Source organism: Pleurodeles waltl, chromosome 1_1 (genome assembly GCF_031143425.1).
Source record: "Pleurodeles waltl isolate 20211129_DDA chromosome 1_1, aPleWal1.hap1.20221129, whole genome shotgun sequence".
NCBI classification, from domain to species: domain Eukaryota; kingdom Metazoa; phylum Chordata; class Amphibia; order Caudata; family Salamandridae; genus Pleurodeles; species Pleurodeles waltl.
Genome location: NC_090436.1, coordinates 805,093,560 through 805,165,648, shown reverse-complemented (window position 1 = coordinate 805,165,648; position 72,089 = coordinate 805,093,560).

Here is a 72,089-nt window from a genome sequence, read left to right as displayed (position 1 = left end):
TGTGTCATAATAGCTGTGGCAGATTTACGCAGCCGCGGCTGTGTATTGGCGGTCTTCTGCACGGCAGTAAGCGACTTTTACCTCCAATGTTGTAATGACCCCCTAAGTGTCTCACACGTGCTCTGTGTCTTTTGGTCCCAGTATGCCTTTTTTTTTTATAACAATTAGACTAGGCCTTCTGATTTTTTCTGGATGAAGCCAGAAATCTTCCTGGCCTATAGCAGCCAGGATGGTTGAGAAGTGTTTGAACCAGGGCAATTTCTGATGACTTTGTAGCTTCATAATGTCCATCAGTGCATCTCTATATGGTTTAAGTTCCTCTTTTGCCCAAATAAGGATCCAGTATCTTATTGGAGCCAAGGCAATGTAATCCTCAATCTTCCTCATTTGTAGATCAATTTTTTTTGCTTTCATCGGTGTGGCATTGCCTAAGCAAAGTAATCGGCGTAAAAAAAAATTCTCGGTTACTTGTATTGATGGAGTCTTTCTAAATCCCCAGATCTCTGTGCCATATAGTGCTGCAGCCCTTGCTTTTGTTGTATATGCAAGCAGTGCAGAACTCACAGAGTGATTGCCTGTAGCTTTTGCGAATCTGAGTACAGCTCCATCTTGTTGGGCCAAGGAGATATTGCTTTTATAAATTTGAGGTTTCCGTGTCAGTTTTTTATCCAGCCTGCAGCCCAGGTAGTCATAAGTGGCCACTTGGGCCAAAGGCTTTTTATTTACCCTAAAAGTCGATCGCATCTTCTGTTTTTGGTTAAAAATCATGAACTTGGTGTTCCCCTCATTAATTACCGTACTCCTTGAGGTACAAAATGATTTTAAAAAAACAAGTAGTCGATGCATTGCTATCCCCGTTCTTGCCAATAATACAGCGTCATCTGCAAAAAGCAGGATAGGTATATTTTCATTGGCTAGTTTTGGCACATCCAAATTTTTTTTCCTTAGGTTTTGACTTACTTTGTTTATGTAGCAATTAAATAAGGTTGGAGCCAAAACACAGCCTTGCTTTACGCCTCGCTGGATTGGGATCTCTGCCGTGTAATTGTTTCTCGTACTGTATCTGACCCTGGCGGTATTACCTGTATGCAGTAGGATTAACAGCTTTAGGATTTTTCCCTGTATTCCCATTTCCGACAGTAACTGCCATAATGTCTGCCGATTCACGCTGTCAAAAGCTGTTTGAAGATCCACAAAGACCAAGTATAATGGACAATCTTTTAGGGCGATGTATTTAGCGCAAATCATGTTCAACTTAAAAAGTTGATCTGTTGTGCTTTGGCCACTCCTAAAGCCAGCTTGATGTGTTGATAATAAATCTCCATCCTCTAGCCATTGATCTAAACGCGATTGAATCAGTTTGGCGAAAATGTTTCCCACACTATCAAGCAATGAGATTGGCCTGTAATTACACACCATATCCAGTGGCCCTTTTTTGTGTAATGGAAAAATTATTGATTTCTTCCAAGAAGTGGGAATTACCTCGAGGTGCCATCCACTATTGAATAGACGAGCTAAAGCAGGTAGCCATAACGTTAGTTGGTTACGATAAACGTCTGAGAGAATGCCATCTGGGCCTGCAGCCTTGTACTGCTTTTGGAGGAGAATAACATGTTTCATCTCTTTCTCACTAAATTCCAGTGTTAACTCCGTTGCACATGGAACGGCATGGATTGCTTGCATGGAATTTGTGCTAGGGAGTTAATTAGGGACTGGTTCGTCCTGTGTTTCATTTTCCGACACAACGGGCCATTTTAATGAAGCAACATAAGTCTCTTGGAGTGGAAATGCCTTACTTGATCTTTGGTCATTGGCTTCCAAGCCTTGACTGAAACTATTTAAGTTATTGGTGCTCCCGGGTACCATCTTGACCTCTTCCTGGTACAGGGCGGTGAAGTGCTTTACCCAGAGTCGCGGATTGAAGTTCAGCTCTAGTTTTTTCGGGGGGCCTTTGCATCCCCGCCTGATTACCTCCCAAAACTTCTTACAGTTTCTTGCCGAAATTGCATGCAGGAGAATTTTCCAAAGTTTGCGTGGGAAAGTCTTCCTCTTGTACCTCAGTAGTTTCTTGTACTGTTGCCTGCACTCGTAAAAATGTTGTTCATTAAAGTCATTCAGATGCCGGTTCTTTAATGCTTGAGATAGCACCCTTTTTAATTTTAAACACTCACCATCAAACCAGCCCTCCATCATATTTGAATTAGTTTGGAGATGCTTGGTTCTTTCCTTTGTTGTTTGTAGTAGCAGATTGTTAAAACTATGCAGGAGGGGTAAGGCCTCGTTAACTGATAGATTAAGGAACGTGCTGAGTGATAACAACCAAGTTTGACTAGGTACACTCATGAAGGATTCGTCCACATTGGACCATAATATGTTTTTCCTATTTGGTCTCATAGTTATTGTTAGGCTATATCCGTTATATGGAGACTCAGTTTTCCCTGAACTCATGTCCAGATGGGTCATCTCCATTAGCAATGGGTCATGGTCACTCTCAATCCTGTCCCTTATTTCCATGTTGATGACATAGTGCCAGGCTTTGATGTTTGCTAATCGATTATACTTTGCCTTTTTCCAGTTCGAAAGGTGGGTTTGAAGACTCTATCTGAATTTGTTCTTCCATTTAATATACGATTCCTCCTTCTATTAGAGCTTCAAAAATTTATTCTCCTTTCTTGGAGTCTTGGCAATGTTGGATGAGGGGTGTCGGAATGTTCCTAGCGTGATCTTCTTCTACTACTTGTTCGTCCCCAAGAATAGAATGGGGATTAATGTTGAAATCGATGCATATTAAAACAAGCATTTACAATGCAACGGGTCTCGCGTTTGCTCATGTTAGAGCTCATCGAGTTGTAAACTCTTAACCCGACTTTTCACCTATAGGGCAAAAGTGCATTTATGTACATAACCCGAAAAAGTTAAATCAAGTATGTAAAGCGCTCGACTTCTGCCAAGCGAGATCGCACTAGTAAATTAGAGAAAAAAAAGTCCACGAGCCCGATGGAAAACAGCGAGCGTCGCATGTTTTCTGTACTTGGTCGCTGCGCTCGAGGAGGGCTAGCCACCGGAAAAGGCATGACATATGCGTGCCTTCCACTAATGAAAGCAAGCAGATTTTATTAGGGAAGCCCATGAACCAATAAAAAACACGGAAGTGAAGTTGGCAGGGCTCCGAGCCCTTTTCTAAATACAAAAGAGTCTCCTGCGATACGCATGCGCGAGCGCATGCAACGCAGACTCAAAGGTTTTACAAAGCTGAGAGGGGCGGTGGTTCATGTGACCAAATGCTGAATTCCTCCAACCTTTGGATCTTTTGTTTAAAATATATTCCTTGAGGAGCTGCACACCTGGCTTGACTTGGACCCAGCTTATAGGAGGGAAATACACATTTACTATTTCGAGTGACCACTCCTCGTATTTTACTGCAAGCGTGTGGATTCCCTTGCTTAATACAGCATGAGTTACTGCAGAGTTTCCCAGCAGTTTCACTACCATGCAACCCAAATTCATCAAACGTTTCCGGTAAGAGGAGCCATCCATCAGTACTCCACTAACGAGCAAGGCTAGTCGAGGGTGAAGTTTTAGGGGTATTCCTGCTGCCCCCTCAAGAGAGCCCCTTAACTCCTCCCAAAAGTGCCCTCTAGCCCACAGCCTCTAAGACAGTTTGCATCTGTTACCCTATCTATCCTGAATATCAGTGTGCAAATGTAGTAAACCTGGTGGACTATTTTGAGTTGGATCAGGCAGAGGCTTGCCGGTATGGCCAATTCCACTGGAAACCTCAAGGTCTCCCGCCATTCGTCCTCATCTAGGTCCCCCAGTTCTGGAGTCCATTTATCCAATAACCTTGTCAAAGGTTGTTAGGACAATCAATTTCTTCTCTGCACATATGTCTAGCACTCTCCCTTCCCATAGGGAATCCTACTGTGTCTCCACCTCTGAAGACATGCAGTCCTTAAGGGCATGGCTCAATTGACTGTATCTCAGCCACTGCGTCTCTGGCACCTGGTAATCTGTCTATAAGTGGGTGAAGGGAACCACTCCATTTGCATCCCACGCATCTTCAGGAGTTGAGATGCAAATATTGTCCCAACCTTGTAAACACTTCAGGATCACTATGGGGTGCAGTCTGAAACCCTCACATGACGGCGTCCTCGGAGTCAACCTGGATTTTCTCAACATCTCTCTGGTCAATACCCTACAGATGTCCTCCACCATCCCTGTGGCCGGGCACCCTCCGGGTGACAGTTTGCCCACATAGATTGCATGCCTTTAGCTCCTCTTGTCCATTCTTAACCTGTCTTATCAGAATGCTGGGTCTTCCCAATCCACCTGGGCCCAGAGGTTAACCACTCTCCCCTATGCTGCCTCGTCGTATTTCCAAATGTTGGGTAGGGCAATGTCTCCCTTATACTTACATTTCTGATGGATCCTTAAAGGAATGCGGGATTGTCCTCCTTCCCATAACAGCTTTTGCCCAAGCATATCCACCCTGGCAACAAATTAGCCTGCAATATTATACAGACTGTTCTGGAAGATATATAAGAACCAAGGGAGTGCCACCATTTTAATCTTTGTGGCCTTCCCGAGCAACCAGAGCGGTAGTGACTTCTAGTGTTTTACATCTTGTACCAGCCATTTCAAAAGGAGTCCTAAGTTTGCCTTGAAGTGCGAGGCAAGATCTTTAGGGATCCACATCCCCAGATATTTGAATCAACCCATTTCAACCTTCAGTGGCAAGGCAGGTGGCTCTCCCTGGTCCCAGTCTCCCATCGGAAACAATAAGGATTTGTCCCAGTTATTGGCAAACCTAGAGTGTTCCCCAAATATGCAGAAGATATCTCACAGGCATGTGAAGCATCGGAGTCACTTGTGTCAGATAAAACAGAATGTCATCAGCATATAGTGATATTCATTCCTCCCAACCTATACCTCTTGGCCGGCTCCAGACCTGTGCATCTATCTGCACCCATTTTGCCATACCCTCTATTGCCAGCACAGATCACATCAACGAGAGTGGGCATCCCTGCTGCGTGCCCCTTCGCACATTGAATTCTCTGGAGATGTGACCGTTAACCCATAATCTAGCCAAAGGCCTATCCTAAAGTAGTTTGACCCATCTTTTACAGCTGGTCTGAAATGTATCTTGCCCAGTACTCCGAAGAGGTACGTCCTTTCCACAAAATCTAAAGATTTATATTCATCTGGCAAGGCTATCACTCAGCCTGCAGGTAAGGCTGCCATCACTGCCAAGTTGGTATGAAGCCGCCAAAAATTCAATGCAGTTGAGCAACCCAGGATGAAACTGTTTTGGTCTGGGTGTGCCAATTCAGTCACCACCACCCTCAACGTATTGGTCGGCAGCTTAGCCAGGATTTTAACATCTGTATTAAGCAAGTCAATTGGCTGGTATGAATTGCACCTATCTCACGGCTTGTCAGCCTTTGGTATGAGAACCACAGTCACCGATCTCATATGTTCCGGCAGTTCTCCCATCCAAAAAGCCTCCACAAAGGCCTCATGGAGAGGTGCCGCCATCCACCCCCTCAATCTGTGAAACAAGTCTACCAGGAGTCCGTTTGGGCCCGGAGCCTTGCCTGACTGCATCTGTCCCTTGGCTGAGGAACCTCCTCCACCAAGATATCAGTCTCCAGATCTCTCATATGGTGCTTACCTTATCTCCTCATTGGGCAATCATTGATAAATGCCAGTACTTCCTGTTTTGAAACTTGCAGGCAGGTACTATAAAAATCTTCTAAGTGACTAGCAAGCTCCTCCACAACCTCCTGACTCCCTCTCACCATTTCTCTCGAGACTGCCCTTTCTCTTTGATCAACATATTTTGCATTTCCTTGCTTCCAATTCATGCCAATAGTTTCCCTGCTTAATTGCTCTCCTCATATTTCCTTTTTTGTTTTGCTAGATGCCGTTCTAACCCTGTGCTTGACAGGTCCCTGATATTTGACTTTTTCGTTCTTACTATTTTTTCCCAGAGGGCGTAGGAGATGCCACATATTCCTGCTCTAACTGAATCAAATCTTCTTCTAGAGTGGCCAATCTACAGCATCGCTCCCTCTGATCAACAGTCTCCACCGTGATAATGACACCTCTGATTGTGGCCTTGCACGCCTCCCATAATGTGATATGACTCTGTACTATATTTTTATTCTTCTCAAAATAAAGGTTAGATGCATTGCCTAGACGCTTTACCTAAATCTCATTCATTAAGCGCCATGTTTCCATACGCCACAATCCTTGAGGTGGCCGCACATTAGTGGACAGGTTTACTCATAGAGGGGAGTGGTCACTGCTTCCCTGGGCTAAATACTCAACTGTGCCGCATCAGTAAATGAGTCCCCTGTGGTAAAAAAGTAATTCAAACTAGAGTGCATATCTTGCACTCCAGAGTAGAAGGAGCACCCTCTTTCATTAGTGTGCAGGACGCTCCAGTCATCACACAATCCCATTGCCTGTATAAATCCCTCCCCTGCACTCTTGAACTCATTCTGTTAAATTGCATGCCTAGAATTAGATTAAAGTCACCACCTTTACACATGAGTGCTGTGGAAGCCCATACAAGCAAGTTGCCCACTGTCTGGAATGTCACCATCTGGAGCCCAGGAGGCATATAGACATTGACCAGTAGTAAAGATTCACCTTCATGTTCTCCCAGGATTGCCTGGCACACTGTCCGAAGTACCCCCAGTACTGTGATGTTTCAAAGACCTACAAACTGCTCTAGTAACTCTCCCCACCCTACCTTATTGTGTCTTCGTTTAAAACTAACCATACCCCAAATCACAGTACGTCTGGTCTCAGAATCATAACAACTGAGCACATTTTTGCTCTTCTGCGGATGGAGCGCAACCTGTGTCTGATGGAGCCAGCAGTACAAGTGTCCACACATTGTCCCAGACAATCTCTATACAAGAAACGGGCTCCCTTGCCCACTGGACCTCCGCCTTCCCAGAGTAAGTCTCTCTTACACCATAACTCATCCGATCAGGCCACTGCTATCCCAAGTGTTCCAACATCATGGGTGTAACTTTAGGCAGCAAGTCATCCTCTGTGTTGTTCTCCATTTTCATTGGTTTGGGACTACTACCCTCCTCGACAGAGACAAGGGATCTCCATCGATTGTCTCCAAGGACATCTCTGCTTTGCTTGATCTCCAAAACTCTTTCCTCCTATGCCGCTTTTATCTGTTCTTTTGTTTGGGAGGACTTATTGTTCCTCTTTTTGTTCCTGCGTTTCGATCTCGTCTGCCTCCAACCATCATCCCTCTGCATTGCGAGTGTCAGCCAGACCAAAGGCCTTGGGTCTCGAGCCATGAGCAGGCCTCTTTTGGTATCATTATGAATTGGGTCTGCCTTCCTCACACTACCCACAGTTACACCGGGTAAAGTCGCACATACTTAATGTCCAGCTTTCGCAACACCCTCTTTACTGGGACAAAACGCCCCTTTTTGTCTTTGAACTAAATTGGTACAGGACGGGTAAAGAATCACTGCTTAGCCCCTGGGGCGTAGTCTCCCTGCCTGTCATCAATTATTGCCCCCAGTGTTGCAGGCTGGTGTGACCCCTTCCCCTCTACGGGAGGGGAAGATGGGGGAAAAAGTGCCTTAAGCTTCTTAGGTGCATTGTACCCCACCTTCGTCCTTTGTGCTCACCATGCTAGTGAAGGTGCGGTGTAGTACCCCCTACCTGGGGTGTTGCCTCCTCCTGCTGACTCTCAGATTGGGTTCACCTATGTAGTGGTGGGCACATTGATCTGCTGGCTGCATTCAGAGTGAGCCTTTGTGTCACGTACTGGCCCTTATCTCCAACTTGTGCCACTTGCGTTTATGTCCCATGCCCCATCGGGTCCACCAACGGGACAACCCATTGAACCACTTTGCAGCAACCCTATACTTTATTCATCCAATAAGGCCAGGGCCGGCTCTTCCCCCATCCTCCATGCCCCCAGCTGCCACCAGTCTTCTGTTGGGCCTGATTCAGTTAGGAACAGTCCAGCACCAGGGACAATGAGCAGTGCTGCTCCAGGACAGGCCTTCTCCCACCGGCTTCCAATGGCAGGCACGATCCTGTGCATTTCCTGCAGCCGGGCCTGCTCTCACCTTTGTGCGACTGTATCTCTACCTGTACCTCTGTCAGGTCTCCCACTGACTCAGGGACTCTGGTCCACATCAGGCATCCACTCAACAATCTCAGCGTCAGGCCGGGGCTGCTTTTAGTTCTTTGCCGCACCTTCCCTTGACACAACACAGCCTGGCTTTGAGCGAGCATCATCTTGGCCACTCGCTAACCACTTTCTGCCAGGTACAATCTTCCTCAAAGCTGTTTCGGTGGGCCTCATCAGGCAGCAAGGTGGGGCCCCAGCATCTCCGGGATGGTGTCCCTCTTTTCAGGTGCTGCAGGATCAAACTAAAACAAGAAAAATGGCTCTGGAGGCACTAATGGGCACAGGAGCTCCAGCACATACATTCTACACCATGGCCGGCCTTACGCCACTCCCTAGTAATACAATCTAATATGAAATCTAAGATGATAAAAATAAGTTTGTGTGTAAGTTGAGTGGTGAAGAGAATGAGTTTATTAGAAAATACAATACAAGAGAGTGAAAGTGAACAGAAATTGGGTGGGTGAAGATTACATTGTAAGAAGAGTCTGAAAAAAGTCGAAATTGAAGTGATAAAGGAAGTAATGTTTATGGTGCGTGAAAATTTTCAAAATGTTTATCCAGCAGAAATGGTTGGGAGGAATAAGTGTTACAAGAGATGTATGTGGTTGACAATACGTTTTTGACTGGGGAAGAATCAATCTTAGAGGAATTTGTTATTATTATTATGTTTGTGGCAGATCTGCTTATTTCCCCCTCCCCCCTCACGTAATGGGGTCAAAAGCTGCTATCTTGCTTTAAAAATTTTCCTTTGAGTGAAAGGGATGATATTAGTCTTAAGAGAAAAAAAGCATAGCTTTGGCCATGTTATGATGGATTTGTTTGGTGTTATGGTTCCATCTATTGGTGCGGCTTTGAATGATGTAAAAACAAGAAAGCTGTCAACACTAGTGGTTTCGCTGAACTTCTAACACTGTTGTTGCATTAACTCACATAAATGAAAAATGGATGGCTATGCGTTCTATGGCGATGCAAAACCACCTTGCTTTGGACATTCTGCTTATAAAAGATGGCAGAGTCAACAGTGTTCAACAGTGATGGATGTACATACCAGAAAACAGAAAGCGTATTGTTCCATTTATCACTGATATTACTAATATTTTGCATGACCCAAATGCTCTTGAAGAGTTTGTATGTAGGAGTAATTTGGTATGAGGTTTTATGAGATTGGATAAGTGTTTGTAAAGGTTGATATTTGGTTTAACTATTCATTGTTCTTCTCTGTATAGGCTCTTTATTTTGCATACATTCTTAGAAGCAATTTGCTTTAGAAGTGGTTTAAATTGAGGGTATGAAAGAAGATGCCATTAACTTCTTCAAAGAAAAGGAGGAGAAATGAAATTGAGTTGGAGAACATTAAAGAACGTGCCAATAAGGATATCAAAACTTTGGAAGAATTGAGAGGCAAGAAGATGAAGATGATGGATACTGCAATGCCAATTAAAATAGTGAGAATTGTAATGATGATTCATCATTAGAGGGGGGATTTGTAAGAGACATTTTTGATTAATATATAATGATTTCTTAGTGTCATGAATGTTCTGTACTTTACAGATGTTTGTTTTCTCGAGATTGGTTGAACTAGGCACTAACTAGGCCGGACTCCATTATGAATTCCAAACATAACGGTGTTTACATTTCTTCCTCCTCTGCACGCAGCAAAATATGCACCTATGAAATGTTTTGTGAGGAGATTTTCTTGGTAAGCTGTGGAGTAACTATTCCTCCAAAATGTAACTGTTCAATGTTGTTCCTCCCTATAATTCACTGAGCGTATTTGTTTCATATGTCTGTCATTGTTTTGTGTTTAACTTCATTTGTTCTGTCATTTCTGGTCACATTACATCAAAGGGCACTAATTATTATTCATTAAGGCGATGGTGTTAGGTTGGAGTTAGGTAATGTTACATTGTATTCTGCATTGTGATTACCTTAGCCTATGCACATTTTGCTAATCGTTTGCTGACTATTGACTTTCACTGTGTATTTTCGTATTAAAGAGGGCTCATTTTGAAGGTGAGCCAGAGTTGCTTGTCTGACTCATAGACAACAGACCCATGCTAGTCTGTCTCATGCTAATAGCATTTTGTCAGACTTCATGCTGCATTTGTATGAGCTTTATACTAGTTCCCTATATTTAGTAACTACATTTTGCCTTCTGTAATGAAATTATTTCTTTAAAAAACCTTCGTGGTTTTTTACTTATACCTTTTTGCATGGAGGCTTATTTAATTGATTTTTCTATTATATGTTACTTGTAATCGAATCTCCTTAAGGACACATTTCCTTGTATTTAAGGACAACGCCGCCCAATCCAGCATAAGCACTTTATCTGTAGATTATGTGATAGATAGCGTCAACAAAAGCATTTGAAGATTCATTTAGCTTCCGGTATTTACTTAGTAGCTTGCCTTTGCCACTTAGCCTCGGTATATCAAGGAGCAGTAGAGGTTATTCTGTGCAGCTTGATGACTGTCATGGGAACGCTGGCATCAAGAACTTTACTGACCCACTGAGAGAAATTGGAGGAGAAACTCTCAATATCACTAATAAGAACTTGGTCAGTTGATATAAGCAGGTCATTAGCAAGAGCAGAATATTTAAATCAAACCCGGTCAATATGAGAGGACTGAGGGAGAAGAGAGGCAGTGAAGAGTGTAGGAAAGATCAAATGGAAAAAGACTGTCCTGGCATCTGACCAGGAATGATACAAACAAGAAAGATCACAAATAAGATCGAGTGTGGACAGGGCCAGGACGAGCATGTGCCCTTAGGTATGTATGGATTCAGAAACATATTCGTGAAGGTTAAGTACAGAGCATAAATCAAGAAAATGTGCCATACGTGGACAGTATTAGTCAGATTATCAGATAACTTTGCCTCGCATTAAGAGGTGGTTAAAGTTTAAACATAGTTGAGTATTTAAGGGCAGCAGGGCTGTAAAAAGTATGAGGAATGCAATGTGACCGATAGACCAAAATTATTCTATAATACAACTGAGCAAGATAATTAAATCCAAGAAAAGGAGCTCAGTTGTGGCAAAGTTAAAGTAAGCTGCATAACAGGCAGAGAGATGCTACTTATGATGACAAGGCCTCCAACAGCTTTACCATAGTGATCATGATTAAGAATTTTGACGTTGTTAGGTATCTCAGAAGCAATGTTTGGCCAAATGTTTCTTGAGCCATGTAACAGTGCGTTCAGTTCTGACATGACAATCAGGTCAAAAAGGTCAATGGCATGCTTTTTCATGAGCATACATTAATCAGAACATAAGTCAGGGAGAGGGTTTAGGTGATTGGCATACTGGAGTGGTCAGCAACAATGACAGGGGAAATCATGGCATTAAGGTAAGGCGTAGATGATATGGGGATCCCTGGTGAGAGAATGGAGTTATGGAGGTGGTTCTAGCAACTGATTCCTAGTCTAAGACAGGAGCTTACTTGAATGAGTGTGGGCAGCATCAGTGCTTAATTTGTGCTTGTTGTTCCCGGTGCTGAGCACCGGCACTTATTTTTGAGGGCCGGGGCTTATTTTTCTGCCTCAAGCATTTGCTGCGAGTAAAAGACACATATGGAAAAGACGGAGGAAGAAAAAAACGAAAAAGCGTCACAAAGGGAGAAAGCAGAAAGTTGCAGGCATGAGCTGAAGGAGCAGGGAATGGCTTTATATGGATTGAAGAGGCCCTAGTGTTTAAGAGGAGGGCTTTGGGCAGAGTACAGAGCATAAATCAAGAAAATGTGCCATACGTGGACAGTATTAGTCAGATTATCAGATAACTTTGCCTCGCATTAAGAGGTGGTTAAAGTTTAAACATAGTTGAGTATTTAAGGGCAGCAGGGCTGTAAAAAGTATGAGGAATGCAATGTGACCGATAGACCAAAATTATTCTATAATACAACTGAGCAAGATAATTAAATCCAAGAAAAGGAGCTCAGTTGTGGCAAAGTTAAAGTAAGCTGCATAACAGGCAGAGAGATGCTACTTATGATGACAAGGCCTCCAACAGCTTTACCATAGTGATCATGATTAAGAATTTTGACGTTGTTAGGTATCTCAGAAGCAATGTTTGGCCAAATGTTTCTTGAGCCATGTAACAGTGCGTTCAGTTCTGACATGACAATCAGGTTAAAAAGGTCAATGGCATGCTTTTTCATGAGCATACATTAATCAGAACACAAGTCAGGGAGAGGGTTTAGGTGATTGGCATACTCGAGTGGTCAGCAACAATGACAGGGGAAATCATGGCATTAAGGTAAGGTGTAGATGATATAGGGATCCCTGGTGAGAGAACGGAGTTATGGAGGTGGTTCTAGCAACTGATTCCTAGTCTGAGACAGGAGCTTACTTGAATGAGTGTGGGCAGCATCAGTGCTTAATTTGTGCTTGTTGTTCCCGGTGCTGAGCACCGGCACTTATTTTTGAGGGCCGGGGCTTATTTTTCTGCCTCAAGCATTTGCTGCGAGCAAAAGACACATATGGAAAAGACGGAGGAAGAAAAAAACGAAAAAGCGTCACAAAGGGAGAAAGCAGAAAGTTGCAGGCATGAGCTGAAGGAGCAGGGAATGGCTTTATATGGATTGAAGAGGCCCTAGTGTTTAAGAGGAGGGCTTTGGGCACCAGCACCTTTTTATTTACAAATTAAGCACTGGGCAGCATCCTTTCTTCAGTGCCCAGAATGTGTGCAGACCAGCTTGCCTTTGATTCTGCACTGGCATCCTACTGCACGCATTCATTGTGCTTTAGTCTGTCAGTATCTTTACACAGGCACCAGAAAATGAAGGAAGCTGTAGATCCAGCCAGTGCATGCTTATAGAATGAAAGCAGAAAAAGGACTGCTGAGGGTAAATAAAGAGGTGAACAAGTACTCGGCCAAAACGTCTACTGAGAAGACACTCCTTAGAGGATACTCGGAAAGATAAGAGGGGAAAATCAGGAAATGAAAATACAAGCTAAAATAAAAAAAATGCATTAAATGTTGAGAAATTATAATAGCAGGCTAAAACAAAGAAACATGGCCATGGGGCCGAGCATCCACCATGCAAAGCAAAATACGCTTTGACAAAGGCAATATGTCTGGCGTTGGTGTTTAGTGTTTGGGAATATCAATTGTCAGTCTAAAAAAATCGTTTTCGACATGCAAAACTAGCTTTTTGGCCTTAAATATATTCACACAATACCACAGAACTCCATGACCCTGAAGGGAACTACTTAAAAAGCCAATCATTCTGGCATTGGCTGCAAGGAGAGAGAGAGATAAATAGAGAGAGAGAGAGATTGATAGAAGGGAAAAGGAAAGTAAGAGGGGCAGAAAGAAGGAAAGAAAGTGAGAAGGAAAGGAAGAGAGAAGGAAATATAAGGGAGGAATAAGAGAAATAAAAAAGAACGAAAGAAAGACAGAAAGAAAGAAAGAGAGAAAGAAAGGAAGAAAGATGAAAAGAAAGAAGGAAGGAGGGAGGGAAAAGGAAAGAAGAAAAAAGAATGATTGAACAAAGGCAAATGAAGGAAAGAAAGATAGCAAAAAGGAAAGAAAGAAAGAACAAAAGAAAGAAAGAAAGAAGCAAAGAGAAATAATGAAGGAAGGCAAGAATGAAAGAAGTTGAAAGAAAGAAAGGGGAATAATGAAGAAAGAAAGAAAGAAAGAAAGAAAGAAAGAAAGAAAGAAAGGAAGAAAGAAGGAAAGAAAGAATCAAATAAACCAAAAAACAAAGAGAGAAGTAAAGAAGGAGACAGAAGGAGAGAAGGAACAATAGAATGAAAAAAAGAATGAAAGGCAAGAAGGAAAGAAAGAAAGAAATAGAAAAAAGGATGAAAAAAGGAAGCAAATAGAAAGAAAGTATGAAAGGAAGAAAGAGCGAAACAAACAAAAAAGAGGATACCTTAATTAAGAACAGTTTCAATTGGACACAATCTGGTATGCTGTGAAATAGCAATAATCAGAAAAGCAAAAAATCCAAAAGGAATTTGCAATAGCATTGGCAGGAGATAGGATCTGATAAAGATGGAACATGCAACAGAAACATGGCTATCACATCATTCTCTAAAGACAAAGGCAACGCTAAAGTAATCATAAAGTAATAACAAAAACACTGACACAGAAGGGAATTTGATTGTGAGCAGATGTGAGAGAGATGAAATGCAGTTACTCAGAGTGAAGTTAACTAGTGACTTAAGTAGGCTGACCCACTGCCCCATGCAATATGCGGCAGTGGGTGGAAGCAAAATGTGAATGACACCAAAGACCAATTGATGAAGCGAGGTGGCTGAAAGAACCCCATGTAAATATATTATACATATTTTAGTAAAATCAAAAGGGCTTTGCTAATGCCTCTCCTATAAAAATCCATTGTCTGTCCTCACTTTGGCAACTGCCTAAATGGAATAAATTATCTTTAGCAGGTAATGTGAACCTTTAATACAACGTGCTTTTAACCACTATAATGTAATTGAGCACTAACTAATAGAACACTGCTTATTCCAGTGGTAAATGCATTAAACTATGGTTTTCTTCAATTGCCATAGGGCTGTGGACTCCCTATCTATGTGTTTTTCTCATCTGTACCACTCTCCTCCAGAGGGGTGCTTCCCAAGAACCAACATTATCAACAGCAGGAGAGGTGCTTGGTGATTCTGGTGAGCACACTCTTTACCTGTGCCAACATATGCTTTGTTGCTTTTGTTCATCTTTGTCAGCTCCCCCTATTCCCTGACATTCTCTTTCTTTGCAGTCTTCCCACAGCTCAAGCTCATTACCAGCCCAAGGGCCATAAAAGTCAGCAGAAGAGGACTTGAGGCACACGTGGGGATTCTCTGACATTGTCCTGTACACTTCCAGCACCAGGTTGGTCATCACTTTTGCATTCACTTTTTCCAGATTACAACACTTAGCAGGTCTGAGAGGTCGTTTTGTTGGTCCTTGTGTCTGTTAGCTCACACACCGACTTCCCCCTTTGGTCAGATAGTTATATGTCCCCATAAGTACTAAAATCTGTCCTGTAAAATTGTGGAAACATTGATCTTGTATCTTTAGGATTACTCAGCCTTGAGATATTCACCTTTGAAGGCAAAAGCAAACTCAGTTCTTAAATCTAGAAATTATTATGTATTCTCAGTCTCATAGCTGTCTTATGCACAGCAGGAACAGCATAATGTTCACGATCAACTTGTGAACATGCTAAATAAATGTACCTTTGGGCCGAAGTGATGCAACTACATTGCTTGTATTATTCTGTTACTGAATTTCTATGTTCTTTTAGCATGAGCAGATGTGAATATTAGCAGCCCTGTGCATGACCTTTGGTGATGTGCGGCAGGATTTGGCCACATTGCTTGGATGGCCAGGTCCGGTGGCCAACCGTCCTGCATGAACTCAAACATAAATGTAGATCTTGGTCTAGAAAGAGACATTCTTGTGCTGCATGAGTTTGGATGCAGTGGGTGTTTTTTGTTTTCAATTTTTCTCTGGATTCGCGAATCCTCAAGTGAATTCATAAATCCGGGATCGTGGATCCGTGAGTAAGAAGAAAACAAAAATAATTGGGAATTTTTGCCCTTGAGGGGTCCCTAACAGAAGCTGAACTTAGCAAAGTATATATTTTTAAAATTTCGTGAAGATTTATCAAACAGCTTCAAAGTAATTAGAAAAACAAAAAACGCTTTTTCTATATAAACTAGGTCCTAAATATAACTACCTAGTGGCGACCGCCTCTAGGTTATATATACACATATATATATATATATATGTATATAAAAAAATATATATATTACCTAGTGGCAGTCGCCATTAGGTAGGTATAGTTAGGACCATGTTTCTGTAGGGAAAGCGTTTTTTGACTTACCTATATCTTTGGCATCGAATCTTCACAAAATGTTCCAAAAAAAGTGTGCCATGTTTGTTGTTGAGCATGGAAAGTTTCAGGGTGATTTGTCAAATGGGGGCTGAGAAAAGGGGGGGTCAAAAAAAGTGTGGTTTCCACGTTAATCCCATAGTTTTGAATATGGCTACAGCCTGATCCTCTGAACAGAATTACACCAAATTTGGCAGAAAGCTAGGTTTTGTTCAGCAGATTGTGCTTTTTGTTATTTGGTGTAAATTTGTTCAGTAGTTTTCAAGATAGTAAAGGTAAAATACATTTTTATACCTAGGGCCGTGGTACTTTCGTGCCGAATTTGTGATTATTGTGGTAAATTTGTGAATGTGTGTGGCAACAGAAATGCTGTGATTGGCTCGCCGCAACCTGAGCAGAATGTTGCAGCTGCCATTTTAGGTACTGGGGCATGGTTCCCGGGGGCTGAAAATTATAAACAAAAGTGCTATAATGGTTCAGAGTAGGTCCCCCTATATTCCAGCCATTGGGTCAGGGTACCTCAACTCTGGCCCCATGGCTGGAATATAGGGGTCTGTGAGGGACCCCTGATGTGTATAATAGGTCTAAAACCTGTTTTTTTTCGTCCACGCGCGTTATTCACGAATTCGTTGTGATTGTCAGCACGGCCTCCCAAGTAACTTTGTGATGAATTTGCGAGTATTTGTGAAAAATTTTAAAAAACATTTACAGACTCATTCATACTCTAATACATTAACTCATAGATGTACTCAGACTCATGCACCTATTCATATGCCCACTGAGACACCCATGCACCGACTCACACACCCAGTCAGACACTTGCGCACTCACTCATAGACCCACTCTGAGACTCATTCACCCATGCACACACCCACTCAGAGACTCATGCACCTATTGACAGACCTACTCAGAGACTCATGCACTCGCTAACACACTCACTTAGAGACACTCGCACCCACTCACAGACCCACTGAGAGACTCAAGCACCCAGTCACAAACACAATCAGAGACTCTTGAAGAGAGCAAATGATAGTTTATAACTTTTAGTGGCTCTGCTTGTTATAAGAAGCTGGCCGGAATCTTTAGTTCTTTTTTGAATCACTATGGATAGTCAGATAAGAGAGAAATAGACTGGAGAGGAGGGGTTCTGTGACTTAGCTAGTGCAGCTCAACGGTGAATTGTGATCTTGTAGTCTACATAATGCAAACAGTCCTATCAGTGCCAAAGGCTGTGCTGAGTGGTAGTGCCATTAGTAGACATGAACCGTTTTGAGTAGCTTGCTTCAGAATGTATGGATGGATGAGTTTAATTAATACATTTGATTTATTGATTTGAAGAGGTTTTTGTTGCTAATATCAACTTGAGGCAGATGTGTCACATTTTGGAATGGTACGTTCCACATTGTGTTGAAGTTGTCGATGGACGCGTTGAATGTAGATCTTTAGAGATAGCTGTGCCAGTGATTTGAATGAATTAATTGCTAGTTTAGGAGGTTTGTGACATCCAATGCAGGTTGAATTGCAAGTTCTATAATGTTTTCTATTGTTGTGATTCTTTGTATTTGGAGAATAAAGAGGTAGGGGAGAGGATAGTAAATACCCATATTATTATACTGTTCTTAGTATGTAGACATTATGTAGTAATATTAAGTTTGCAGATATAGGATCTGCAACACTCATAAATAAAGTAATTTGCACATGATTCTACAGTTTGGTTACGTGGGGATTTCAGGATTAGTTTAATACCCCTCAGTACCTACATGATCATTGTAAGGACCACATCACAACATTCCCCTGTCTATGATGAAGCCTGTAAAAAGAGGTACAGCAGCCTGTAACAGAGAACTGCTTCTCAGGATATGTGGGAAAAATGTATACTATATGAGGGTTTGAGTGGGTGGTGACTGAAGTGGGTGTTTCCAATTCTGAAGTGGTGGCTATGGCCTGTGGTACTCCCTTGGTTCTAACCAATCTATCTGCGCAACCTAACTGGATAAAAATTATTTCCCATATTTAAGGTAGTATTCTGGTTGCAAACGCATCTTACAAGTTCATAGTTAGCACTCAAATGATATTTTCAAAAAGTTTTAAAAAATCCTAACTGAATTCTGATCACTAGGGCGTGTAGTCGGCATAATGATTTGATAACATTCAACATCTCTCAATAGTTTATGAAACACAACTGAATTATAATGCGTCTGTGCTCCAGTCATGTGTCATTCTCTTCTATGGAAAACATGGGTTCTTCAGTATGAGGTAGTATTTACCTTATTCTTCTGTTTGCAATCATCGGAGTATGTTTACAAGATGTCTAACACCCAGATATTCAATACACTTGGTAAATACTCAAATATTCTCCCTGTATTGTCTTATTAGATATTGCTCGTAAATAATACATAATTCTACTGACCCTTAGCTTCAAGCAAGCTTTGTAAATGTTCTGAGGCAAACTTCACCATTTTCAACTAGTTTTTTTAATCTAATCACCCTGAAGAAGCTGAAAACAAGAAGCTGAAAGCAAGAAGGATGATGAATTAGGTGAAGCAGAACAAATGCAAAGCATGATAATGGGACATTATACAACAGTAGGACTTTTAAAAAAAATAAATTATATATGCCCCGGGACCTGGTCCACCTGGGGCTTAGTTAAAAACAAGCATTAAAGACGGCACTTGTTTTTTTTTAATTCACAGCAAGAATTGTGACTATTTGCAAATTTAGCTGTGATTTAAAAAAACTAATGATTCTTTGCCTTGATGGGCCCCCGGGGAACCCCAGGACCAAGGCTAGGAGGTTAGGGTATTCTTACCTAGTGCCCTTTTATTTTTTGTCGCATTTTGTTTTGGGACACGGTTGAAGCCGAGCCCCAAAATGTCTGCCAACACTTCCCGGTTGAAGCGTTGGCAGTCAATCAGATCTCTGAAACAGACAGGAGTATTCACAAAGTTGTTGCGACCCTAGATTTCCCAATTTACCCAGGGGGGCATTATTTTATGCATAATAGCAAAGCAAAGTGCCACATAAATGCCGCAAAAGTTCTAAAATTGTGCCGCAAAATTTGCTATTCTATGCCACAATATCCTGGGGGGGCTGATATATGCATAGCAATCTGATTCCCCACATTGCATGTCTCCTCAATGAGTCAGTAGACCCCTAGTGGAACCAAATAGACTATAGAAAAAATTAAACAAAATCCCATCACCAAAGTGCATGGCTCAGATGAAAAGTGTAGGGGGCACCACAGTTCTGCACAAGTAGTGGTGTAGATCTCCTTCCTTTCCTCCTGCAGATAAAAAGAAAAATAAATGAAGGTTACATGGTCAACAAATAAGATTGGAACACAGATGCATCTTGTGAACATACACCGGCCACTGAAAACAGGAGAGCAAGGTAAATACTACCTCATGCTGAAGGACACATGTTTTCTGGCACGTGACTGGAGCACAGACGCATTATAATTCAGTTGTGTTTCATAAACTATTGAGAGACGTTGAATACTTAAAAATATCATACCATAGAACATGCAAGAACTCCAAGACAGGTGCTATTTGGACTCAACTGTCTTCTAAATGCACTTTAAGTTCTTTCTCAGTGTTGAGACCCACAAGGATTTTTGTCTCAAGGTCAACAACACAGCAAGATTCTCTTTTTCTAAGGGTCTAAGGGTCATGGTCCTATTCCTACCTATGGATCTTCTGGGAATTTTTTCTACCAGGAAAAAGGAGAGAAAATGCCTGTGACAAATTGGGTTGTTGGTTGACTGGGGTGTGAGCCCTGGTCAAGCAACAGCCACAATCCCTGGCAGAGTGAACAACAAAAAGTCACCAATGAACGTCTGCCTAACCCTGTGTAACTTGGCACAAAAAGCAGTCAAGCTTAACTAAGAGTAATTGTGTACAGTATGTATGCAGTACACAAACAGAAATAAAGTGAAAACACAAAACAGAAAAAATCCAACACCAATTTAGAGAGTAGAGTACATTTTAATAAATTATTTGACACCTAAAATGACAAAAATCCAATCAGTAGAACCAAAGTTATGAATTTAGTGTCTAAAAGATCAAAGTACCAACCACGGACATCTAGTCATGCGAGACTGGGTCAAAGTAAAAAAGTAGGTAAAGTTCAGCAAGGCAAGGTTGCAGGCATCCGAGAAAGGAGGATCATTGGGAAGCCAGTAGACAAAAAGATGGTGAAGATTTCCATGTTAGGACTTAGTCTCTTTTTGGGAGTTAAAAATTTCCAGCACGGTGAGGCAGGAGGCTGAACAAGCTTTGCTGCTGTGGGGAAGAGCAACAACCAATCATCCAGGACTGGTGGGCCACCACTTGGGGGTTCTGGTTCCAGGTGTGGGTTCAAGATGGTGGGAGACTTTTATGTCCCAGTGTCTCTGAATGGGTGGCCAGCAATCTAGCCCTTGGAGTCATTTTGATAGTCATGGGTTCAGATGAAATTCTAGGGCTCAAACAGCAGGCTGCCTTCTGAGGGTTCAAGTAAGTCAATCCAGCAATGCAGCCTTGTGGAGTACACAGCAGGGCACAACAACAGACTGTTCTCTGAGAGTCCTTCTGCAGGTCCAGAAAGTGAATTGAAGAGTTGGTATGAGATCCCTATTTTTATACCTGGTGCCTTCTTTAAAGTATGGAAGAAGTTTCTAGGGCTTTTTCTTTGCAGTGCTTGGAATTACCTGATTTTCTTGCCCTGGATCCAAGCCGGCTGCAGAGACACTGTAGCAGTGACAAGCCCTTTATGTGAAGGCAGAGCACAGTCTATTTAGTTGCCAGTTTGGCTGTGCCCAGCTCCGCTCCCCACCCTGCAAGCAAAGGACCCATTCAGGCACATCTAATCCCGCTATTGTGGGACTGTCTCGGAGGAATTCATAAAATCTAACTGGCAAACATACCCAGTCATGTGACGCAGTGGAGCCTGCAGCCAATAAATCACTAAGGGCAGGAAAATGACAACTTTCAAAAAGTGGCATTTGCAAAATTGTAATTTAAAATCGTAATTTAAAATCCAAGTTTACTGTTAAAGAGGGTTTTTAATTTTAATTACAATTTCATACATACCAAACATGCTTATCTGTGCCCAATCAAAAGTTAGCACTTATTAAATGTAATAAGGCAATCCAGTGCTATGTATGGGAGAGGTAGGATTCATAGCAGTGAAACACAAATTTAAGAGGTTTTTACTACCAGGACATTTAAAACTTAAAAGTACATGTCAAACTTTTTAATTACAATGCACCCTGCCATACGGTCTTCCAAGGGTCTTCCTTATGGGTGACTTTTATGCAATAGCAGGGGGGTTTAAGGCATGACGAATTGGACTGCATGCAGGATGCAATGGTAGGCCTAGGATCAACATTGATTTGTTTAAACTGACTCAGAAATTGAAGCTGAAAAAATGGTCTTGTTTGAAACAAGGAACAGGACCTACTGAAAATTATATTCTGAAACAATGGGAGGGTAATAGCAATCCCACTGTAGGGGATTTTGACCTTTTGGTTGCCTTGCATGAATTGAGGCAAGGGCAGAAAGGTCACAGATATTGGAAGTTTCTTAGGTGAGTTGGGCATTACATATGATGGGTCTGCTCCCAGCAATTTCAACCCTCAATTCACATTTTTACCCCAATGGTTTTTGATGCCACCAACACATTTCATGATACTATACAAAAGATCTCAGGAGGTTTAGAAGATCTTTGGGAATAGGAAGTGGAACTTGACTTGGGAACAAAAGAATGCCCTAGACTCTCTAGCCCATGATGATACTATTGCAATCCACCCCAGTGACAAGGGCAGGAACATTGTTCTTATGGGTAGGAAGATATATATCAAAGAAGCAAGGAGGTAATTGTCCAATGTAGATTGTTATAAGATCAATACCAGTGAAGAGTACAGTAATATGGTAACATGTTCTTGGCATAAATTGGAAAATGGGAGCGATAAAGCTCTTTTGGAAGTGGAGGAATATTAAACCCTTAAATGCAACCATCTTATCATACCTATTCTGTATCTCCTCCCAAAAATACAAAGGGACAGCCAAAATCCCCCAGGAATTATCTCTTTCAAGTCAGCTCCTTCTTTGAAAGTGTAGGGGGCAGTCTGCCAAGCAGGGGCAATGAAAAAAGCGACAGGCGGTCCATGCTACAGCCAGAACTGCGGAATAGGATTACATGAAATTTGGCAGAAAGCTAGATCTTTACCCAGAAATGTTTTTTTGTGATTTGGTGAAACTGGCCATTTGAGAGCATTTAAGCTTCAAGATGTACAGCTATCTAGCAGTGCTGTACTGCCAAAGGAGGACTGAGGTACTACTGAGAGGAAAAAAAACAAATGAAGAATCTGATTGGCTGGTTCTGCCAGACTGCTGGTGAGACTGTAAGCAGTCACATAAGTCAATGCACTATGAATGGCTGGCTGCAAGATGAAGAAAAATGTTGCAGCTGCCATTATAGCACTCATTATTTCAATCCCTGTATCCTGAAAATTAAAATATACAACATATAAGTAGGCAGGGTAGGGGTACCCTGACTCCTGGGCTCTTGTGGGGGTCATGAAGGGACCACCCCACCTGGGTTCAAAGCCCAATGTTATTTTTGGATCACAGCAGACTTGCCATCAGTGGTGGCTGGTGACCTTTAAAAGTGGTGGGGCAAAATCCTTGGCTCGAATTCCAAAGAGCTTTTTCGAGGGTTCTCTCACACTTTCTTGCACTGATTTCAGTGAGTCACTTTGACTCACTCAGTCTCATTAATTCACGTACTCACTCATTCTAGTTTGGCCCAATCTGTCTCACTCGGTCCCACTCATTCTCACTCATTCTAAATTATTCAGTCTGACTGTGACTCAGGCTTCCATGCAGTAACACTCAGTTACACTTACTGTCATTCTCTGTCAATCATTCACAATCATTCTCACACATACTTGTCCTTACTGTCAACCATTCTCACTCACTCTGACTCATTCCTTCACTGACTCTCTCTCGCCTTAACTCACGCACATGGTCACGCAGACATTCTCACAGGGCTGGGATTTTACCAGCTCTGAAAAGTGTGTCTGATGGCTGGTGCAGGCACCTTTATGTGCCTGTGTCAGCAATCAAACAATGTCACTAGCTACCTCAGCTTGTTGTTGGACCTGAAGCGGGTTTACATTGTATTTTTATTGTATCAAGAGTGAATAATGACCTATCCATCAAATCAATCCATCCACTCAATCATGCATTCTTTCACTTATCCATCCCCCCTTTCATCAATCAATTCATCCATCCATTCAATCATCCATTCATCCTTTTGCTTATCCATCCGCCCTTTCTCCCGATCTATCCATCCTTTCGCTCCATCCATCCATCATCCTCCCTTTGGTTTATCCATCTATCCACCCTTTCACTCAGCCATCCATCCTTACACCCATCCATCCATGATTTGTCCCGTCTATCATCCATCCATTCATACATCCCTCCATTTACCCTTTCACTCAGTCATCATCCTTTCACTCACTCATCCATCTATTCATACATTCATCAGTTCACCCTTTCACTCAGCCATCCATCCTTCAATCTATACATCCACCTACCCTGCCTTTCACTCATCCAGCCATTGTTTTACTCATCCATCTTTACATCCATCCTTTCATGCATCCATCCTTTCACTCCCCAATACATACTTTCACTCCATCCATTCACTCATCCACCCATTTACTCTTCCACTCATCCATCCTTTCAATCATCCATCCATCCTTTCACTCATCCATTCATCCATCCACCCATCCACTCACACATTCCTTCATTGACCCTTTCACTCATCCACCCATCCTTCCATTCTCACCCATCCATCCATCCATCCAACCATCCATCCTGCCTTTCACTCACTCACTCTCCCAAGTTAATTATAAGTCATTGTCTGACAAGCTGCAGAGAGCAGAGGCCCATCAACAACCACACCCCACTGTAACAGCTAAAGGGAGGGGGTGACAATGCCCCTGGTGCAGGCAGAAGCTTAACTGCTCAGCACAATCACACTTTTTTCGAAGTGAAACCAAATGCAATACTACACATGTGTTGCTGCCAGGAGAGCAGTCCCCTATACCTCTCCTACAGCCTGTCCCTCTGTGATGATTGTTGCCACCCATTCCCTCCTTGTCCTCATTCGACTGCCCCACCCTCAGCCACTGCACTGGAGTGAATGGAGCTTTGCCACCTCCTCCCATGGCTGTTGTTTAGGCACCCCAAAATCAACTGAATCCATGGCATTCTAATCCAGCAATCCCTTTCCGATGATGTCATTACTGTTGGTTGTGCCCACAGGTCAAAGGAAATCTCACCCGGCTGTCACTTGCACAGTAGGACATCTGCAAAGTTCACTGGAGTTCACCCAAGAGATTCAGCACACTGTCTCAGAGCAGTAATTTATGTTCAGCTGCTCTGTGTTAATTTCTCCATTATTTCTTCTCTTTGGATGGTGTCAGAGCAATGCTCCTTTTGCCCATGAACACCAGTCGCCCCGCTTGCCGTACTCTTGCAATATTCATCACAGCACCCAGCAAAAAATTTGCAGGAGTACCACAACATTAAAGCAAAGTTACCCCAAGTTTACTGAGGGAGCAAAGAAAAATGACAAAAAACGTTGGGTGGGTTGTCTGTTAGTGATGCACGACTATGGTGTTGGCTGCCTGTGGGGGCTTGAGAGTAGGGCCTTGCCACAGGCCAGACCATACATCCAACTCTAAGCCGTGCACAGCTGAAGCCCATCATGAACAAGAGGGGTTGGGCACCCGCGGGTGTTAGGATAGTTAGGTATGGTAATAAGACTTTTCTTCACATTTAAAAAAACCTTGGCAATTCATGGGAAGAACCTGAAAAACATATGATATATTTATACATATAAAAAAAGCCCCTTCAGGGTTAAGGTGACACATAATCTATGCAGAAAAGGAAGAGAGAACTCTGGGTATTTCTCAAGTATAGGTGGAGAACAGCTCCAGTAAGGAGCACTTTGCAAAACCAGCAACACTCTAGATTTGGTCACCTCAAATGTCTGTTTATCTAGCAAAGTTTTTAGCATAGGCTCAGCACAGTGCTAACTACGCCGAGCTAAATAGGGACAAAGGGGCTCATTCTGAGCCCGGCGGGCGGCGGGAGCCGCCCGCCTGGAGGGAGCCGCCAAATGACCGCACTGCAGTCAAAAGACCGCGGCGGCCATTCAGACATTTCCTCTGGGCCGGCGGGCGCTCTCCCAAAGAGCGCCCGCCGGCCCAGAGGAAATGCCCCTGCAACGAGGACGCCGGCTCAGAATTGAGCCGGCGTAGTTGCAGGGGTGTGACAGGTGCAGTTTGCACCCGTCGCGTATTTCAGTGTCTGCATTGCAGACACTGAAATACACAGTGGGGCCCTCTTACGGGGGCCCCGCGGCACCCCCTACCGCCATCCTGTTCCTGGCGGGAGACCCGCCAGGAACAGGATGGCGGTAGGGGGTGTCAGAATCCCCATGGCGGCGGAGCGCGCTCCGCCGCCATGGAGGATTCCCCCGAGCAGCGGGAAGTCGGCGGGAGACCGCCGACTTTCCGCTTCTGACCGCGGCTGAACCGCCGCGGTCAGAATGCTCGTGGGAGCACCGCCAGCCTGTTGGCGGTGCTCCCGTGGTCGGTGGCCCTGGCGGCCACCGGCCGCCAGGGTCAGAATGACCCCCAAAGTATTTTGCCATTTGTACAACAAAATCTTTAAGCATAGGATTGACACAGTGCCATCCCTGCCGAGCTGTAAAATGACAAAAGCATTGGCTTTACAGGGACGTTATAGTTAGGAAATAGAATGAAAAAAAACCATAGAAATTCTTTGAAAAAACCAAAGGTTACAGGGACATTATAGTTAGGTTCTCAATTTCCTCGTGCAAAACCTTAGAAATTCAGCAGTTATAAGTAGAGTTATTTCAAGTAACTATAACTCATGCCCTAGGGTAACTATAACTCACGCCCTCACCATGCACTGCTAATTACTGCAGATATTGCAGCAATCATAACAACTTCTATACCATTATTAAAAATATAAATGAAGCATTAACAGGGGTCAAATTAATGAAGAAAAACCTGTGCATGGTGGAGACGAAAGGCACATGACATGAATGGATTTAAAAGTACATGTATAAATTGCATACACTGAACAAGGCAGCATTGCCAAAACACGTCAGGATTACAAGTTTGCTGTCACTTTACTAAGAAATAAATGTGTGTTTTTTACCAGTAATTGGGCTCTAGTACTTATAAATATATATGTATGTATGTTTTTATGCCAGGCAGTCTTACATTCACTCTCTCACTCAGAGAGACACTCTTACACCCACTTGCATCCAGGCTGACGCTCTCACACTCCCTCTCACACGCAGACACAGACTCTTACGATAAGTCTCACGCTGACATATATACTCTCACATGTAGTGTCAAACCCAGAGATACACTGTGACACTCACCCTCACACCCAGACAGCTACTCTCACACTCAGATTGACATCCAAGCAGACACTGCTACAAGCACTCCCACACCTACACAGACAGTCTCATACTCACTCTTACACTTAGAGAGACACTCTCACATCCACATTTGCATCAGAAAGACACTGTACACTCCCTCTCGTACCCAGACACAGACTCTCCCGCTCAGAGTCACACTAACATTGACTCTCACATGTAGTGTCAAACCCGTAGACGCACTCTGACACTCATCCTCACACACAGACAGGTACTCTCACTCCCAGTCTGACATCCAGGCAGACACTGTGACTGCCACTCTCACACCTAGTTACATCCACTGTCACATGTACACAGACACTCTCACACTCAGTGTCACACTCAAAGAGACACTCTCACACCCACCCTTGCATCCAAAAAAGAATTTTTCCCTTTTACGAGATCTGCAGAGCTATTCGCAGATTCAAGCGAGATTTGAAAAGTGTATAAATAAAAATATATTTGTATATGGGTAATAGATTAACTGTGAAAAGAGCCTTTGTGCGTACGATGTGTAGGTGATTATTACACATGATGGAGGATACAGTCTCTTAAGTTAGGCAGGAAAAGTTTGATGCCTTTCTCTGCTAGATGACCTCCATCATTTCTGTATTTACCCTCCATATCAAATAGTGAGTTATTGTGGGATTTAGTAATCATGTTACAGTCCCTGAGGAATGCAGAAACAGTTTTATTGACATGTTTCCTGGATTTCTCTATTTAGGGGCAGACGTAAGTTGACCAGTTCCACTTCTGCCTTTGGCAAATGTTTAAAAAAACAAAGGCAGTGTGTGGCAAGAGTGTCATTCATTTTCCAAAGGTTTCTTTCATTAGGATTTCCAAACCAACTCCTTTGACTACACCCAGTTCAGTGCCACCACAGTGTACGATCATAAGGCCTGCATGTTGGCAATCCTTAATAGTTTCAACCAAAGGAAGCTACTGATGCCACTTTAGCTCTCTCTGGCCAATCCAAGTAACATCCACATTACAAAAACCTAGGTCCACGTCAATACCACTTCTTTGTGCACTCGCTCTGACCCAAAACATAAAGCTATGACGCACAATCCACACTCTGAGCATCGTGGAGGTAATCTGGAGAAGCACACAGGAGAGGACTGCAGCTGAATGAGGCTGGTATGAAATGAAAATCAGTTGAAATGGAGGGTAGTCGGTACAGTCTGGGAGAAGTGATTCCATTGGCTGGAATTGGAAAACAGTAAAAAGTAGCTGTGCTATGTTTACTCTGAAAGATTCAACCACAACTGCAAAATATGGCTTGAAACTAAGCATTCTCTAGTCAGAAACTGTTATGAACTTGTGACCTGGTGCAGCAGAATGTTGCAGACTGTGTAACCATGGTAACCGAGCTAGAGGAGCATAAGGGGAAAGGAATAGAAAAAAAAGACTAGAATGTGACTTTGTTTTACTATATATCTTGAGACAGTAATGATTCATAATGATTATTTAATGTTATGATTTGGGTTCCGTGTTCTTAAAAAGTGTTTATGTGGATGTGTTTTTTTCTAAGATCAAAAAATAATTTCTGAACTTCCCCGTGAATCCACCTGCAAATTTACACATAGGGCGTGCTGCGGTGGATCCACAGATCCAGCGAAACTCACATCATGTCGGCTAACTTTTCAGGAACATTGCAAAGGGTTAACTATACAAACCAGTGAGAAGTTGTAGAACATTGTAATAACATGAAAGGGAGATTGTGATTGGTTTACTGACTCAGTAACCTTGAAAGGAGAGTTGAAGACGTTGCCTTTTTTTGTGGCCTGCTATGAGAGTGGACTTCCGTTATTGTGGTTGGTTTTCTGAGCTTTGTTCAGTGACAAGAAATTCTAACTGATACTGAAAGAGAAATGCAGAGCACAAGAAAGAGAAACATGTGTAGTGAAACATACTTTATTTTAGAAATTGTTAGTACATGAATAAATTAATATTAGGATGTAGAAAGTGAGCAGTGTGTTCACAAACTGCTATAAAATATATAAATAGTAGGTTTGTGATTTATGTAAAGGATTTTTTTAAAGTAATTCATTATGTAAGAAAGGTGTTCAGCTGAACTTGGATAAGGGGTTTCATGGATGTTTCCAGTTTATATCAGCATATTAAAGTGATCCCTTATGTATGCTGAAGCTAGTGTGGAAAATGCACAAATGAGTACTTTAATGGTTAAAATGTCATATTGAGTTGTACAAATGTAATGTGTTTGTCTATTCAGAAATGGGTATGTATAAAAGCAATGGTGAACTCATGCAGAGTCTAACACGTTTTGCGAAATGATAGAGGTTATTTCATTGTGGGTTAGACAGTGATATGAGTGAAGTATTTTGCTTGAAAAGGTAAGAAAAAGGATTGGGTGAGAGCAGGTGGAATTGTTTCTTGATGTAGAAGGTGAAGGGGTGGTCAGATTTACTGTATTAAGGCTGAAGAGGAGGTTAATGTGCCTGTAGAAGAGAAAAAAGTGTTTTTACTTTTTATTGTGTTTTAAGTGCACTTGGTATGTTAAGGTATATGTATACTGTCTAATGTATGTGGTTAAGGAGCTGGAAAATAATACAAATATAAAGGGAGAATTACATTCATTTAGATACATTAACAATCACTTGTATATTGATGTAGACATAGAGAATTTAAGTACCTAGGCTCCAGTAAGATATGTATTTAGGATGTAACATACCGAATGCAATATGTAGTTTGATATATTAATAATATAGGGCCAGATGTAGCAAAACGCCAATTTGCGAGGTGCAAAGTGCGAGTCCATGCGACTCGCAATTTGCACCTCGCAAATTGGTATGCAGTACGGTGTCTCAGACACCGACTGCAACTCGCTATGGGGTCGCAATGACACACCTCATGAATATTCATGAGGTGGGTCGCAAATTGCGGCCCCATAGCGAGTATAGGCACTCGCACACATGGAGGCCTGCTGTAGTCAGCAGACCTCCATGTTCGTGACTGCTTTTAAATAAAGCAGTTTTTTTTTTCTCTTTGCAGCCCGTTTTCCTTAAAGGAAAACGAGCTGCAAATAGAAAAAAATACCGAAACCTTTTGTTTCGGTTTTTTTCAGAGTAGGCAGTGGTCCATAGGACCACTGCCTGCTCTGAAAAAATAATTTTGTGAGCATTCACAAAGAGGAAGGGGTCCCGTGGGGACCCCTTCCCCTTTGCGAATGAGTTACCATCCACCTCAAGTGGATGGTAACTGCGAGTTGATTTGCGACCGCTTTCGCGGTCACAAATCAACTTAAATCGCGGTGCGAGTCGCAAATAGGAAGGGAACACCCCTTCCTATTTGCGAGTCGGAAACACATTTTGCGAGTCGGTTCCGACTCGCAAAATGTGTTTCTGCATCGCTTGAGGGCTTTTGCACCTCGCAAACGGCGTTTTTCGCCGTTTGCGAGGTGCAAAAGCCTACCTACATCTGGCCCCTAGATCCTTGTTCATATTTGTTGTGGTTTAAAGATGGTTTAGGGTACTAATTGTGATCATTGCTACACAGTTTTATTTTTAAGTACACTTGCCATTAGAATATGTATTTAAGTAGCTTTGTACTTTGTGTTGTAAGAAGAGTCACCCTTTAAGTGAGATGCATGTAGACTATAGAAGAGAATGCATTATTATTAAAAGAGGACACATGTTGTTCTGAATTTTAGTGACTGAGATGAAAGGTTGTAAAGTCCTATGCCCAGGTATATAGGCACTCAACTAGAACATATGGTGCTTATAGCTAAAAAGGAAAAGATGCAGTCAGTCTCTTATCTGGTGAAATAGTCATAAAGTCACTTGTGTATTCACCAGTGTAGATGCTAATATACCAAACCATACACAAGAGATCACATGGGTAGATTCAATAACACAATCAGGGATGCAAAGATGCATGCACTGACACACCTAGGCACACACTGATCTGCACACTTATGTACACTGTAATGTATAGACTAACATCCCCAGATGCGTACTAATGAGTAGAGTGACACATCCTGGCATGAACTGTTGCATGCACTGAGGCAACCAGGTGGAACTGATGCATTGACTGAGACACCCAGTTGCATTCTATTATATACACTAAAATACCTATGTGTCAGTGATGTATACACTAACACATCCAGGGATACACTGACATATACACTGAGACACTTATGTATGCAGTATTGGATGTAGTGGGACACAGACATACACTCTTATTTACAGACTGAGAGAGCCGTGCATACACTGGTGTATGGAGTGATACATCCAGACACACTCTCCTATATATGCTGATACATCCAGGGATACAATTATGCAAATACTGACAGATCCAGGTACATATTGGTGAATGCAGTGATGCAGTCAAGGGGACATTGATGTATTCAGAAAATCATTCAGATGTACAGTGATGTATACACTGAGACACCCAGGGATGTAGAGTGCCACTAATACACCTAAGAACACACTGATGTATGAACTTCAACATGCAAGCACACACTGATGCATACAGTAACAAAGCCAGGCAGAAACCCATGTATACACTAACACAGACATGTGCAAACTTATGCAATCACTGATACAGTTATACAGATACTACTGCAAACATTGACACACCCACATGCAAAATGATGCATGCACTGAAAAACCCAGGCCCACATGATTGCATACACTGACACAGTCAGATGCGCACTGATGTATAGATTAATACATCCAGAGACACATTAATACACACACTAACACACCAAGATATACACTGAGAGACTCAGGCAGACACTAATGCAGAACCTAACAAAGCCAGTTATATAGTAATGCTTACAACAAATGGGTAGACATTATCATATACATTGTCATACCCAGGATCAGATTTACACATACACTAACACACCCAGGGACACAATCATGGATAGATTGAGGCACCTAGACAGAAACTGATAAAATAAACTTATATGTAGAAATGAAAAGTTATATAAATATATATATATATATATATATATATATATATATATATATATATATATATGTATATAACTTCAAAAATGCTCGAAATAAGATCTCAATCAGCCCAGAGGGCTGGTGCGAGAACCGGTACGAGCAAGCCGGTAATTAATTAAGCAAAAGGAAAATAGATATAATACTCGCACACTCGGGTTTCAGGAACAAAAAAGATCAGTTTAATCTACACACAACGCGTTTCGACTGACACAGCAGCCTTGGTCACGTGATAAACATCACCCATAAATTACCCTTTAAATACCCTGTTAACATAAACATAGAAATAGGACAATTAGAATGTGCAACCAATAACAACACACAATACTTTGCAAATATTATCATAATAATACTATTAGTACTTAGATCAGTTCATGCCCCTATATGATGCTAGATATAATTTAGATATAATTATTAAATTACAAATCATTTCCCCCAATATTATTAATAAAATTAATAAATTAGTATTATCAGTTTTTGATGAAAATTCATTATTAAATTTGAAAGGGAAATAACCAAATTAAATAACAGTGCTCTATCTATTAAAATTCATATTTCTTCGTTCTAGACCATAATATCTGTAAAAATATTATCATTTTAAAAAATAGAGAATTAACCGGATAGTAAAACATATACACTGCAAATATATCATCATAAACTTATTAAGGGCTAAAAATCATCCACATTACTAATTTTAATAATCAAATCTGAAAATCTGCAAAGTTAACCACCCAATAATAACGTGAAAGTACTGGAGAATGAATATAAGTAAGCGGGTAAGGTTTGATAGTTCTTTGTCCGACCAGAGTATCTAGAAGGGATATCCAAAAATAGAATCAAAATTAAATCAATAACTGAAAGCTTAGACATCAGATTAATGTTTGAATATAAAATTAACACTCATAGCACATAGCACATAGTTGACCAAAGTACCTGATCTAAATCCCATAAATTAATTCTATACACAATAAAATAAAATGAATTCTCTGTACATTTAACTCATTGTATATACTGGTAAAAAGAATTTCCTCAATCGGTAAAAAAGTCTCATCAAGATAAATTAATAGTTATCGTATTGGTGAGTATTTAGTTCCTCCCCCATGTTCAAACCTATCAGAGTCTTAGTCTCTAATTCTAAGATATATACTGACTCTTTTTTCCTTAACACTAATTCTCTGTTCCCTCCCCTATGGTGTGGAGGAACATGTTCAATACCAAAATAGGATAATTTGGTACAGTCAGAATTGTGTTTTTCTTTGAAGTGCCTTGCTACCGGATAATGTTCGTCATTTGATGTGATTGCACGCAAGTGTTCTAAAATCCGTTTCTTAACACCATGTTTGGTACTACCAATATACCATTGCGGGCAAGGACATTCCAATACGTAGATCACAAAGGGGGTACTGCATGTTATAAATTGGTTAATCTGTCTGACTTTTCCAGGTTTGCATGTGGCATATTGCTTCCGCATAATGCTGTTACGACATGCATTACAATGGCCACATGGAAAGAAGCCTTGCAAGTTATGCTGTCTCAGTTGTGGAATAGAGGTAATATCATTAGACCTCAAAATGTCATGTAAACTCCGTCCTCTTCTATAAGTAATCTGAGGTCTCTTTTGTATATTACCTCCAATAACGGGATCACTTTTCAGGATATTCCAATTTTTTTAAATGATGTTATTGATCTGTCTTGTATCCTCATTATATGTCATAATGAGTCTAGTCCCATCATTATCGTCTGCCTCTTGTTTGGTAATGTTATCAAAGAGGGTATCCGATCTTTTTATCCCCTTAGTCTTATCAATTGCTCTCTTAATTACCCATTCTGGATATCCTCGCTGTTTAAATTTCATAGTCATCTCCCTTTGCTCAACCTCAAAAGCTTCATCAGTGCTACTAATTCTTTTTGCTCTTAGTAGTTCACCGAAGGGGATACTCCATTTTAAACTATCTGGATGACCACTTGAGGCATGTAATAAGCTATTGCCCGCCGTGTGTTTCCGGCACAATTCAGTGGTAATATTCTGTTCCCTAATCTTTATCACAGTATCTAAAAATTCAATGGAGGAGCTGCTCACATTACATGTCAAACCAATATTCAGATCATTTCTGTTCAACTTATCTACAAACTGTATAGCCTCTTCTTTGGTTCCTTTCCAAATAATGAAAAGGTCATCGATATATCTTAGCCAAAGAATTGTCTGATTCGCTTCTGGGTATAGTTCTTCATCTTTGAAAATAGTCTCTTCCCACCAACCAAGAAAAAGACAAGCAAAACTTGGAGCAAAACATGTGCCCATAGCAGTCCCGAGGGTCTGTTGGTAAAGTACCCCATTGAACAAGAAAAAATTATTGGTTAAACAATACCTTATCATATCAATTGATACCAATAATTTTTTCTTGTTCAATGGGGTACTTTACCAACAGACCCTCAGGACTGCTATGGGCACAGTCCCAGTTGGTTCCCTGTCTCCTGTGGGAGGCAGCATTGCTGTCTCAGAGCAATAGTTTCCTCTGTTTCCCTGCCTGCATCTTTGTTTGACAGATCTCATTTGCTGGAACAAGCTCCTGCCACGTCAGAGCAAACAGCTATGTCCCGGGGGTAGGCAACCCAGGACATAGCATGAGCCAGCCCTGGAAGAGTGGTGGTCCCCAGGTCCCCCCAGTGTGTAGTGCCTAGTAGAGGTGGTGGGCCCTCTCCTCTGCATAGCAAAGTACATTCGCCCTGGGGAGGGGTGGCCCCCAGGCTTAGGGCGGCCGCCCTGCACATATTATATCTCATTGGCCCAGGGAGGTTGCATTCGCTGGGGCTGTGGGGGCCACACCGGCCTGCCCCACAATAACATTCAAATAAGCCCTGGAGTGTTGGTGGTCCCTGGTGCATAAAACTGGCCTAGGTGAGGGGCACTGTGCAACCCCCTCCATACATTTTACAGGCCCCTGGGGCCTGGCTGACTCAGGGGCTTTTAAAAATGTTTCCCGACATTGTCACAAATTTGTGGCAAAACATTTTTTAAAAGGTTTTTTTGGCTCTGGAGAAGGTCCCTCTGGGACCCCAGCACCAGAGGGAAGGGATCAGTGTGTCCCTACTCTGCCCCTTGTCTTATTTTTATATTTTGCTTCTGGGACTAATCTGAAGCTGAGTCTGATGATGGCTGCCAACACTCCCTAGTTGAAGTGTTGGCAGCCAATCTGAGCTCTGCATTTCTCTGCATGATCTTGTCATTATTCGCGAAGTCGTCGCAGCCAGAGATATAAAAATTTGGATTTCCTTAGATTTGAACTGATTTACACCAAATAACTGCAAATGTAATTTGCGTACCGAAAACGACCTTTCTGCCAAGTTTGGTGTAATTCCATCAAGCAGTTTGGGCTGTAGTTGTGTTCAAAACTCCTAAGGGAATTAACATGGAACAAACATTTTTTAATCCCTCCTTTTTCTAGGCCCCCACTTAACGGAAAACCCTGAAACTTTCTGTGTACAACAAAAATCACCAATAGATTATTTTTTGGAAAATTTTGTGGACATTTTTTTATGGAAAGATGGCCTAACTTTAACTACCTACTGGTGACCGCCAGTAGGAAATTTATATAGGAAGAGAGTTTTTTGTTTTGCCAATAACCTTGGCGCAGTTTGATGAATCTTCATGAATTTTTCAAAATTTAGATCAATTCAGCTGCTGCCTTTAAAATCTTGGGGTGATCCATCAAGAAGGGGGAGAGAAAAAGGGGGGGTCCCAAAATAAGTTTTCCCCGCTAATTTGTTCATAGGGTCTTTAGACTTGTCTACAGCTCAAACCTCTAAACGGAATTACACCAAATTTGTCAGGAAGCTAGATCTCGTTGCCCAGATTGTGCTCTTTGTGACTTGATGTTAATCCGTTCAGGCATGTTGGAAATATTAAAGGGCAAAAATATTGATATCTAGGGATGGGGGAAGATCCATGGATCCACTCGCCACAGGAAGAATCTCATTGGTTGGCCGCAACCTGACAGGGAAGTTGCAGCCGCCATTTTGTTTGAACCAAGCAATGGTCCCAAGGTCTCAAATGTTGGCTGCAATGTGGATGAAGGGGTCAGAGCAGAGACTTCCTGACCCCATAAGAGGGAAATAGGTGGGTTTAAACATAGCTTGTGTTGTAAAAATGTGCAAGATTCTTTAAAAAAAAATACATTTTTCAAGATCCGCAGATCCAACCGCAGGGCTCACTCTCACACCCAGATAGACATTCTCACTCTCACACCCAGAGACACCCTCTCACACACACTCTCACACCCAGACAAACACTATCACACCCACTCTCACACCAAGATAGTACTATCATACTCCCTATATCACCCAGGTACGTACTCTCACACCTACTGTCACTCCGGAGCAGAGACTCTCACACGCACATTCACAACCACATAGATCCTCTTGTCATGAATGACTATCACCGCTCAGTAAGACTGCTGGATTAGGGGCAGCGGCCCTTTTGTTCATAGGTGACTGGGTCACGCTTAAACCTGTCTATCTGCCCAAACCTCCCAGCTCTCTAGCAGTACTTCACCCAAACCCTAAGCAGTAAATGTGATTTCTGGCAGCGTAGCCCATGGACTCTGGAGACCTCTCAGGGAAGTCATGGTGTAACAAATCTTACTCCTATTCTCTAGTCAGAAATAAGTCTATACACACATAGGCAATGAAAAAGATACAGGACAGGTTTCAATATATTTAATGAAAAGACTGCAATCTTCGATCCAATGCATGTGCTGCAATGAGTATGACAATGAGAATTAACAGAAGCAGAGTGGTGAGAATAAAAGTGGCAAATATGAAAACCCACAACATGAAGCATGAGCAGGGCATGATAAGCCTAATCTGCCAGTACAGTGTTCATAAGATACGCCCCAGCTCCGTTTCCTTGGGATGAAATTGTCCCCTTAGTCTCTGGATTAGGTATCGTAGAGAGGTAACGCTGAGATTCGCTGCAAAGTGGTGTGGAGTCTAGATGGTAGATCCTAGTGGAACCCCCTCTAACGGCCTTGGTCTTGGGAGGTGTTTTCAATAGACACATGTTATTGTTTGTGCAGTTATCCTGACGCAAGTATATAGCTAAACATCAGATTGTGTGCGTAAACTTGTGTCTGCAATTACATAACAACTACCTGACATGTTTGCATTCTGTTTTGTCAATGTAAAATGAAAGGAGCATAACGACATTACCCATGTACATCACTCATAATGATGATTTCTTAGAATGACACCAATAAGAAATATGAACATATTTCTCTAAAATGCATGCATCTGCAAGTAGTGCTAAAATTAAATTAAATAGAATAAAAAAGAGCATGATAAAGAGGCCGGAGGCTAGGGAAACAGATCTGCAAGCTAAAGCTAAGCTCTCTCCTGTGCCCATACAGGGATCTAAAATGGACCCACAACACTCTCATACCCACACTCACACCCAGACAGACACCCTCACACTCAGCTCACACCCAAAGACAACCTCTCACACCCAGTTGCACACCCAGACAGACACACTCACACCCACTCTCACACCCAGAGACACCCTCACACACACTCACACCCAGACAAACACTCTCACACCCACTCTCACACCAAGATAAACACCCTCACACTCACACCCAGACATCCCCTCACACCCAGTTGTACACCCAGACACACGCACACCCACACACACTCTCTCACACTCAAACACTTTCACACCCACTGTCACACCCAGATAGACACTCTCCCCCTCACACCCACAGATATCCTCGAACACCCAGTCATATACCCAGACACATACTGTGAATCCACTCTCACACCCAGTCTCACACACAGTCAGACACTCTCACACCCAGATACTCTCACACCCAGATACACCCTCTCACACACACTCTCACACCCAGACACTCTTACACCCACTCTCACACACAGAGGCACCCTCACACATACACTCTCACACCCAGACACCCCCCGCCAAACCAACTCTCACACCCAAATAGCACTCTCACACCCACATCTCATCCAGGTACATACTTTCACACCTAATCTCACACCCAGGGAGACACTCTCACACCAAGACATACACTTTCACACTGATCTTGTTGTGTCTGTAGAAGGGACCTGGGATAAAATGTATGCTAGAATGCAAATGAAGGGGTCAGGGTAGAGGCTCTCTGACCCACTTGACTTAATATAAATGTGGTGCAAAAATCAATAATGGTTGTAAAATGTTTAACATTTCTTTTATTTGGCACTTTTGGGATCTGTGGATAGATCCATGTATTCAAATGAAAGTTTAAAAAAAACAGGAATAAAAAAAAATGTCTATGGTAAAAGGGTTGGCTCTGAAAATAACCTTTGTATTTACAGGGTGTAGTTGATATCTAGATAGTTAATAGGATGCATGTCTTTCAAGTTCTGCAGGAACACCTTGTTGCCTTCCTCTGTCAGGTGCACTCCATCATTTGTGTAAATAACATCCATATCAAACTGTAAATTATTGCGCTATATAGAGCCCATGTTATGGTCTGTGAGGAATGCAGAAACAATTTTATTAACACAATTTCTGGATTTGTCTATTTGTGGACAAAATTCAGTTGACCAATTCCACTTCTGCCTTTGTCAAATGTTAGAGGAAAACAAAGGCAGTATGTGGGAAAAGTGCAATTAATTTTCCAAATGTATTCTTCTTTAGAATTTCAAAACCACCCCTGTAAGTGTGCCCAGGCCATTCCCATATCAGTGCACAATCATAAGGTCCGGATGTCGGCAATCCTTGATGGCTTCAACCAAAGAGAGCAGTTGATGCCACTCTAATCCTCTCTGGCCAATCCAAGAAAAGCCATATTAGATAAACCCAGGTCCCTGTCAACACCATTATATTTTACACTCTCTCTGACCCACAATACAAAGCTGTGTCCCACAATCTACACTCTGAGCATTTTGGAGGGAATCTCGATTACCACTCTGGAGAAGGCTGCAGCTGAATGAAGCAGATTTGAAATAAAATGCAGTTAAACTGGAGACTACTAGTTAGAATTTACAAGAACACATTTGATTGGTTGCTGTACATATGTTTGTTCATGAAGCAAGGTAGTGATATTGTGTGAAAAGTAAATAAATGTTGGTTTGGCACTAGAGAAATTGCAAAACAGTATAAGTGTCTGTGATTTGTTTATTGCTTCTGAAATTCAACCACACCTACTAAACGTGGTATAAAAGTAAGCATGGTGCATTCAAAAACTGTTATTAACCTGTGGCTTTCTGCTGCAGTGGAATGTTGCAGACTATGTTACCATGGTAGCACAGCTACGGGAGCATGAGGGGAAAGGGAATAAAAATAAACTGGACTATTACTTTGAAGTGCCAAATATAGTGGGAATAATCCATTGAAAGTATTATTTGATGTGGATATATTTTTTCACAGAAAAAGGTTTTCAATTAGCATTGTTTTTGAATACATAGGAAAATCGTATTTTGTACTCTGCATGCATCCACAGCAGAGTTACACGAGGACCACACAGAGTGCTGCAGTGGATCCAACAAAAACCCCTGTTGAATTGGGCTATCTTTTGAGGAGTGTTGGAAAGGTTTAATTATAGAAGCCAGTCATAAATAGTGTAACATAAGTTTAATATGAAAGGGTGATCATGATTGGTTTTCTGACTGAGTAACCTTGAATTTAAAGTTGAAAAGGCTTTAATTATTGTTGCCTTGTTTGAGAGAGATGTACCATTCTTCTGCATGGCTTGTGCACATTTTTCAGAGAGACAAATTTCTATCTGATACTGAAAGACAAACATACACTCCAAGAAGCACAATTAACAGGTATGTGCAGTGAAATGCAGTTTATGTATTAGTAAAGCAATGAGTGTATATAAGGTGGATGAAAGTGAGCAGCATGTTGATAAAATGGAAAAAGGAATATAAATAGAACATTTGTGATTATATAAACATTAGAACCTTACCAGGGAAATAACTAAAGAATTTGGTTGGAATTAGAAGAGCTGCTTGATGATAGTTTCTGTTTTCTTTCAGTATAAAAAACTGCCCTGTGAGCTATGTTGTTGCTAGGACAGAGAATACAGTAATTAGTGATTAAAAGATTAAACATGTTGTGCTGAGTTTTATAAACTTAGCTGTGTATGTCCAGACCAACATGGCTAGTTATATATGCAATGCCCATCTCTTAGTGAAATTCACATATGTATTTAGGAAAGGATATAGGTTATCTCACACCCAGGTAGTCACAGAAACAGCCAGTTACATATTGATACCAGATAGTAGGTATGTATGGAGCAGTGTCAAAGGTAGTTGGGTAGTGATACAGTCAGTACAATATATTGTGAAAGACTTGCAGAATCTGGAGGCTGATTCACAGAAGTAGTACTTTAAACATGGTTTCGGTGTAGTTGCCAAGTAGTGATACAACTAATTTACCCATACAGAGATGTAGTATTTTAAACATGACACAGACTTACTACTGGAAAGCCTAAGTGTGAAGATTTACTGTTAGCTTCAGTTGGCAACAGAAAACCTGCTCAAGAAGCCTTAACCTGCCCCTTTACTACAGAAAACTCAGCACTCAGCTAGGCTGTAGGTAGGCAATAGAGTAGGGCACTGTGTGCTTAAAAGATAAAACATATCCTTCTTAGTTTCACTGACTTAAACATGCAGTTGCAGACCCCTATGCTGAGCTACATATGCAGTCTCCTATCTACACCGTCACTTGCCTACCTAATTACAAAAGCATAAGGCCACCCACACAGTTAGTTAGACACACAAAGAGCTACTTATACATTCATGTACACGTGCATACAGCAGCTATATATGCTCAATATGAGACCTGGTTGGCAACTGATACAGTCACTGCAATATGTAGTCAATTACTCTCGTAACATAGCTGCATATTCAAATAAGTAGTCCTTTAAATATAGTTTGGGCCTACTAATGGTGAGCATGAGTGTACAGATTTACTGTCAGCTCGACTTACCATTAGAAAAGCTGCTTCACAAGCCTTGCACTCCTCTTTTATCACACAAACCTCTACCTTTAGGTGGGCTGTAGGTAGGCCACAGAGGATAGTGCTTTGTTATTAAAAGGTGAACCTTGCCCTTATGAATTTAACTGACTTAGATCTCACATTAGAGATCTCCATGCACAGTTATATATGCAGTCTAAAAACTCATACACTTGATAAAAAAATAATAGTCATTCACACAGCGAGTCAGATATTGAGATAGACTCTTATACATCCAAATAGGCACCCAGATAGCACTTATTTATCTAATAGTATTGAACTCAGTTGCACACACGGTTGGACACCTTTGTGCTCATAAGTACAGTCAGCAAAAATGTATATAGTGAACCTCTTGCATGTTTACAGGCCTATACACTTGATAAGAAAACCAGATACATACTGCCATATTTACCTAAACATCTAGTGCTCACCTATAAAGGGACTGATACACTCACTAAAGCATGCAGAAATTACTGACACAATCTAGTTGCCTATCTAGAGAAGTAGTTATTTCGGCAAGGCTTGGGAATACTGCTGGACTTCCAGAGTGATAGTTATTTACAAAAAGATAAAGACGCTCACACACCCAATCAGACAGAGAAACCATCACCTAAACAATGATGCACATATCCAGACACCAGCCATATATGCTGGAATTTGAAACCTAGTTGGCAACTAATACAGCCACTCATATATAGAGTCAAGTGCTCTCATAAGCTAGTTTCTCATTCAGAGAAGTACTCCTTTAGATATGGTTTACATATGCTAATGGTAATTCTGAGTGTACAGTTTTACTGTGAGCTCGAATTTCCATTCGAAAAGCTGATTTACAAGCTTTACACTCCCCTTTTAGAATAGAAAACTCAACTCTTGGGTAGGCTGTAGGTAGACCATAGTTTGGTTTGTAATTAACAGATAAAACATGTCCTTCTAATGCTTAGACTGACAGACCAGATATACATTGAAGCATATAGTAAAAAATGCAAGTGCACACTAATGTATACACTACCAAGCCAAGGATAGCCTGATGCATGCACTGACATACACAGGCACATATTGATGCATACAGTACAACACCCAGACACACACTGATAAGTACGCCGATATACCCATGCACACATTCATACATTCACTAACACACCTAGACACACACTGATGCTTATGCTGATGCACCCAGGTTATTCATATACACACTTACATGTATATTTAGAGACCCATAAAGTAACTAAAAGAACCAGTTATATAATGGTATACTTACTCAAACATCTGCTGACACACCCATAAAAGGACTGATCAATTCACTCAAATATGTAGACAAGTACTAATATAACCTAGTCACTCATCCAGAGACGGACTACATTAAACATGTCTCAGGCCTATTTTTGTGCAATGTGAGTGTGCAGTTTTTCTTTCAACTCGACTTGGTATTAGAAAACCTGCTTTAGAAGTCTTGTTCTGTAGAGCTAAATATACTGTTTAGTTGTTTTCTATATATCTACTTCCAATTAAACAGGGAAGCTTCAAAATGTCTAACAAAACACAAAGAAGGAAAAAACAGAAACAACAATAGTACCTGGTTAAAACTAACAGTAAAAAAGAAGATAATGTGGAAAATGTGCAGAGAAAGAAAACAGTCACTGGTAAGAAGGGTTTTTTAAATAATATGTCATAAAATGCAAAATGAGGGGAAGACATCAATTAAAAAGAAAAGCTTGAAATGTACTGACAAAGAGGAAGAAGTGCATGGTGTCAAAATTAGGAAATGTAGTAAGAAAACAGAGACTTGCAGACAGAAGCAGTTTAATGAATTAAGCGCAAAATGTTTAGAAACAGAATAGATCAAACTTTGTGAAAGAAGCTGAAGATGTGTAAGAGAAAACGTGCTGTAATAAAGCAAAAACAGCATATTGAGAGTGTAATTGATAAAGCATATGTTATGAATAGGAAACTTTTTATCTTAATATTGAATAGAATGAAAACACTAGAATAAAACAGTGATGTGCATAAGGAAAATAGCATTAAGAAAAAGATGTATTCATAAAACTAATTATTGCAAACATTTTAAAGGGGAATGGATGCACCCATCTAGTACATAATCTTTTTTTAAATGAAGATAGTTATTTAAAAGAGAATAAATTTGTGGATGCAGTTGTCAGTACAGGTCGTTGCTAAGACGTAAAAGGCAATATTCCCATAGAAAAAGAAGAGATCGTTCATAGGAATGTAGAATAAGTGATAGCTGAAGAAGTACAAGGAAGGCATAAACAGGCTCCTGTGTGGAAGTGGAAGTGAACCAGTATTTGTACTGTCCGTCAGGAATCAATTGACTAATTGAAAACTTTCCTAAGAGAATTTTCATGGAGAAGTCTGAACAGAAAATTAAAATGCTTCAAGAATTAGATTCATGCAAGGGTAGAAAATATGCTAACTTACAAGGCCACTGACTGGCATGTTTTTCAAAGAAAGTGTGTAAAAGTACTTTGCATCACTTTAGAATGTTAGCAGTGCATCATTCTAAAATGTGAAATTTAGTAAGGAGGCTTTATTATGTAAGAGTTCCAGCTTTATGTTTAGGAGATATAAATGGAGCTCTATTACATGGTACTGTGGCAGAGATCGAGAAACTTTGTGAAGACATTTAGGCCCTCATTACAACCCTGGCGGTTGGTGTTAAATTGGCGGTAATACTGCTAACAGGCCGGCGGATAACAAAATGGATCCACGACCATGGCGAAATCGCCAACACAGATAGACACTTTAACACTTCAACCGCCACGGCGGTAGCAACAAACACCGCGGCGGTCACCGCCAACAGACAGGTGGAAGACAATGTACCGCCCACACTATTACAAGGCACAAATCTGAAGATTTTCCGGGGCGGTACCAACGCCATCAAAAGCACGGCAGAAACAGAACACAGAAGGGGAACCACTCACCTCTCGACAAACAACGAAGAACCAGGACACCATGGAGCCTGAGTTACAGGCCCTGCCCATGTTGCTGTATCTATTAATACATGACGAAGTGGAAAGAAGGCGACGGCGGCGATGACGACGACGACGGTGAGTACTGCACCTAGCACACAGGGGAGGGGAGGAGGCAAAAGAGAGTGACACATACACACAAAACGCAACATCCCCACACACACCCTCACCCACAACACCACACACTCAAATACATGCAACAACATTACATATATACCCCGTAACCCACTGGAAGAACGCAAGGACAAAAATAATTGAGTCAAATCTTTCATATATTAGAAATAGGCAGATAAAGTAAACAATTGTAAAAACCAGTATATACAAATATTTACAATATGTACAGAAGGCCGTACATTGTCCTTTGCAGATGTCCATGGCCCAGTGGGCAAAAAAATCATGGGCGAAGCCCACACTTGACACCTGCCTCAAAACGGAGAGAACACTGCAGGGGCATCAGGTCAAAAATAATTACAGGCACCTCAGTGGGAAGGGGAGGGGGGCACCTCAGCCGGATGATGGTACAACACCACTTCTCCTCGAGGGGGCTCCATGCCCACTGCTTGGTCCTGGGGAGTTCAAAGCTACAGTCTCTCAAGTCTCTCAAGTCGGTGGGTTGCCCACTGCCTGGTCCAGGGGAGTGCAAAGCCACAGTCTCTCAAGTCTCTCAAGTGGCTGGGTTGCCCACTGCCTGGTCCTGGGGAATGCAAAGCCACAGTCTCTCAAGTCTCTCAAGTGGGTGGGTTGCCCACTGCCTGGTCCTGGGGAGTGCAAAGCCACAGTCTCTCTATTGTATGACTTCTCCACTGGTTCTGGAGGGGGCTTTTTGCCCAGAGTGCCTTATCCTGCCAAGGGCTGTGTTACTGGATGTTTTTCTCCACTGGTTCTGGAGGGGGCTTTGTGTCCAGAGTGCTTCATCCTGCCAAGGACTGTGTTAGGGGATGCTTTTCTCCACTGGTTCTGGAGGGGGCATTGTGCCCAGAGTCCTTCATCCTGCCAAGGACTGTGTTAGTAGATGCTTTTCTCCACTGGTTCTGGAGGGGGCTTTGTGCCCAGAGTGCTTCATCCTGCCAAGGACTGTGTTAGTGGATGTTTTTCTCCCCTGGCTCTGGAGGCGGCTTTTAGCCCAGAGTGCTTCATCCTGCCATGGTCCTTGTTAGTGGATGCTTTTCTCCATTGGTTCTGGAGGGGGCGTTGTGCCCAGAGTGCTTCATCCTGCCAAGTACTATGTTAGTGGATGCTTTTCTCCACTGGTTCTGGATGGGGCTTTGTGACCAGAGTGCTTCATCCTGCCAAGGACTGTGTTAATGGATGTTTTTCTCCACTGGTTCTGGAGGGGGCTTTGTGACCAGAGTGGTTCACCCTGCCAAGGACTGTGTTAGTGGATGTTTTTCTCCACTGGTTCTGGAGGGGGCTTTTGTGCCCAGTGATGCAGCACTTGGGGTGTGGCAGGTGACTTTGTCTCACCTGGATGTCTCAGCCACGCGATGTACCTGGAACAGGTAGCATGATACTCCATGGAGGCAGACCCACACTCCATCCTGCGGCGACTTAGGCTGTTAATTGCTGCTTCATGTCAGTGCTGGAGGTGGTGTCTCAAGTGGTGTGTCCAGGGTCTAGGACGTCACCTTCAGACTCTGACGGCTGCACACTGGGGATGCTGCTGATGGCCGACAGAGTGGCATCGGATGTTCACAGGTTGGTGCTGATGGTGGTGCAGGTGGCAATGGTTGCGGTGGAGATGCTGCCAGTGATGGCCGTGGTGAAAGTGACAGTTGCGGTGGATGGAGACACCACACCGTCTCTGGCAGCCTCGGATGGCTGATCCTTGGGGAGGATGCTGCAGACTGGCGGTGTGGCAGCGGCGGTGCAGGTGGCGGTGTAGGTGGCAGTGCAGGTGGCGGTCGTGACTGTGGTGCACGTGGCTGCCATCCCTGATGATTTGGTGGTCACCAGACTCTTACCAGGTGACATTGTGCCCAGAGGTGATGTGCCCTTTTGCTTGTGGCCCTTCCCCATCTTGACAGTTGCTGCAGAGACCTTGGCACTGTCCACTTAGTGTTTGGGTGAGGCCTTGCTGGGTGGGTGGTGTGACTGTCCCCTGCTGGAAGCCGGCTGCTTTTTGACCTTTGCAGGTGGTGGAATAGGGTGGTCCTTCTTTTCTGTCGGTGGAACACTGGCAGCTCCAGGACGGGTTCCCCCTTAGACCGTCCTGGAGTAGCAGGGACCACAGCGGATGCAGATTTGCTGGCTGAGGTGCTGGGCTGGGATCTAAACATCCTGGCCCTAGGGGAAGTACGGGGGGAGGTGTAGGGAAGAGGTCAAATTTATCTAGGAAAAGTTTTTTAGACACACTGGGACGGGAAGATGGATGGGGTTTGGGAGTGGAGGAAGAGGTAGTGGTTGTAGGAGGTGTACGTCTGCTGTGTTTGGGTGATGGTGCATGGGTTGGAGGCTGTTGTGAGGTGGATGGCTGTTGAGTGGGTGTGTGCCTGCGTTTGTGTACTTTGGGAGGAAGGCTCACAGACACACTGGGAGAGGACACAGGGGACGGGTGAATGGTAGTGGGGGTGGTGACTGCAATTCAGCGGTGTGTAGTAAAGGGCTGATGATGTAGTACTTGCAGGTATGAGTGGAGACGAGACAGGGAGGAGGTAGACGACGTGGAGGAGGGGGACACAGTGGAGGCAGTGGATGTTGGTGTGTCTGCATGGGTATGGTGCTTGTGTGAGTGCCTGTGGGATGTGTGGTGCTTATGTTTACCTGAGCCACTTTTGTGTGTTAATGTGTGTGCATGCTGGGCAGAAGGTGTGCTTAGGATAGGCTGAGGTAGAGCGGATTGGGTCTGGGTAGTGGAAGTTGGAGGGGGAAGGCTGGACACTGGCTGCCATCAGTGCTGAGGCCAGAGCCTGAAATGCTCTCTGTTGGCCCGCCACACCAGAATGAATGCCCTCCAGGTATGAAGTTGTTTGCTGCAAATGCCTCTCAACACCCCTGGATGGCATTCCAAATGGTTGATTACCCAACAGTGAGGGATCTCCGGAAGTCAATAGCCTCCTCACTGAGGGCAACAGGGCTGACTGGGGCAGGGCCTTAGGTGCCTGGGGCAAAGGAGATGCCCACCCTCCTGGGTGAGCGGGCACGGGAAACATGCTGAGGGCTGCTGGGAGGGCGGAGCTGGTAGAGGGTGGTGGCTGTACCTGTTGTTGCGGTGGGCACAGAGGTGCCCGCCACCGCCAGGGAGCTCCCATCAGAGGAGGAGTCGCTGTTGTTAGTGTCCCCTCCTGTTCCCGTTGTGGAGCTTCCCTCGTCCCACTGGTGCCTTCAGACTCAGTAGATTCACCCTCCAGGGCCATGTGGGATGCAGCTCCCTCCATCTCCGGTGCCTCTGCTCCTCTGCCAGATGATACTAATGCACACAAGGATAGGGTGACAAAACAAGAAGGAGGGGAGACAGAGGAGACACATGGTCAATGCCAATAACACCACTATCATTGGCGGACACAACACACAGGGAGAAGCCCTAGGCACCAGGCCATGCACTAGCAGTTAGTAGGAAGATCACCTGCCCATGAGGTACTATGCCTAACACCATTTGCTGCACACCTGGAACCCACAGGAGCCTGACTAGTTGTAGATGCCCACTAACACCATTGGGGTTGGAGTGCTCAAAGCCTGCCTACAAGGGACCTACCCTACCAAGTTTGCCCTGGCCTAGGGGAACCTACAGCCCACATCCCCCACCCAGACACTTTGTAAAGCGCACAGAGTCAGCTGAATGACAGTGTACTCACCTCCTTGTGGCTGCTGTGATGCCCTCAAGCGCCCATCCAACTCCGGATATGTCACCACCAGGATCCGGAACATCAGGGGGGTCATGGTGCGACGGGCACCCCTTCCACGTTGGGAGGCCATCCCCAGCTGGGCCTCCACTGTCTTCTTGTTCCAGCGGCACAGGTCCTCCCATCTCTTGCGGCAGTGGGTGCTCCGTCTATGATAGACCCCCAGGGTCCGCACTTCCTTGGCGATGGCATGCCAAATACCCTTCTTCTGGTGGGAAAGGTACAGGATGAAAGGAAATTACTCTCCCATCTGGGCCCTCATACTCATTGCCCACCAGTTCCCCCCATGCCCTGACGCACATACACTCACCATCCTCACATGCAGGCCTCAGCCCCCCCACATGTTACTTCCATCCACACCACTCCAAACAGGCATTGCCCACGCATCATGCTCACAGTGTACTCATCTGTTTGTCTGGAGGACCGTAGAGTAGCGTGTACTGGGGGAGGACCCCATACACCAGTTTGTCCAACTCCTCCGCGGTAAAGGCAGGGGCTCTTTCCCCAGACATATGAGCCATTGTCCCTTCCAGACACAGGTCACAGCAGCATTTCCAGTGTAGGTCCTCTCCTGTTGAAGGTCAGGTATCAAGATAGTGAAGCAATCGAAAATGGCGGTCACGTCCACGGCAGTGTGTACCATCACCACTGGCGTTCATCATCATTGGCTCCTGGAACCCATAGGGCCCAACGATAACCAATGCTAAATTGCATGGCGGTCTTTGACTGCCGGCCTACCGCGACGCTGCACAACGCCAGCACAGTTCCCTCATTTCCCCCTGTCCATCCGTACAGGTCCAGCAGCCGCCATTTCAGGGGGGCACATGGCATGGCACCTAACTGCGTCACAGCACCATTTGACAGATATGCGGACAAACAACGATGCACATGGATTTACTCACACTACTGAAAACACACTTGTGCAAACTATGTGGTACATGACCCTCTGCTCACCATTCTCCTCCATAGAGCACATCCGCTGGGGCAGATGAAGAGATGGCGTCATCTTCTGGTGTACAGACCCCTGTTGGACCTGTCGACAATGGAAGACAGGCACATCATTATCACCTACAGACTTGATCGTTCCACAATCCAAGAACTGTGTGCACAATTGGAGCCAGACCTGATGTCAGCTATCCACCATCCCACAGGAACACCCCCTCTAGTGCAGGTCCTGTCAGTGCTCCATTTCCTGGCAAGTGGCTCCTTTCAAACTACAGTGGCCATGGCATCAGGGATGTCTCAGCCAATGTGTTCTAACGTGTTGACAAGAGTGTTGTCAGCCCTACTGAAACACATGCACAGCTACATCATTTTCCCCCAGGTGGAGTATTAGCCCACAGTGAAGGCTGACTTTTATGCCCTGGGACATATCCCCAACATCATAGGTGCCATTGATGGTACACATGTAGCATTTGTCCCACCCCGCAGAAATGAACACGTGTACAGAAATCGAAAAAGCTACCATTCTCTGAATGTGCAGATGGTGTGTTTGGAAGACCAGCACATCTCTCATGTGAATGCCAAGTATCCTGGCTCTGTGCATGATGCTTACATTTTGAGAAATAGCAGTATCCCTTATGTGATGAGCCAACTCCAGAGGCACCAGGTGTGGCTAATAGATGAGCCCATGGTCCCCACACAGTATGAATAGGTGTCTGGGTATGGGGTTGTCCCTAAGGGTTAGTGTGTGTCTAACAGATATCCCTCGACATTTGCAGGTGACTCTGGTTGCCCCAACATCTCACGGCTACTGACCCCAGTGAGGAATGCCAGGCCAAGGGCAGAGGAACGCTACAATGAGGCACATGGGCGAACTAGGCGGATTATTGAGAGGACGTTCGGCCTCCTGAAGGCCAGATTCTGGTGCCTCCATCTAACAGGTGGTTCTCTGTACTACTCACCGAAGAAGGTGTGCCAGATAATTGTGGCATGCTGCATGTTGCACAACCTGCCATTGCGATGCCAGGTGCCTTTTCTGCAGGAGGATGGGCCTGATGATGGTCTTGTGGCAGCTGTGGAGCCTGTGGACAGTGAGGAAGAGGAGGCAGAGGAAGAAGATATTGACAACCGAAACAACATCATCATGCAGTACTTCTGGTGACACACAGGTAAGAGGCTGGCACTGCTCCTCTCATATCTCACTACTGTAGGACATTGTATAAGTCAGCCTCTTAAACTCTGTCTATGGACACTGATAGTTCACTTTGGCTTTCCATTTCACAGATCTGGGTACCTCATTCTGCCTTCTGCTATATTTACTGCTGCCCAACAACTGTCATACAATGGCATGAGCAAATGAACATTTACATTGATATTTGTGGTTGTAATTATACATTTGTGGAAGCACAGACTGACTCCAGATTGGTTTGTGATTCAAGGGTGTTTATTTATGGGCTAATGTGTGTAGGGGTATGTGGAAGGGGCTGGGGTGATGGTGAAGGAAGGTCCATAGTAGAGTCCAGTCTCTTGGTATCACAGGTGCATTGTCCAATGGGGCATAGGAAGGGGAGCAATGTCAGTTCAAGGATGGACAGGGTGACAGAATGGGACAGGAGGGTGACATTCAGGAGAGTCTTATTTCCTGGCGGGGGTCTTGGCAATGTTCTCCGTCTTCTGCCTGGATCTCAGGGACCGTTTGCGGGGTGGTTCTCCTTCTGCAGGGGGTGGGGTGCTGGTGGCCTATTGGTCCTGTGGTGGGCCTCCTGTCCACTAGCGCATTGAACAAAGAAATGTACAGGATTCAATTCTAATGCAAACTGTCCATCCATTTTAAGTAATAGTTTGAATGGAGCCAAAGACAGGGAAACTACCACCAATAGAACTACAGAAAAGACTTAAAGGAAAAGTTGTCTATTTACTTTTAGATTTAGAGAAAATGTTGATACTATGAGTGTTGAGATAGATGTAGAAGAACCACTCATTATTCTCACCAAAAATCTGGCAAGAGTTAGTGGATGTGAATAAAGTAAAAAAAAAAGCCACATTATACTTTAAAAAAAAAAAAGTGTTTTTTAAACAAAAATTTTGATATTATTGGAGATGTAAGTTGTATCAATGATGCAGCACTAAATTCAAGTGGACAAATACAAAAAGTGGATATGCAGAAGTCAGGAGAAATATATGAACACTACAGTATCTATCCACTTCATTAATAAGAAGTTGTTGGGGATGCCATTGAGCTGTTTCAAATTAAACAAGCTAGAAGAGCTCCAATGAGTGGGTGGGAAAAAAGTTTAGAGGTTTGCTGCTATCCACAGATATTTCCCACAGGAGAAGAAGGCCAGTACAATGACCGACCTGTACAAATAACAGCAGCTGCCTACAGATCAACAAGACTATATTCAGAGGGCGCTAGGTTTCACCAGAGTATTCCCTACATATTCCACCACTTATTTGAGAGTGAATTGTCAGGAATGTTTTATGCTCTGAAGCACATTCTTAAGACAGGAGTTAATCTGCAAAATCTTTCTACAAGGGAGTTTGTTAATAAAATGCAAGGTAAGGGTAAAAATCTGGAGTACAACTTAATTTTACTTTACTTTATGTGAATACTAAAAGTATCCATAGAAGTACAAGCATTCACAAATAAGTATAATCAAAAGATAAACATGGACAAAAATAGTCATAACAACAAGATCTAAAATATGATACACAGCCAAGCAAATGGTTAAACAATAACATAATTTTATCAGGAGTAATCCGTATTCATGGGACACCTGGCAAGCACTGCTGCACTCAGAAATGCCCCAACATGGACAATTACCTCATCCTCATCAAGCTGTATAAAGATATGGGGAGCTACGGTAAACTTTTTGATATTACGTCGCTTTACAAAGGGAACCAGAAAAAGGCTGAAATACATAGAATAATACTTGCAGAAGATTATAAAGTGTGTCATAGTTTGTTCAGACCTCCCATCCCAAGGGCAGGGTAGAAAGTAAAAACCGGTATTAAAACCCAAAGGGAAACATAGCAAGTATCTTATTGTACCGGCCCTATAACGGAACAGAAAACTCCGCTCCCATCAGCCCATGGGTCTGCTCGTATACCCCACGGGCCAGTTAGCCATTTTAGAGCTCACATAGGCTGCCACACTAGGCTTTTCCTTCTCTGTTGATATTAGAATTTTTGTTTTTTGTTGATATTAGAATTACCCCCGGGATCTGTAAAAACAATGAAAACGACCTTACTCAAACTTATTGACACACTAACTAACCAGGAAATCTCCATATCTTTGTCACAACTATGTCAATTCTTTATAATATCTCTTGTAAGGCTTCCTTTTTTGTTTTTCTACACTGCCAATTATAACAAGGGTTGGGGGGGTTCTGATACAATCTTCAATATATGGAATTCCCAGTTCCCTGTAACATATCATGTGGGAAGAAGAAATAGGGGCCACCAAAACCCTTCTACAAAACCTATTTTCTTTAAGCTGAATTGCCTCACTTTTTGGATGCCCCACACACGCGCACCATAGGTTAATGAGGATATGCATTGTGACTTCTACATTTCTAATAATGAAATAAACCCCTGAGCTGTGGTAAGCTAAACAAGGTGCTAGTTGCCTTCATTAGCTTTTCTCTACAGTAGGCAATATGTGGGGTACAGGAGCCCTTTGTTGGCAAATGTTACTTTTAAATACGGGAAAGTACTAGTGCAATTCAAAGTACTATAGCCTTCAGTCATGGTGGACAAGCAATATTTTTTCAGACCGCAAGCCATAATGGAAGTCTTATTAAAATTAGTCTATAAATCTAAGTCACCCATAAATCTTACAAAACCATGGATTAAAAGGCGCAGCACTCTGGGTTCCGCCCCATTAAAACCACATCATCTACATACAGCTGTTAAGGCAACCGGGAGCCATTATTGGCTGGGACATCAGGGGTTACATTTATAAAAAAAGGATAGAGGTTATTTATATATACATAAGATCAACAAAAGGGGGGCTAAAACACATCCCTGACTCACACCTCGATGAACCCCAATAGCATTTGTAACCTCACCATTGATATTAAGTCTGACCCTGGCCTTCATGTCCATATGCAAGTAAGCTAAAAAGTGCACCAGTGCTTCGTCCATCCCTCTAGTAAGGAGATATTGTTGCGTAGGTTCTCATTATCCTAATGAGAATACTGGATTTGGGCGGCAGAATCACCTGTACTGCGGGGGACTGAGTCTGATGCCACACCATGTGACACCTGTTGGCCTAATCTGGGTTTTGTTCCGGCTAACTAGCAGTGCCTCATCTCCACCCAAGAGCAGAGATGATTTTGCAACCGGGCGCATGACATAAATGACTCCTCAGGGGAATCGTGGTCACTCAGATCTCATCCGTTTCCCTCAGTTATATTAGTCTCACATATACAAGGACAATCAGAAGCAGAGTATAGTTCAATAAGGTTTTATTGAAGTAAGTGCATCTTAGATAATAAGGTATGTAATGCAATAACTAGGACGATGAAGCACAATAAGATTAAAATTGTGACAAGGAGAGTAAAACACAAGAATAACGCTACCATGTTGTCACTAAGTTTTTTAAGAATAGTTCCTCTGGGGAGACATCATTCCTTATATCTGAACTAGAGAGGCCGGTAGTCTACATAAGCACCTGGAGCACAGCAATCAGCTATCAGCATACAGTCGTGGTCATCTGGCTGGAATCTCCCTCTAACGTACATGGGTCAAAGTAGTGTTTTTATATTAAAACGTCTGATGTTCCAAGAAAAGATTCCCATGTAAGAATTTGTATGTTTCTGTGAACATTGGAGATAAAGCGTACCACGTTTGCCGGCAACCTATCTTACTGCAGCCTTGAGAAAAGCACAGAGTGAAAGAAATGTCTTGTGTAAGAACGCAGTGCTGACCTAGGCGAAGAACAGCTAGATAGAGAAAATAAAACAAGACTGCAAATGTGGCTAATGTTAAAATAATATAACAAAGCTAAACTAAAACAAATGTAGGTTAAAGTGCACAGCGGCAGGCCTAGTATGCTAAAATAATGTGTATGGAACTATAGCTAAAATGGCTACACAACACCCTCTCCTTGCTGGTTCAAAGGTTGTTCAAAGCCTAATTATATATGTAAAAGCTACTAAAATTCATCTTAAGACATAGGGGGTCATTCTAACTCTGACGAGTGGCGGAGGCCGCCCGCCAGAGTTCCCCCCTCCGAAATACCGCACCGCGGTCATTAGACCGTGGAGGGTATTCTAAGTTTTTCCCTGGGCTGGCGGGCGGTCGCCAAAAGACCGCCCGCCAGCCCAGGGAAAAACTCCCTTCCCACGAGGATGCCGGCTCGTAATCGAGCCGGCGGAGTGGGAAGGTGCGACGGGTGCTGTTGCACCCGTCGCGTATTTCACTGTCTGCCAAGCAGACAGTGAAATACATGTAGGGGCCCTCTTACGGGGGCCCCGCGACCCCCCCTACCGCCATCCGGTTCCCGGCGGGCGGACCGCCGGGAACTGGATGGCGGTAGGGGGGGTCGGAATCCCCTCGGCGGCGCAGCTAGCTGCGCCGCCTTGGAGGATTCCAAAGGGCGGCGGTACACTGGCGGGAGACCGCCAGTGTTGCCGGTCCGACCGCGGCTTTACCGCCGCGGTCGGAATGCCCTTGGGAGCACCGCCGGCCTGTCGGCGGTGCTCCCGCCGACCCTGACCCCCATAATGTCAATATTGACAAGTCAAAGACACTTGAGCATGTATTATAAGGACAATTTAAAATTTGAATCATGACGTCTAAAATGCCGAATTTCAAAAGTCAGAGTCCGTGTTAAAATCGCAAAGAAAAAACAAGGAGCATTTGTGTTCCAAAGCCTGAGCTCCAGCTGAGGCAGCAGCATTCCGTGGTGTGCCAAACAGTGTGTTTAGATCTGCATAATCAACAAAGGGCAACTCATAAGCAGCTTCTCGTCACACAATGCAAAACCGGTACGAATAACAGAGACCAGTCGCACTCCAATTGCTCCAGGAGTGATGCTCCAAAGTACTGCATTATGCGTTCACGACACAGCTGCGCTGGTGGAAGAACTTTCAGTCCTCCTTGTTGTAACAGGACAGCCATTGTGCAGAGAAAGTAGCAATAGCAAGATGCCACCTCTTATAGCCAAAGTTATCGGAAATCCCCCGAAAATACTGGAAGTGAATGGCTGAGGGTATTAGGCCAAATATAGAGGTGATGAAGAACAAAACCAGAACTAACAGTCTTAAAGAAATTCTCGATTCCAGTAGTACTGGATGCATTAAATATCCGTTCCACAAGCTCACTAAAGTGTCTCAGAAAGTTAGTACTTAAAAGGGACTGTATCTCTGCTGATGACCTTGCAACCTGAAGCACATAGGTCTGGCGTGCAGATGTAAGCGGCACATGTTTTTGAAACAATAAAGCCTTGAGTCTGCTCAACTTGTCAAAATTCACATTTGAAGTATGGATATTGGGCCAAATCCCAGCTACTTTCCTCTACCGTGTAGGAGGAAAAAGTGCATTCCCACATCATGTAACAATTTTGGAGACTGAAACGACATAAACTATTCTGGCTTGCATCCCACAACAGCTCTCACTATTCCGGAGCACATAGCTGCCAATGGAGAGCACCTAGAATGCAGGTCTAATGAAGGGTACTGGGACTCCTTTCAGATAAAAAGCCAAGTTCGCAGCCAAAGTGTTACATGCCCTGTGCAAGGACAGCTGTTTACAAACCATCGAATGGCTGACAGATGTCTTGCATTCACTAGCTCTAAGAAAGACCTCTTTCATGCCACTGAGACATTTGTACGAGAAGGGTAGCTCCCACACCTCATGTATGTAACTATCTCCCATCTTTTCAAATCTGCCCACTGGGATGTGTTTTAAGCATGATGTGAATTGAAGAGTTGAAATAGGCAGTTTGATGACCCCATGTATTAACCACTCAGCAGATGGTATTTCAGCCACAGTAAATGGCAACTTTTCTAATTTCTCAATATTTAACATGACATAAGTCGCTTCTTTTTTAGCCATTAGTTGTTGTTGTGTTAAATTAAATGTGGAAAATATGTCCCTTGCGCTGACGTCTTGCCAGGGAAGGTGACCTGGCTACAGTGTTTGTAGTGTCCAACCTAACTGCATAATGGATCTTAGTTGACTCTGTCCATGGTGTAAAGAGGACATGTCACCCTGTACTATGTGTGTTACAAAGGAAACAATGTTGTTTAAGATGTATATATGGTCAACCAGGGTATTAACCAATTATCTACAACAGCTAATGCCTTCTGTGAATTTTCCTGATCTATTTGCCTTAACCGGGCAGCAGCTTCTTGTTGAGAAAGCTTACAAATTTCATTATAGACTGCGTATAAGAAGCGTTTCTGCGTTGTTGTTCTGTAAGTCAGTGTTATTAGACAGGAGATTGAGGTGTTCTTTAACTGCATCTAATGAGGGACCCTTCAACCATTGCTGGCATAGTTTCCCTACACTGTATGTTGTCGCTATACCTGCGTCTTCAGATGACACACAGCAAGGGTCAAGCCTACTTGTTCTAAAACTCCTGTGAAGTTTACAAAACGTTTGTGACACCCATTGGGATCTACTGGCCACTATCACCGCCCACCAGGACGTGAAAGTGAAGCATTAAAGGTGCCATTTTGGATCCATTCATCGAGCTGATCTTCTGTTGCATTGATAAAAGTTTGCCGTTTGTAAAATTTTGCAGGGACAAGAATACTGGGCGCATTCAAATCTTTCATTTTTGCTAAGCCCAGACAACTTGTCTGTTGTACAGTTTCATTCAAAAATATCATTTGAACAGGTATCAGGCATGCTCTAAACAAAGCTTCTTTTCTCTTTGTTTGCCAATTTTTTGTTTCCCACACACTTTTTAAGTCAATCAACTTCAACCAACATTCATAGCCTTCTATAGCCAACCGGGAAACAAAGGAATTCGAATAGATGAATTATGTATCTGTCAACCCTATATGTACATTTTCCATAAATGGCAATTTAAAAAAATATGACTCAGCATTTTTAACATTGTGCCCAGAAAAATATGTACATTTTTCAGAATATGTTTTAGAACTTCCTTGTGGTGGACTTGGACAATGTTCCGATTGTGTGTAATTAAAAATAGTCTTTGGGGTACTTGCTCTGTGAATGAAATGGTGTCTATATTAATTATAGCAAAACATGTCACGATAATTTTCTTTAGATTGATATACATTCTCACTTTCAAATACAGTAAAATACTGCAACTCAGTCAACATAGAATCAACTGTGTTCACATCCCTGTCATCAGAAACAACTCTGGGTATTATTACATAATTCATAGAAAGTTTAAACATATATGGTATTTGAATGACCTCCGTTGGTCCGTATATATCAAACGTGACTTTATCCAAATAATCCCATCGGGAATTGGTATTGCAGAAATGTTCACAAAAGACAAGTCTCTGTGGACCCTGTGAGAAGAAAAATTGGGTTTTAGGACCTAATCCCCCAGTTCAACTGTAGATCTTTCAGGAAGGGAATGACCATACATTAGTAGAAAGAAGGTACTAATGAAGCCAATCCAAAGCTAACACAGTCAAGGAAAGCCACAGATAGTTCCATGGGAGAATAAAATAATTTGTTTCAAGCCAATTTATCAGCTTACATGTTTTTGGCAGTTCAGATGTAGAAGAGGTAAATGAGTCTGAAAAGGTGTCAGTGATGTCGGCAAAGTATTCAGAAGCAGTTTATGCAAAAACTGGAGCCATATTTGAAGGAGGAGGACTGGTAGAAGTCTGCTGCGGTGGTTCACAATAAATGATGCCATCCATTTGTGTACAGGTCAAGTCAAATCGATCAGCAATTTTTGTGTTGCTTGTTGCAATAGATGTTAGTGGAACTAATGCAAGATCATTTCTCACCCTCCCCACGCTCAGAGAGGTGTCAGTGTTGCTACTCAAAACTCGTAGAGGGACATTTTGACCAGTAGTGAGAGGGATTTGGGTACTACTGGTTGTTCCTCTTGGTCTGCTGTGCAGGATCAGCCACACGGTGTAACTTGACATTGTCGATGGAGACACATTGGTTTTCTTTAGAACCAGGCAGCGGTGGTAGAATAACAGTTCTGATACGTGTATTCCCAGGACTGGAACCAGTGCACAATAGGAAAGACCAAACTACCTTTTCACAGCAACTTTTTCACGCACAAAATCCACAACTTTGGAATTCAGCCAGTAAATGTTATTGGTACATCCTCAATTCCTACCGGGGAAGCACTGGCAGATGCCTTGTTGTCACAGAACTGCTAGACAGTGACACCTCTATTTATGTCAAAGGGGGTGTCTGCCGCCTCCACGCCAGGACCATCAAGATCTGGAACATACATTTGAGTTCCAAACAGGCACTCGTATGAAATATGACCCCCCAGGGACCTTCTAGGCAGATTATTAAGTGCTATCTGGACTCCATACAGGTGATTAAGCCAACTATGACCTAGTACTCTGGCTGTTAAGGATTGCTTTAAACCTCAGTTTTGTCGCTCCACTACACTATTTACCTCAGGATGAAATGCAGTTGAGTAATGGAGTTGGACCCCTAATGAAGCCATGACATCCCTGAATGCCCTTGAGGTGAAAGCAGGGCCCTGGCCCGGGTGGAAAGCTGCAACTGCATATAGGCTGGTAAAGACTTGCAAATCTTTAATAACAGTCCAAGCGTCAGCTGAAGTTGAAGTTGAATTTATAGCCGAATTCCTCAAATCCCACAACAATGCGGGCTACCCGTCTTAGATGTTGCTACAATTCATTGTCCGTGAGGTAGAGATCATCTACATAGGACAATGCTTCAGGGTCAATGTCGTGCAATATTGAAGTTACACGAGCCGCAAACAGTCCTCGACTGTTCTTGTACCCCTGTGGTAAAGGACAGATTTTTTTCTGGGAGGCTAGTGCGCTGAAACCTGTTCAGTCTCTACTCACAGGTGCTTTATTTTGGCAGAAGAAGCCATTGGAAATATACAATGTTGTTTTGTATTTGTTTTTGCACTATGTTGTGCATAAATGCTGTGCTATGAGAATTTTGTTTAGCAAATGTGCGTGCATGATTGTTTAAGTGTCTGTAATCTAAGACTATTCTGTGTGAATGGTCTGGTTTAGCTACCAGGAATAGAGGATTATTCATTGGTGGGACATAGGGTTCGATTATGCCATGGTACTCTAGTTGTATGAGGATTTCCTTCACAGGTGCTTTAGCATCATGTTTTATTGGGTAGTGGGGTTGAGGTTGGGGTTGATTTTTAATTGGAATTACATAATAGGGGGAATCTATATCCCACCCTACATGCTTGCGATTTAACGTGGGTGCCTGCACCAATGCCCAATCAATGGCGTAGGATTCTGTGAGCTCATCTGGAACAAGAAGCGAGAAAGGTTTGGTAACCTCTTCCCCACATGGGCAAGTATGGACAAATTTAGGTGGCCAATCCTTTTCAGCCAGTAAAATATCATAAATGTTAATGACATGGTCCCAAAAGATTGCATCAATTGCGCATTCAATGTCTCCTTCTAACTGTATCATTACTTTGTACACCCTGTCAGGCGTGGAGACACGCATGTCCGCAGTTTCAACTTGTAAGAAGTCATCATTTGTTTTCACCTACCGATGCCCTTGAAGATTCCGGTGAACTATTGTGACCTCTGCTGCACTGTCTAGGAGAGCTAGTGCCCACATCTGGTTCTTCAACTGCTTCCCCTTTAAGGTTACTTATTAAAATTGAAGATACACTGGCAAAATTGCCCATGAGTTGTATCCCCAAGTCTAGGCCTGGGGCAGCCCCGTATTCATCTTGAGTTTGTTTTAAAACTTCCGGTAGATTAGCAAGTGTTGGCAAGTGTCGGTGTACCAAGTGTGGTAGTATAGAGCGTGACAAATACCATGCCCCAAGTATTACAGTTGTCTACTGTGGGAACCATCCCAAAGGGCAAGCGCATAGGTAATATTCTATGCTTATCCGGAGGTCCCATATGGGGAAATATTTATTCTAGTGCATTAATTTTTGGAGCTAACCAAAAACAAATCTCTCCGTTTGGCAGGCACACTACCCTTAATCGAATGTACAGTCGCAGGATTAATATCTGCCGTTGCTGCATGTTTCTGCACCGGGGTAGCACGTGCTAAGTTGTATTTAATGTTTGTATTACAAACTGTACTAATAACCTGTATATTGCCGTAAGCTCAGTATATAAGTTTCGAACCTCTGCCACCGCCAAGGTTGCTGCATCAGGGTGCGGTGTATATGTGGCCAATAAAGGCCCAGTAGGACCATCATTACTTAGAGGAACTAACCTAACGTGTAGGTCTGTATGTGGTAGGGTGTCCTCAAGCCAATTATTATGGTCTTGATCAGATAGAAGTATTTCTAAATATGCATATGATCTATATTGTGCAGGTATGTTTGCAGGTGTTTAGTGGCGAAATGTATTTGTGTTCCCATCTGCTGCTGGAAAAGTGACCCAAGAATAGAAAATTTCTGTTTGTGGTGCAGCAAAGATTTTGGAAAAATGAGTCTCCCATGGCTTTGTTCAGGCGCTTCATATCCTTCAAGAGCCTCACAAAACAGCCTGCTATTCTTTTGGGCTGCTGATAAAGCCAGAGAGTCCCCTTGGGATTGAAGCACTACTGTCTTCCTTGTTTTTATTACCTGCTTATCAACGCCCTACATAGGTGACGGTTAGCCTCTGCACATTCATGATCAAACCACCCGATATTAGTATCTGCCATACAGGAAGGGTGCAGCAACTTTGCACTAATGTTCTCACACAGCTTAGTGAGATGCCTTTACAACCTCACAATCAATATCATTCTCACATAGACAAGCCTTTACCAAGCTACGGTTCCCTTATTATATCTCGGAAAAGTCGACCAGGTTCCACCACTCTCCACACTGAACGCAATCCATCAGTAGTCGGTTGAATGCTTCTGGTTCCACACTCTGTTCTGAAATTGGGCCTAGGAGACAGTATAAAAGCGCCTCCGTTGAATTATGGTCCCTACAGTCAGAATAGACTACCCTCCCACACAGCAAAAAATCCTCTAGGTTCACTGGTGTAAAAGATAATCTATAATAGAGGTGCAATCACGACTCCTGAAGGTTGGCAACAAAGGTGTGTCAAGCCGAGCAACATTCATTACATTAATAAATTGTGGGAGGCAAAATGACCCATTAAGTCCACCCCCTGAGTATCAGTGTCACTCAAGATCGAGAGTATAATTTCTAGTTACTATTAAAGTATTTGTTGGTTTAACACAAGTGCAGAGCTTAGCATTGAAATTCCCAGCTAAACAATAGCCTGCCAAATTTCCTTTAGTTCTAACCCTTTTTTGCAAGGAGGTAATGAAATTAAATAAACGTAGAAATTTAGCATTCAGAATATTGCGAAATCACTGTTATAAACATGAATTTAATACTCGGTTACTCCCTTCTCATATCTGACAACCTGCAAATTCCCATTTCTATTCTGTATTACTTTAAGCGACCTCATGCAGAAAAATTAATCCAGAATGCCAGGCCACCGGTTGCTCGTCCTCACCAGAAGTGCAACTGGAATGCAATAGCATTCAGACCCGTCAACTAACAGGTCTTGTGTTGCCCAGGTTTCTTGAAACATGAGTACATCATATTGGCTAATACCATCCAGTAAAGCAATCTTGGATTAAAGACCTGCCACGTTCTAGCTCAATATCCTCAACATGGGGTCACTAGGAGCCCAATACTTCCAGGGAACTAAAGGAGTATCAGTATGTGGCAATCATGTTACCGGTTCAAGTGTAAGTACTGTATTATCAGACTCCATTCAGTCCAGTTAATATTATTCAGGGCAGAAAACCTAGTGTAAAATGCAAACTGTGGATGAGGCAGATGGGTAGTATGATTCCCCTTTGATCTGCCAGTATTTCTGTCTTGCAAGCGTACCCTGGGGGGGGCACAAATCTGAGTGTCTTTGCAGCCCCAGACGTCCTATGATTTCAGCTGGTTTTTCACACAAGAGGGTCTTCACAAAATTCACAACAATGCAATCCCCGGCTAGGTCCTTTTTGGATCGGCCCACTCACCCCCCTCTGCTCACTATAACATTTTCATTTTATGTTGTTTAAATTAAAATGTTTAAATTTGGTAAGCCAATCTGCATACTTTTTACACAGGTCGAGCCATGATTCAGAAGTCCCTAAGGGAGGAACTCCGGCCAACACCAGCACATAGGGGGATGAGGCAGGTGGAAAATCCAAATGCTCTTCACATAATTTGAAATTATTCCAGGGTTGACTGACTCAGTGGTGCTTCCTCCCGCACCCCTGTGGAACTGGTTAGCCCCTGCCCCCCACTGGGGCAACACATATCTGTTCCAGTTGATGGTATAGAAATAGATCTGGAAGTATTGTTAGATTAATCCTTTGGGCCATCAGTGGGCTTTGTTGCAGCTGATTGTGCTGAGGGACTCACACTGCTACTGATGTCAAAGTTCTTTGCCGGTAACAGCACATTCACTGTGCTCTCCAGAATGGACATCTTCATCTTGGCAAGGGTGTCTCTCACGCTACTATCAACATATCTCAATTGTTCTTTAATTAGGGTCAGTTTTCCCTCCGAAATTTCACTAAACTTCCCACACAGATAATCAGAATCAGACATGTTCTTAGCCAAAAAGTCGGTAGTTTCAGTCTGTGTCGACTGAGTGTTATACTGTCTGAGACACCAAGAGGACAGCTGGCTCTGGAGCATCATGCATTGTTTACTACTCCTCATGGGCACCTTCACAGAGGGTTTTTTCCTCTTCATTATTGGTTCAGATTCTAAGAGGCATCCAGTACGGCTTATTGGAATAGGAGCCTTTTCTATACCACTACTAACCAATTCCAGAGCAACTACAGGGACCTGTGCACAAGCAGAAGAACCAATGATACTAGGGCTTATCGGGGTGCCATTAAGTATGGACTCCCTGTTAAAGCAATGTTCTATTGACAGCTTTCGCTCCGTCAACGTGATCTTCTTCAAATTAATACCCATGACCCGTTCAAGCATATTATCAATAGTGGTGGATGAACAAGATGTTAAGGTCAAACCTGCGGGTGCCCACCCACCTTATTTTTGTTCATGGCGGTCACGGGTAATACTAACCACCTCGAGTTGCGAAACATGTTCAACCACAAGGAAAAGCAAACTTACCAGGATGAAAAAGAGTGGACCCAGCCCAGCCTCGTCTAGCTGTGGACGGACGCAGATGGGCCCGTTCTTGACCCAGTCTTTGCCTAGGCACGCACCTGTCCTGCGTGCATCCCGCTCTGTGAGAGCGCATTCTTTTTTTATGTCCAGCGTCTCCAAGTGAGATAAGAAAAGTGGGAGGGGCAGCCCCAGTAGCAGGCTGGTAGCTGTAGGCAATTGCAAGAGGCATGGACTGTGGCAAACCCCTTGTTGCGGTAGCGCAGTCTCTTTTTCAGTCCAGTGCCTCCAGCCGTGATAACTAAAGTGGGCGGGGCAGCCCCATAGCAGGGTGGTATCTGTAGACAATTGTGAGAAGCACGAACCATGACAAACCCCTCATTGTGGGAGCGCAGTCTCTTTTTAAGTACAGCACTTCCAGGTGCAACAAGAAAAGTGCACAGGGTAGCCCCCATAGTAGGCTGGTAGCTGTAGGCAATTGTGAGAGGCATGAACCATGGCAAACCCTGTGCAACATATTAAATTTGATGGCATGTCAATGTGGAACTGATGAATACGTATTGTTGTCATGGAGAACTTAAATGCATGCTCCGAAATGTAGGTCCACCTACTTTGTTTCTGACATCTAGCTGCACAGAGTATGCATGGGATGATTTACTAGAATTTCTAAGAGAAGCAAACTCTAACATTGAGGATATTAATTTGAAGATAGCAGGAGAACTTTGTGTTTTGGATCCTGCTAATGTATGTAGGTGTCACACGTTTCATTGATCCTGGGTTTCATATGCAATAAAACAAATCCTCCTCTTGGAGAAATTGCTGATTTGTATTGGTGAAAAGAATACCAAGCAACAGGTGCTCCTCAGATACACATGCTCTTCTGGATCAAGGATGCACCTAAATTTGGAACTGATAGTGATGAGTGTGTACCGTCTTTCATAGTATATTACATGCACCATCCCACATGAGGACAATAACAAAACCCTAAGACAGCACGTTCTTCTCTTCCAAACACATAGATGTGACAAGTATTGCCCCTGAAGATACAGATGCTAAGGAAAATTTTATACAAGGTATTGTTTTGGCTTACCAAGGCTTATCATTTTCAGAGGAAGAGTTATCAGCTTTTTGTCTGCAGTCAGATATACATTGACAAGAAAACCAAACCACTAACTATATTAATGATTGTAATAACATAATTCTAAAATTATGGAATGCAATTATGGACATATATTTTTGCTGCAGAAAACTACAACGACTCATTGCTGTTGCTCGCTATGTCACTTCATGTATCACAAAATCAGAGAAAACAGAGATGAAGGAAACCTGGGAGGAGATTTCTGCAGAAAATTGTTTTTCCAAGAGATTGTACAATTTCAGTTTGAAAATGCTTTTGCATAGGGAGATAAGATCTTTTGAGTGCTCTGACAGGTTGAGTTCAGCTAGCTTGTACTCAAAACCTAGAGGAATTGTTTGGGTTAATCTAGGCCTTGCAAAATAGAGTCTTGAAGTCTTTCCCAGAAATGCAGTACCTAGCAGAGTTTGATCGTGACAGATATTGTGAAACAAATATGTTGGATAACTACTATCCAAGAAGAAGTCCAAATCTTATAAATAGGTGCTTTTTTAAAATTCTGAAACACTATAGTTACAGAAACAATGTGACGGAAAACACTGATGAAGGGAAATATGCCATTGTTGGTTGCAATGGTTATTTGGTTCGGCATGCTGAAGGTAAGATAAACCATAGAAAACTTACTTGTCAAACCGCTGAGAAAAAATGGTTTTTCTAATTAGCATTTCTCTAGCTATTGAAACCTTGGTGTTCTGAAACCGAGTGACTTGGACAATATGATTGCTATGAAGACTCTTTTAATGCTGTAACAGACAACATTGCGTGTCCATTATTTCCGAACTACCTAACAATATTAATTGAAGAAATTGAACAAGAGGAAGCAATTGTTACAGGGATAGCAAAGGTTAGTTCACAAAGCAGCCAGAGTTCCGGACCTCTCTGTCAAGATACTCTTGGACAGCCAATAATCGAAAAGGAAGCTGCCATAGCAATTAATGAGGTGGAGACAGCAATGCAACAAGCAAGAGAAGAAAATATTGACTTGGAACAATTAGTGGAACAACTGAATGGTGAGCAGAAAGAAGTATATATGGAAGTCAGAGCACGAATAGAGCGTGGGTTCCTCCATAAAAACAATCAATGTAAATATTCACGTTTTAAGCCAATTCTGTTGTATGTCAGAGGACAATACGGCACTGGAAAAAGCTTTTTAATCCAAGTTCTAACCAGTTATCTACAGAGGACTACAGACTCCACTTTGTCATGTGTAGCAACAGCACCTACAGGATTAGCTGCACACAACATCAAAGGAATTACATTGCATCGTCTACTTATGCTACCTGTTCAACACAATAATAAACTGGAATACGAAACATTATTTGGTGAAGCTTGTCACGAAGTTTCCAAAGTTTTCAAGAAATTAAAACGTTTAATCATTGATAAGGTGAGCATGGTCTCAAACTTAATGTTCCCCTATGTGCATTTGAGAATGAAACAGATATTAAAGACAGAGTATGATGTACTTTTTGGAGGAAAGCATACAATTGTTATTGGTGATTTATTGCAATTTTTCCCCTGAGAAAGGACAGCCTGTGTTTAAGACACTTTTACATGAAGAAACTCAAAATTCTTTCGGAAGCATTGGAAAAGTAAACATTTGGTTGAATTTCCAATACAAAGAACTAACTAGAAACACGGTCAAGCACATGATATGTAATATGGAAATATTCTGAAGGATATTGGAGTAGGAATACTGTGAGAGAACAGGGCTGATTGCAGAGGCCCCCTAACCTTTTGCCCCCATTTTCCACTTTTTGCTAATGTTTTCCTGAACCTGATGGTGTCTTGGGTACTGCTAACCAGTCCCAGGGCCTGTGCTCTGTATAAAATCAGTATGCAAATTAGGCTAATTATAATTGGCAAAATTAACCTACCTATAAGTCCCTACTATATGGTAGGGCATGGAGGTTTAGGGACCCCAGCATAGGTAGTGCCCCCATCGGTGCACGGCTGAGGTGCCCATTGTCATTTTAAAGGCAGACCTGCTTTGCTGGCTGCTTTTGAATTAAAGTTATATGCAAATTTGACTATAGAATTAAAAGTAGTTCCAAAGTCTTAAACTACCTTATTTTTACATATAAGCCACCCCTAAGGTGTGTCCTATGTGCCCCTAGGGCTGGGTGCCATGTAACTATAAGAAAGGACCTTATAAAAATAGTTTTCTAAGCCCTGGTGAGGTAAAACAGCCAAATTTGCTTTTCCCTCATTGTAGTGAATGGCCTCCATAGGCTAGAATGGGGAGACTTTATTTTAATTTTAAAAGTCCCCTTAAGTAACAGATTCCAGAAGTTTGGTATCAAATTAATTGGTATAATAAATCCCACAACTTCCCGTTGGGGGATTTAATATAACTTGTTCAGGTAAAGAGTATTAAACTTTACCTGAAAAGTTGCCAACTTCAGCCCTGCAGTGTTTTTGCTGCTTTGCTCTGATTGTCCAGCCTCTGTCAGCCTGGTCAGGCTGCCTTGATGAAGTGTGAAGTGGCCTGGCTGCACACAAAGAGATGTGCCTGGGGGAGGAGATCTCCCCTCAGCAGATGGGGAAGCAGGAAGGGGGAGGGCTGCCAAACTGGTCTTCAAAGGCAGAGAAGGACATTTGGAGCAACCCATCAACACCCTCACATCCTTCAAACCCAGACAACTAGGTGCCCCCTTGATTCGATTAGGAGAGGGCAGACGAGAGGGCTGTGTTTAGGATTTTTAGCCACACCAGTGGGTGGGCTTACTTTCAGCCATTATGGATTTTGAAGGAATGTTGCTCCCTGGGATTGATTTTTGCCACACTTCCCAGGAAGTGGTCATCACAGGGGGAAGGACCCTGCCCCTGATTGGAGAACCAGGACCCCCCTGTTTTTCACCCAGGAGCAAGGATAAAACTGGTAGACCTGCACCCACACCTCAGATCCCTATCAGATTCCAACAAGGAAGAACTACGGGAGAAGAAGGACTGCTCTGCTGGACCCCTGACCTGCACCTGAACACTGCACTCTGAAGGACTGCACCAGCTGCACACTTGGGCTTCACCACTAAAAGGACTTTACCTGTCTTCTATTGCTTCAAGAAGGGACTACCTGTTTGCTACAGGTACAAAGGAGCTGCCCAGAGTCCCTTGCATCAAGTCCTGCAAGCAGAGCCCAGCTGATCAGGGTCCAGTGGCCATTTGATGATTCTGACTAAGTGCATTCTGGGAATTGTAGTCCCAACTCCCAAGGAGCAACTCAGAGCTTCTGGAACCTTGACTCAAGTTGTGGGCACTTCAAGGATACAAAAAGGACCTATGGAAGAAGACCCAGAAGTTTGGAGACGCTTGGAGCAACTCCATAAGTTGAAGAGGTGCATTGTGACAGTTGTAGTCCCAGACCCCAAGAGGCACACCAGCGCCTCTGAACCCTTGGCTGGTGCCTGTGGACCACTTTCCTGAATCAAACACTTCTGAAAGTAAGTGTGACAGTGTCACCTCGTGGGTGGCCTGAACTCTGGACTTTGTTCCTTTCCAGTGTGACATTTTTTAACCCTCTGAGCGCTTTTTCTTTCTATGCGCTAGAAAGCAATAATTCTTTCAAAATTCATATCTCTGGTTCCCCTTATCCGATTTTATTTGCTTTGGTGTCATTCTAAAGCTAAAAATATTTCCTATTTTTATAAATTGATTTTGGATTTTTATACCGTTTCCTGTGTTTTATTTAATTACTGTTTTGTGATATTTGAATGCTTTATGCTTTGTCTCCTAAGTTAAGCCTTGTCACTCGTTGCCAAGCTACCAAGGGTTGAGCTGGGTTTAATTTACTGAGACCTGACTGGACCTAAGTGAAGGTTGTTGGCCTATTGCTAATTGTAGGTACTTACCTGCCCTTACCAATAACCCATTTTCCAACAATACTTAAGTCAGATTTACAAAGCAATACAAGGCCATCATAATGCGCGGCCCTGCAATGATTGGTAAATCTGGAGAAATGCAAGGCAGCTCAATTTGCTGTTTTGCGTTACTCTGCACACTATAATCTACATTGCTGCTACACTTCACCTACATTCCTGTGCCACATCACTGTAGCCACTACTCTATACCCTGTTCTACTCCATGCCACTCTCACTCTATACCTCTCCACTGCATGAGACTCCACTCTATGCCACCCCACTCTATGCTATTACACTGTATACAACTCCACTGTACGCCACTGCTGTCTGCACATTTACACTGTATGCATCTGCACTCTATGCATTCCAGTCTACTTCACTCCACGGTACACCACTCCACTGAATTGCTACTCCAATATATGCTATTCCACTCTACTCCATTGTACTGCATGCCACTCCACTCTACTCTATTCTACTGCACGTCACTCCCCTCTTCATCACTTCACTGTCCGCTATTCCACTGTATGCTGTTGCACTCTTGGCTACTCCACTCTACACTACCCCAGTGTATGGCACTCCACTCTGTGCAACTTAATTCTACTCCAAAGTATGCCAGTCCACTTTATGCTATTACATTCTACCCCCACACCACTGTACACCACTCTAGTGTACACCAATCCATTATATGCCACTCCACTGTACGCTACTCAACTCTACACTATTACACTCTATGCCACTCAACTGTGCAACTCCACTCTATGCCTCTTCATATACAACACTCCACTGTATGCCACTCCCCCATACGCTGCTCCAGTGCATGCTACTCCACTTTCAGCCATTCCACTCTGTGCCATTCCATTGTATGCCACTCCATGCTATGCTATTTCATTGTATGCTACTCCATTGTATGATACTCCATTTTATGCCACTCCACTCAACACCACTCCATTCTAACCCACTCCATTCAACGCTATTCCATTGGACACAACACCACTGTGTGCTCTTACACTCTACCCCATTCCAGTGTATGCTACTCCAGTCTACACTAGTATACTGTACGCAACTTTAGTCTTTGCCCCTATACTTTATGGTATTCCACTCTACCCCACTTCACTGTACACCACTCCACTGTATGCTATTACACTCTACCCACCCTATAATACAACACTTTAGTCTACACCACCTTACTGTACACCACTCTTCTGTATGCTACTACACTGTACACCATTGAACTTGATGTCACTCCACTGTATGCCACTATACTAGATGATATTCCACTCAATGTCATTCCACTGTATGCCATTCCAGTCTATGCTACTCCACTCTACCCTATTCCACTTTATGCCACTCCTCTGTACGGTACTCCATTCTACACTACTCCAGTGTACTCTCCTCCACTCTATATTACTCCACTCTATAAAACTCCAGTACAGTCTATGCCTCTCTACTAGACTCCTCTCCACTCTCTTCCCGTACTCTACACTGTACAAATTTGCACTCAATCCTATGCCTGTTGACTATATTGTACAACACTCCAATCCACTCCACAATATTTTCCAAAATTGTATGACACAGCACTTCACTCTACTGTATGAGATGCCACTCCAGTTTATAATAGTGTCTTTCTACATCACTTCAGGTATGCAACCCCACGCTAGGCTAATCTACTTTTATTTTCTCCACTCTACGCCACTCCACTGTACACCACTCCACTTAACACTTTTCTACACAATGCCTCTCTACTTTTCTACACTCAACAGTACAATATTCCAATGTGCACTATTCCACAGTATGCTCCTCTACTTTATGTTAATGCAATATGTACCACTACAGTGTACGTCACTCCTTTGCTTGACACTTTCATCTACTCTATATCACTCCACTCTATAAAAGTCTACTTCATGGCACTCTACTGTATTCCACATCACTCTATCACTGCACACTCCACTGTCCAACTCTATACTCCACTCTAAGCCCATATTCTCCAATGTATAATATTTTTCCACTATATGACACTTTTCTATATGATACAGCATTCTACTCTTTAGTTTGAGATCCCACTCCAATTTATAACAGTTTATAATTTAATTTAATTTAAAAGTGTTAATAGCCTACACTTTCACCAGTAAACTCCACTTCATGCCACTGCACTCAATGACACACCAATACACTCTATTGTAAGACCTTTCCTCACTCTACACTACTATACAACAATCCACTTTATGTAGCTCCACTGTTTCACACACTACTATACTCTATACAACTCAACTCTAAAACACTCTACTACACTGTATGCCACTCTCTGACCCTTTACTCCTGCCTATACACCTTTGCCCCACTGTACAACACTGTACAATACTGCATGCCACTGTATAACACTCTACTCCAATCTACAATACTGTAGTCCACTATACAACACTGTATGCAACTCTTTGTATGCACTGCACCCCACTTTATTTCACTCTACCCTGATACAGTATTCCATTCTACTCATTTACTCCACTGTATGCCACTCCATTCTAAGCCACTGTACTCCTTAACACTGTATGACAATCCACTCTACCACACTCTACAACACTGTACTGTACTGTACTGTACTGTACACCACTCTACTCTACAAAAATCAACTAGATTGTATGCCACTCTATTCTACTGTTGTATACATCACTTTCCAATACTGTATGACACCCCACTACACTGTACTGTACAACATGGCATTCCAATGTATGACACTTTACTTGACTGTATGCTACACCACTCAACTCTACTGAATTCCATGCCACTATACTCTACAACATGCCACTCCTGTCTATGACACTTTAGTCCACTCTACAGTATCCCACTCCAGTGTACTCTATTCCACTATACTCCACTCTACTACACTTTATCCCACTCTACTCTGCTGTACAATACTCCATTGTATGCTGCTCTACTGTCCAACACTCTACTCCACTGCATGTACCTCCACTCTACAACACTGTATTACACTCCATGTCACTCTACTCCACTCTCTGCCTAGCCACTCTACACTACTGTAATACAGTGTATGACACTCAGCAACACACCACTCAACTTCTCTCTACATTATGCCACTCCACTACACTGTACTGTACAACATGGTATTCCAATATATGACACTTTACTCGACTGCATGCTACACCACTCAACTCTATTGAATTCCATGCCACTATACTCTACAACATGCCACTCCAGTCTATTACACTTTAGTCCACTCTATAGTACCCACTCCAGTGTACTCTATTCCACTATACTCCACTCTACTACACTTTATCCCACTCTACTCTGCTGTACTATACTCCATTGTATTCTGCTCTACTGTCCAACACTCGACTCCACTGCATGGACTTCCACTCTACAACACTGTATTACACTATATGCCACTCTACTCCACTCTATGCCTATCCACTCTACACTACTATAATACACTGTATGACACTCAGCAACACGCCACTCAACTTCTCTCTACATTATGCCACTCCACTATATGGCACGGCACACCACTTTATGACACTCTGCTCCACAGATGATACTCCATTCTGTGTCACTCTACTCCACCTTACTCCATGCTAAAATACTAAACTCAATGACAGTCTATGACACTGTACTCCACTGTTTGACATGCCATTCCACTGTACAACTTGCTGCTCCAGTCTCAGACTTGACACCATTCCACTACATTATATAACACTTTACTACAGTGTACAATACCCTACTACACTCTACTCTGTTCCACTCTACTCCAAACTACAATACTTCACTGTATGAGTGGTCATCAATTATGTCATTTGTGATCCCATCAGTGATGTTGTAAATTATGCCATAGAACATAGAACATGTCATTAGTGATGTCATAAGCAGTGCATGGCAGGGGTACAAGTTATAGTTAGTGTTGCTAAGTATAACTGCTGAATTCCTGTGTTTTTTTTTGTTCTAAACGTTAACGGTTGTCAACCAGAAATTCACCTAACTATAGCGTTACTTTAACATTTGTTTGTTTCAGTGAATTTCCAGGTTTTCTTTTTAAACAAAAATACATCTCTATTACACATAACTATAACAGTACTTGAACTTTTTTTCAGTGAATTTCCAGATTTGTTTTTTAAGTAAAACAATTATTTTTGTGAGTGTATGTATCATAGAATGGCTGTATAACATATATGGTGTGTTCAGACATTATTTTAGTAAAAGAATGTTATTTTTATTATGACAAAATAGGATATGGTTGACAGTTGGCAAAATCTTTGTAAAATTTGTGTGAGTATTAAAAAGATAAATATCTAATAGAAATTGTTTATTTGCTCAGTTATTGTAACTCTGATAATGGGAGATGCCACCAGCAATTTTTTTTCAAGTATCAATACTCTTGCAAGAGGGTCATAAGAAGCTTCCTGGAAACTCGCAAGTTGGCAAAGTTCTAAATTATGTTGTCATCTATTCTGTATGGTTCCTTATCATGTTTTCAATTACTATTTAATGCTAATGTATAATAGTGTAGTGAATAAAAAATGGTTGGATTTCTCATAACATTTTCTTTAAAAGTGCTTGCAGGAGCTGGATACACAA